Source organism: Nuphar pumila, chromosome 5, assembly GCF_984573655.1.
Source record: "Nuphar pumila chromosome 5, dmNupPumi1.hap1.1, whole genome shotgun sequence".
Lineage (NCBI taxonomy): Eukaryota > Viridiplantae > Streptophyta > Magnoliopsida > Nymphaeales > Nymphaeaceae > Nuphar > Nuphar pumila.
The window spans coordinates 3,156,316-3,228,404 of NC_143253.1; the positions used below are offsets into that span (position 1 = coordinate 3,156,316).

The 72,089-nt window shown below is 37.7% G+C and overlaps 3 protein-coding genes across 4 annotated transcripts in view; 2 read left to right on the plus strand and 1 right to left on the minus strand.

Moving 5' to 3' along the window:
- The first annotated feature begins 7,418 nt into the window (after positions 1 to 7,418).
- LOC149836493 (rhomboid-like protein 20) lies at positions 7,419 to 39,550 on the plus strand. The gene is made up of 8 exons (XM_090005379.1): positions 7,419 to 7,593; positions 7,725 to 7,825; positions 24,156 to 24,296; positions 27,944 to 28,010; positions 35,509 to 35,660; positions 35,754 to 35,855; positions 37,877 to 38,005; positions 39,025 to 39,550. Exons 1-8 carry the CDS (start codon positions 7,569 to 7,571, stop codon positions 39,199 to 39,201), a joined length of 894 nt encoding a protein of 297 aa, XP_089861505.1. The 5' UTR covers positions 7,419 to 7,568; the 3' UTR covers positions 39,202 to 39,550.
- A 712-nt stretch (positions 39,551 to 40,262) lies between these two features.
- Positions 40,263 to 44,131, minus strand: LOC149836494 (uncharacterized). Its single transcript, XM_090007011.1, has 6 exons — positions 43,731 to 44,131; positions 42,648 to 42,700; positions 42,118 to 42,182; positions 41,951 to 42,029; positions 41,190 to 41,489; positions 40,263 to 40,594 (listed from the first exon to the last, which is right to left on the minus strand). Exons 1-6 carry the CDS (start codon positions 44,129 to 44,131, stop codon positions 40,440 to 40,442), a joined length of 1,053 nt encoding a protein of 350 aa, XP_089863137.1. The 3' UTR covers positions 40,263 to 40,439.
- A 19,956-nt stretch (positions 44,132 to 64,087) lies between these two features.
- Positions 64,088 to 72,089, plus strand: part of LOC149836495 (uncharacterized) — a 9,323-nt gene continuing 1,321 nt past the window's right edge. The window contains exons 1-6 of one of the 2 annotated variants that reach the window (XM_090005381.1): positions 64,097 to 64,339; positions 65,909 to 66,020; positions 66,147 to 66,429; positions 66,646 to 66,955; positions 67,085 to 67,207; positions 67,316 to 67,464. In XM_090005381.1, coding sequence (XP_089861507.1) covers positions 65,918 to 66,020; positions 66,147 to 66,429; positions 66,646 to 66,955; positions 67,085 to 67,207; positions 67,316 to 67,464 — 968 coding nt within the window. In that variant the 5' untranslated portion in view covers positions 64,097 to 64,339; positions 65,909 to 65,917. Of the gene's footprint in view, positions 64,340 to 65,908; positions 66,430 to 66,645; positions 66,956 to 67,084; positions 67,208 to 67,315; positions 67,465 to 72,089 lie in introns of both variants that reach the window. The other variant, XM_090005380.1, reaches the window with a different exon arrangement.

Consider the following 72,089-nt stretch of genomic DNA (forward strand, 5'->3'; position numbering starts at 1 on the left):
GTAAATTGACCATGCTCAACAGATTTATGGGGTTGGAACTGCAAGAAAAACAATAGAAAAGCAGAAAAACCTATTTAGCATGAATCATTTAGCATATTTCATTTAGCACCTACCCATTTCTTGATAGAAATTGCACCCTTCATAAGTATATATCATTGTAACATTTGGTCTTCATAAGTAAACATCGTTGTACGATTTAGCAAACTTAAGTACAAATCGTGGTAACTTCATAAATCATAAATACACATCGCTACTGCTTCAAACGTATAAATTGTTGTTGCATCGAACGTACAAATCGCTATTGCATTAAATGTATAAATCATTGCTGCATTCAAACGTATAAATCGTTGTACAAATTTAGCCTTTATAAGTACATATCCTTGTAATGTTTGGCCTTCGTAAGAACAAATAGTGTTAACTGTTTTTTGATGCCCAGAAGGTGAATAGGTACAAATCAATTTGTTTCAGTATGAAAATAGATGTTATTTAGCATGAATAGTACAACTAGCTATAAGATTTAGCATTTAGATTTACAAATCGATTTATTTACATAACAAAACCTTATACAAAACTCACTAAAATGAAAGGAGTTTTGGTAATCCGACAGTGGAGGAGAAACACCCAGAAGGTAGATGCAGTCGATGGTGGCAACAATGCTCCCATCGTGCAGACGATGACAAAGGTTGCTCCGACGGCAGTAGACGGCGATAAAGGGTGCTTCGACGACGGCAAAGGGTGCGTCGTCAAAGGGAGCTCCTATTACAACAGATGATGCATCGTCAACTGGTGATCCGACGATAACATAGGAGTGTACTGCTTAGGGCAAAAACTGAACGTTTGGACTTTGCAGAGTTAAGATCATCCTCTCTTTTATGGATAGAAGATATTTTTGTCCTTTTCTTGAATCATCGTTTCATGACCAAAATGGCAGAAAAGTGTACTTAAGTCTTTGCAATCGCACTGGACTATGATGCTAAGTGATGCTGGATATGAGCCCCATGTGCTTATATAAGTGGTACTCATTCGGTGGTACTCATTCGGACCCGAACATGCACGGGGAACATATAACCTGCTTCTCTTAATCCCTTTGAGTCTTACCTTCACTGCCCCCATATGATTAGATTATTGACCCATCATGTGCTTAAATGGTAAACGACAAAACATGAATCAAACGTTAAAAACCAATGAGTTCCCATTTGTTAATAGAGGAATATAGCTTTAAATTAAAAAAGACAGCAAATGTGTGTGTGTGTGTGTGAGAGAGAGAGAGAGAGAGAGAGAGAGAGAGAGAGAGAGAGAGATTTGCTTTTTTCATAATCAAAGATTGTAGAAAGTGATATACAGTAGCTCCATGCATGGCAGACACAAAAGGGAAGGCAGCCGTCTAGATCTATTCTTTGGCCGGCTTGAATCAACCCGATGCGCAGTCATAAGATATACGATCCTTTTTCACTAAAAGCCGCACGTCACAGCTCACTATAGGATGACGTCCAAGATTCGTCACCCTCGACACTGCTCTTTCCACATCATTTCCCTGCACTTAACCTTTGCCGTTTGTTGTTTTCTGCAAACTGCAAAGCACATGATCTTATAAAACCAGATACTTGGGCTTCATCTTCTTCCCCATTCATTCACCAGAAGAGAGAAGAGAATGAATTGCGTAACAAGAGTCTGGAAGTGGAGCTGCAAACTCCTATCAGCAGTTTTCGCTCCACTTCTATCTTTCGAACTCATTCGCGTCTTTTCCGGCCGCATTTCCGATGAGTTGCTTCCGACTCACACCGGCCATGAAGGCTCCATCACACCCACAAGTAACTGCGAAGAGATCGGTCATCAGGCCTCATGGGCTAAATTCAATATGATGCTCTCATTTTCAGGAGGCCTAGCCCTACTCAGCACTCCTTCTCAGCTAATACGGGAGGCACACAGCAATTTCATTGCGTACAGCATCGGAATCATTGTGGTCTTCCTGCTTTCACTCCCTGTTTATATCATGCCCTCTTGCTTGCACAACAAGATCGTGAAGGTAACGCTGCTATCCATCTCTACTGCAACCTTGGTATCCGTCTTCATACTGATCATGGTGGTCGTCCTCAACAAGGGTGCAAGCAGCTTCGTTTCGGACCATGCAGACTAGTTACTTTCCAGACAGTACGTAGCTCACGTTTCATAAACAGGTTTCGAGCTAGCCTTCTTAAATTTGCGTCTGGCCCAGCCAAATGTGAGTCCATCAGTGTATATGTGTCTGTGTTTGTTTGTTCGAAATGTGTGTGTGTGTAAAATATAGGGTCGTCGTCGTGTTTGTGTGCAACTCATGTATGTAAGAAAGAGGGTCAGAAGAGATGAAAGGCCTCTTTTGTTATGCGTCGTAGTGCTTGTATGTGGAAGTTATAGACTATGCATGGTTGTGGGAGAAATAACCAATAAACATGAAAGCCTGAAGCTTCGTGTTCGGTCTAGGAACCCTAATTTCACCCTTCTCAACCCAACTTATTCTTTGTGAACCCCTTGTTCGGTCTAGGAACCCTAATTTCACCGGCGAGGTAGAGAAGCAACGGGGGGGTAATGAAAGAAGAAAACATGCAGCCTGATTTTCCGGCCTAATAGTGATAAAAAAACTCATCGAAGACGTAAAAGAATGGTTTTCAGACGATGGGTCGTCAGTGTCTAGCCAAGAAAGGAATTGGGTGTCTCGCAATCTTTTTTTGGGCATATTCTACAGCCCTTCGACGCTCACCAGATGCAAGCTGTTGTCGAAGGGAACAAATATGGATAGAACGAAAGCCGTATGTATACATGTGTTCCTATCAAATGGCCATGTATATGTACAAATTACAATCTTTTAGTACCTGATTTTATAGATTATGTATTGTATTGTATTACCGTACACAGCATACAAAACAAAAGAGATTTGCATCACGAGGTGGGAACGCAGGTAATCTTTGTCAGTGTATACATGTTGCAAATAATTAATGCCTTCTTAAAGGGTCTTCCTATAGTCAGATTTCCCAATATAAAGTTGATGCACTTTCCCAGTTGTTGCATAGTGCGAAGCTTCTTCCTAACATCTGTGGCTGCACAAACTGACCCGCTTCAGCTTGATGCTTTAATTAAGTCATCCAATGCTCGATCAAGAGGAGCAACATAAAAAACTCCAGGTGGCCGCTTATTCGACTGTTTGCAGATCTTGCTGTTTGCCACTCTATTGCTAGAAATGGGCAACCCCATAATTCAATAAACTCTAAAATTAAGATTGACAATGGCTGAATTAAGACAAGAACCGATAATGAACATAAAACTCCCCGGTAGCAAAGTGTGTGCTGATATTCTTTCCGGAAAACGTTTTAAAGGCTAACACAACAACAGATGACAGAATTAGAACCTAGCAAACATGATTTATAGTCCTGCCCGATAACCACTCCGGCAGGTAATTGCCTGAAGCAACACCCGCAATAATTTTGAAGCTCTAAGCATCCAGCCGGCTGATTCTGTGGCACTACTCAGATTCAGCAGAGTGCAAACACAGTAGGTAATGTTGGTTAGGGTTAAGGTGGAAAACTAGGGATGTACTGGATCCAAGTGTGGTCACATGGGCTCACAACTTTTACAGAGCTCATATTGAATTCCATGTGAGCCGTCATAAGACTCATTGGATTCCACATGAGCTGCTGGTGGTTTGACAGTTTCATATGTAACGGTTTCATTAGAGAATGGGCTTAAGAGGAGGGCTATTCCAGAGGTGGAAAACTGCAGCCCGGTTATACTGACAAATAAGAAGGTCCGGGTCCCGACCTGAGTTCCGATTAAGACCCACAACTTTTCAATGTAAAACTGATAAAAAAATTTACCGGGTCTGGTTCATGTGCTCTTACAGTAGACCTGATTAGATCTGGGTCCAGGCCCAATACCATACTTGAAATCTGATCCAAGTCTGGTTCCACCTGGGTCCGAACCAAACCCGACCCGTTGACACCCCTATATATGCCACATTAATGTCAGGGATTTTCGGGTTCAGGTCAGATATCCTAAAGACCAATTACCATTTAATTAGCTCGATCCCTTTCAACATGCGATTATCATATCCTTCGGTTCAAAAACTTCAAATCAAAGCCCAGACGGGTCAAGGACTCGAGATCTGGTGGAGCCTACTTGGCTGGGCCCTTCTCCCATGTTAGGATGTTCCAAGTCAACAACATATATGCATATACTGGCGGCCAATTTGGTTAACCATGGCTTGGTTAAAATGTAGCCATATGGCTGGGCTGGCCAAAAGTTTGAAGGATCAACCAGCATGACATGGTTCATTTGGGGCCGCAAGCTGTCCAATCCTACTTAGCTTGATGCCATGAGTTCGAAACTCATGATCGTGCATCCTATGCCGTGAGAGTAAAGTTGAAACTGGGTGTACTGCCTAGTGTGCGAGGCCAATCTGAGATTTTATGCCAATGCATGAACTCGGTCACCCAGGCTATTTTTCCTTCAGTAATCTAAAAAATATTTTTCGTTTGAATTTTTTTAAGGGTCCTTTACGAAAGCATAACCAATAATGTTGTACTTTTGAGTAGGCCTCCAGCCCCGCCCCGTCTCAAAATCTGGACCTCCATCCCTACACTGGTTTGGATTTTAACCTTCACCCCTGCCTCCATCCCTGATCCAAATGGGGGCGAGGTGGGGCAAGGCCCTGTTTTCCCTCGGTTCTTTGCCATCCTTTAGAAGGATTGGGGATGGGAAGAGACGGCGATCGGGATGAGGACGGGGCAGAGCGGGGGAAAGCGTAAGTCCATCCCCGTACGAGTTTTGATTTTAACCTTCATCCCTGCCTCCATCCTCGTTTCATGTCCTTCATCCCTGCCTCCATCCCCGTTTCATGTCCTCCATCCCCTATCCAAACAGGGCGAGGTGGGGCGGGCCCCGGTCCATGGCATCCCTACTTTTGAGATTCATATTCAAAAACTTGCATCATTCAAAAGCTTAAGTGTGTTGTTGAGAGCATGAAACTCCATTAGTATAAATATATACAATATCTTAAGCAAGAAGAATCCTTGCACGGTAAGATAGCACGGTTACAATATGAAAGCTTATCTCTTGAGCTCTCTAGATTTTCTTTCTGTTTATCTTCTCTGCATGCAGGTCAACTTGTGCTTATCGTTTCTTTCCTCATCTGATGACTTTCCTTGACTCTCAAGCTATTAAGCTATTGTAGTTAAGTTTGGTATTTTTCCTTTTTGTTGTTCTGGTATAGGTGGAGTGGGATCCAAATCCAAACATCTCACTGACCCATCAATAACAACTTGTGCTTTAACATCCCCCTTCAAGTTCAAGGGGTTGGGAAGGACATTGAAGTTGATGCAGAGCCATTTGAACCTAGGTGCAGGAAGAGGCTTAGTAAGAACATCAGTCAGCTGGGTCCTTGAAAGATATATATTTGACACATAATTCACGTTTAGCAATTTTATCTCTAACAAAGTGAATGTCAATTTGCTTCTCTTGTGAAAGATAGGATGAGTTGCTAATATTGAAATTTGAGAAAGATTCACCTCGAGTTCTTGAAGAAGAAATTTAAGCCTGCTCAACTGCAATACTGGCAATAGCCCGATATTACCTAGACACAATAGGTTGTGTCTTGGAGCTCCATGATATCAAACTGGACTAAAAAAAAATATTGCATATCCTCCAGTTGTTTTACTATCGTCCTGACACTCTGCCCCATCCGCATTGAAATAGGCTGAAAGAACTGGATCTGGAAATGGTTTTAACAGAAGCTCATGATGAATAGTACCCTTGAGATACTTATTGAATTCTTACCCGTATTGAAAAGTAAGAGGAGGAGAGAATGCCATAGGAGTTGAAACAAGTTTAGCTCCTTGCATAGAAACTCTTGTCAAAAGATCTAAAATATACTTTTTTGCAATAAAAATAGCTCGTGTTTAAAAAATTGTACTTCTATACCTAATAAAAAAATAAAAGAAAACCAAGTTTTTTTAACAACAAACTCTGAGCTAAGCTTCTTAATAAGATGTTCAACTAGACTTGGAGAACTACCACTTAAGTAAGCACATAAATTGCATTTCAAACATTTTTATAAAATAAACATAAATGTATTCATTTTTGCTCCAAAAATACCAAGAGTTTAGAAATGAACTCAACCTGACAAATCAAGCTCATGGAGCCTGCTTAAGACCATAAAAAGCTCTCTCGAAATTTGAAAACATAATTTGGATCATTTTTGTTCTCAAACCCAGGAGTTGATCCATATAAACATCTTCTGATAGAACCCTACGAAGAAAAGTGTTTTGAACGCTCAGCTGTTTCACAGACCAACCATTGTTGACAGCTAGAGTATGGAGCAACCTGATTGTGGTTGGTTTTATAGCAGGATTGAAGGTATTGCAATAATCCAGGACTTACTGCTAGCTATATAAACAACAAGGATTTGGCAATGCGGGTCGGATCCTCAACCAATTTGCATCCTTAGCTTGGGAACAAGGGCACAAACTGACCGTATACTGCTAGAATTATTTCTGATCCGAATCTTAATCATGCGCAATAAACACCAATCCTGGTCTATGTGCGAATAAGATTTGTTGAAGTAGGGTCGAATCTTGTCCCAAAATAAATATGGTAGCACCGGATCCAGTAACAGAAGACCAAAATGGAACTTTAAATAGATAGGATTTAACTCTAACTCAAACCCAGACAAAAATCAGGCTAAAATCATGATTTGAATATAAAAACAAACACCTGCCCAAGTGGCAGCGGGCGTGGGGAGAAGGTGCTGACCCCTTAGTCCCGGTTTCTACTTTCACCAGGTGTGAAGATGCCTTTAACTGGTGAGCTCCGTAAGGCCTTCGGTATTCGGGATTGAAGTCGCAGGGGGTGGCCCATTAAGGATTCCCCGTTCTCAGCGAGGGTTTCTCATCGTAAAAAAAAAAAAAAAACTGAAAAAAGCAAATCAAAATTCAAGCCAAATACACATTTGGATCTTAACTTAAGGACCTGTATCCAGAAATGAGGTTTCGGATAGGAATCTAAAAGCTAATCAAATCCGATCGATTTCACAATTAACCTACCTAGAAGTAGGGGTGCCAACGGGTCGGGTCTAGTTTGAACATACCCAAACCTGATTTGAGATGATCCACCTAAAAATCATGAGTTTGCCAACTATGGGTCTGGACACCGGTCTAATCAGACTCATCATAAGAGAAACCAAAATTGAATCCTATAAATATTATATTTTTATGATTTTTACATTAAAAATTTGAGGATCTTAATTAAACTCGGGTCGAACCCTAATCTGGTATAAAATTTCACAAACCGTACCTGGTTTCACATATTAATCATTCTAATCGGAGCTTCTTATTTATCTCCAAACTTTGGCTATAGGGTGTAGTATATAAACACGACCCGTTACCTAGAAGGCCAGAACTAACTAGTCCATCACGTCTGTGCATCAATTTCTCTCTCCTTTCCTTTCTTCTTCTCTCTGTCGGTTTGTGCAACTGTGAGAACAAGGACGAGGGGTTCGGTCATCTTCTTTCTGCCTACTGCTTCTCCTCTTACTGTCAAAGATGAACAACGGTCCATCTGGGTTTCGTAAGTACACGCCGATTTCTTAACAGAGAAGAAACTTTGATTTGATACCTCTCGCCCTCTTTTCTCTTTGTGGGGACTCATCTTTTTGCATGTATTTACTGCAATTTGTTTCGATTTGATCGATTCTGCAGACAATGCTCCGGTTACCAGAGCTGTCGTCGTCGCTTGCGCCGTCTTTACCGTCATCGCTGGGATGCGTGGCCGTTCGGCGACGCTGGGCATGTCCTACCAGGTGGGTCGTTTTCGTTCTTGTGGTTTATCGTGTGTTTCCTGCTGCAGTTATTTTTTTTTCTTTTTCTTTTGTTTTTGCTTCTATGTATAATTGTTGATCTTGGGGTTTGACGGGTTTCGGCACAATTTGCTTAATGCGAACTTTATTCCGGGAATGTAGGATTGGTTGCGGAGGGCTTTTCACGTCCTGTTATCATTTATACGAAAATTTTCGGATTACCCGTATTAAGATTTAGGGAGATTTTTCTTTTTGGTTGACCCACATTAAGATTTAGGGTGATTGCTCTGAATTCTGTTTTGTTTTGTGTATCTCCAATGGCGTATCTGTGAAATTCATCAATTTTGGTTATCTGTTAGTAATTTAACAAATCATTGTTCCGGGAGGTTTTTCATGTTTTTTACAGCCTTTATGGTAATGTTAGAAAGTTGAGTGGGTATAGTTTTTCATTAATACACCGAGTATGGATCAACGTTGAATTGTATAAATTCTTTGGCATCGCATATATTGACTAAGATTTATGTTGTGATTTGGATGGTTTAAGAGAAGTTGCTCGGTACGTTATTTTTGTAGCCATAGTTAAAATGGGGGATAAGGAAAGAATAAAAATAAGATCCAATTTGGTTTCACACATTGTGTTGCTTTTTGCCTCAATCAGTGGGGAAATCAAATGTGTGGTGATGTTAATAAACAAATTTGAGTCTGGACCGGCTTCAGTTGTATTAGTTTATTTCAAGGTTTTAAAACCCGTGACTCGGAACTCGACTCGTTCTTTATTGACTCGTGACTCGGTGGGTCAACTCGGTGACTCGGACCGGGTTTTGTTAACTTTTGATTTTAAAAGAAAAACAATATATAATTTGTCTCAAACCATGTTTTTCAGTAAACATATAGTCTAAAGAGTTGACAATAAAAAATTGCAAGTTCAGAGTAGAAATAACAAGGTCACATGGAAAGATCAAGTTACATGAAGAAACTTCTTCATAACAAGCATGTCTTTGGTATTCAATGAAGGCCCCATGTAACTGAGTCTAGAAACATACTTAAACTCAAGTTTCTAAATAGAATGGTTTAGGAATTTCATTTAAACTTCTCCATAAGACACCCTAGCTTTTGTTAGCTTTCCTTTCTAGTGATCTCACCTCATTGAGAACAACAACACATCATCTTGCATAAAAAGCCAGATTGAATTAGTTGCAACAAGGTAAAACAACAATAAGAGAATGAATCACCAGAAGAAATTCCAATTATGACCAAGGAAAATGTTGTCACATGGATACATGTACAAGCATACTGTACAAGATCAGCACAACTGGTATGATATGGGTGTTTCTGTCAAAAAATAAGGATGACAGGGTACAGATTGTTATGCACAGCTGTGATACAGACTTTGTACAAAAATGTATTTTTATATACAATGAAGGATATGATATGTGTTCATAAAACAACACTCAAAGGCACCCAACACCAGAACATGAAGTACAAGCACCGATACATGTATGCTTCACTTTTTTGTTAGATCTTTGAATCATTTTTTTTGCCAATATGTTTAATCAACACATAAAGATTGATATATTATTGTATCTTTGAACTGGTTTGTCTTGTAATTTATTATTTATTATTAAACTGTTATTTTGAAATACCCAAAAAATCAAATTTCAAATATCCCAGAACTCAGCCAAGTCAGACCGAGTCAAGGCCGAGTCAAGGCAAGCCGAGTTTACCCTGCTGGGTTGATTCACTGGAGGGCCGAGCCGAGCTGAGTCAACCGAGTCACCGAGTTGACTCGGCAAGTTTTAAAACCATGGTTTATTTAGAGAGGTAGCCGATCATCTGATTGTTTTTTGCCTCAACCGGTGGAGAAATCAAGTAAGTGGTGATGTTGATAAACAAATCAGAGTCATTAGGCGAAATTATCATGTGTCGTATTTGTAAACATGGAAGCAATGGGTTGAATGCTGTATAATTAGATATCATCTTTCCTTTGACTATGAGATTTTGTCCTAAAAAGGGTCATGCATAATGCTCAAAACCATAGTTGGCAAACTTGTGACTCCGAGGTGGTTTGCTTAACCCTTGAGTCAGCAGGTTGACTCAGTGTCTTGGGCAGGTTAGGATTCTATATTTTTTAGTGTTACTACACAAATAAGATATGAAAACAATCAAACTCAAAACTGCATAATCACTAAATTTAGCACATGATGTCAATAAACTCTACTTGTTAACATTTATGATCTAACAATATTTAATTCTTTATAACAAGTACCTTTATATAGGGATGTCAACGGGTCGGGTTTTGGTTCGGACCCAGGTGGAAACAGACTTGGACCTGATTTTCGGGTATGGTATCAGGTCCGGACCCGAGTCTAATCGAGTCCACTATAAGAGAAACCATACCCAGACCCAATAAGAACTGCATGGACCATACCCAGACCATACCCGGTAAAATAATATTTTTTATCATTTTTACATTGAAAAATTGCAGGTCTTAATTGGAGCTCGGGTCGTGCCCGAGTCTGGTATAAAATTTCACAAACTATACCTGGATCCATGTATTAATCGGACCTTTGGGTCTTCTTATTTATCACCATACCCGGACCCTATAGGGTTTGGTCCGGGTAAACCAGACCCATTGACACCCCTACCTTTATATGAGCTTTGTGCATTAAAATCATGAAATGCATGACAAAAAAAGATATAAAGGCCATATGGATTGGTGATCCTGAATCAATGGCCCTTTGGGGGCGAATCTGGGTCGACTCGGGCGATTACTGAGTCAACTCACTAGGTTTTCCTACTATGCTCAAAACTGCATAAATGTAAAAAGGTTCTAGAGGATATTTCATTAGATGATGACTGTTGGACTTTGATGTTCAGTCCAGCTTTAGATCATTGTACTAACGGAGTAGAAAGAAGCATGTATAGGATTGGTTTGGACCTAAGGTAAGATGAGAGAGAAATAATTTATTTCCAAAGCACTAGAGATCTAGAGTTTTAGAGTCAATTTCCCCAATTAGAAGCAACAGTGCTCCCAAAGAGCACTCGAGATGAGAAACTCTCCAAATGAGTCTATATTCAAGCCATTGAATGAAAATACAATGAGATCACCTCTATTTATAGCCTTGGGTGAGGCTTCTCCCATAAATTATCCTTCTTAAGTGGATCCAAGATCCAGTTACAAGAGAATTTAGCCCTAAACCCAAAGTACAAAGATCCATACAAATATGAACAGAAGCTCCAAAGTACAAGGGATACATTGACCAACCCAATTACATTTAGAAGACCCAACCCATTTACATTGAAGACCCTACATAAACACCATTATCCAAGCCTAAACAAACGCCAAATAGTGATCCCTGATGAGAATTTCTCTCTAAAATAGGTGCGGCTTTGGGTAATGGATCTGACCCAATATCTCCCTTCATTGTCAAATGGGTGTACTTGTACTATTTTGATACTCTGGAGGAAAGATCTTGCAACATTACTCTCTATTATGTACAAGACATGATGCAGTTGTATAAAAGCTGTAACTGCCCCCCTGTTTAATATAAACGAATCAGCCTTCAGATGTGAAGGAGGTTCCGTAATGGGCAGTAACATTTTGATGTATCAGACCTTCCATTCCATCATCTCCATTAGAAAATCGTAGTTCTATTGATCTTGAATAATGTTTTGTGCAAGTTCAGAATTTTTATTTCATCAGGGATAAAGAAATTGAAACTTGGGTGAGTTGATAAAAAGTATTGAGAGGAATCCACCATCTACAGGTGCAAGTAGTAATTCCTTGTTTTGAAAGAAAGGCATGGCTATTTTTCCATGATCATGCCACTGCCTGGTGCTTTTGGAGCCATATGGAACTGCATATGCGCAATGGTTATGTTTTAGGGCTAAGATCTTCACAAGGGTTGCTATATTGGGAAGCCTGAAAGCAACTTACAGTTGATAACCTGCAAGGTACAGGATGAAAATTTGTAGGTTGATGTGCTTTCTGTTGAGGACCACTTCATGTTTTTTATAGCTTCCTTATTTTTGGATATTTTTGGATTGTACTGCCAGAGGATGTTTCTTTGAAACATTTTCAAATTGAAATATTATTGAACTTTTGACTAAAAGCATAGTATGGCGATGTGGCTTCTTGCAACATGTTCAAATGTTTTGCTAGAAAAGATGTGAATCCCCTGTTAAGCAGAGGTGGTGAATCATCACATCAAGTTTGTAGTCAGATGATGTTATGGTCTATTCGCATTGGTAGAGTATCATAGGTAGGATAGGTCTTGGATCAGGCCCTGCAGATAGGCTATGTCACATGGATACGGCTGTGGATATTGAAGATACAGCCATTTTTATGAAGTTTTCAATATAATTAGTATATAAAGGGATATGAAACGGGAGCTAACATGGACTATCCGTGTGACATGGCATATAAGGAATATGACTGTTTCATTACGAAAAAGCTTTAATATCATTCTTTCTTATAACCAGGCTTGGGAAGCCCTGGCAGACTCCTCAGTTCTTTGCCAATAAAGCCATCACATTCAGCCTCCTGGTTTCATGTTTTGTTTACTGTTTGGGTTTGTTCTTCCCCTTTCTCTTTGAAACCTGGTGCAACTACTTGTCACCTTCATCAAGACTAATTATGTTTATGATTTGCATGCTTCAACTAAAAATTAGGTCCGTTAAGCTGGGGACAATACATCCAATAATGATCCTGCTGGTTGAGATTTATTATGAATCTCTTCAGCATTATACATGTCAATTTCACAGATTAGTTCCTTGTATTGTTAATAGGAATCCATGTAGTTGGGAAACAGCACTGTTTATGTTCCCCACAATGATGTTGTGCTGAGATTTATTATGAACTTGTTACTTTATTTGTTGCAACTGGCAAGTACATAGACTAGTTTCCTAGTAATGTTATTTGGAGTACAGTTAATAGATGGCATTGCAGTTAGCTTTTGCTTATGAGAATGTATCCTTTATTTTTGTTATGTTTTAGGATGGTAGATGATAATCTAGTATCATTTATATGTCTATGAAAGTTGAATCCAGAAACTTGTTTTTAAAAGCTTTATGCCATCCACCAAGACCTGTATATTGTGCGAGAAAGGAAGAGGAAGAGACGACAAGAGGGTGCAGCAAAAAATCCACGATTTTCATTAGTGGGTTCTAATCTCATTAATCAACATATAAGCAATACATTAGGGCATGAGAAATTACAACTTTACCCTTAATACAAAAGGCTAATGATATGACTATACAAATACAACATCGGACAATTTTACCCTTATACAAATACACAATATTTCTAACAGCCTCTCTCAAGCTCTACATGTCTTTTTTATCATGGACAACTTGCCTTTAGGAAACCAAAATCATGCCTTCGACATTCCTTTCGTGAATATATCAGCCACCTGATTTTTAGAACTGACAAACCTTGCTTCTGTCTCTTGATCTTCTATTTTCTCCCTTATAAAGTCTTGATCAATCTGAATATGTTTTTTCTTCCCATGATAAATGTGGTTGATGGATATTTTGATATTACTGTGGTGATCACAATATATTAGAGACTTTCCTATGCTCTGTTTTAAGGTGACAAGTTTATGCCTGGTTCGCGTCACTTCTGCCAAGGCTGTCATGGATCGATATTCAGCTTTGGTACTTGATCTTGCAACAATTCTTTGTTTCTTACTGCTCCAAGATATCAGGTTCTTACCAAGAAACACACAATATCCCAAAACAAACCTTCACATATCGGGATCACTGGTTCAGTCGACATTTGTAAACCAACGACAACCAATGGGTTATCACACTCTTTGATGTACCTCAACCCATCATTCATGGTACCCTTAACATATCTCAGAATACGCTTCACTGCCTCTAAGTGTCCTCTAGGATCATGCATATATTGGGACACTTGATTGACTGCATAAGAGATATCTGACCATGTAAAGGTTAAATATTGAAGTGCTCCCAATATACTTTTTTACTGTCTCGGATCTTTACATGGTCTTCCTTCATCCATTTTCAGTTTTGAGCCAATCGGTACAAGCGTGGACACAGGCTTGTAATCTCTGATACCACTTATTTGGAGCAGATCCATGGCATATTTTTGTTGTGATAAAAACATATATTCTTTGTTGTGGTCCACTTCCACCCCATTTAAATACCTTAACACACACAAGTCTTTCATTTGCAACCGCCTCTGTATGTAATTCTTCAAGAGATTTATATGATCAATAGATGTCCTGATGATGACAATATCATCCACATATATCAATAGTATGGTAATGATGTCTCCCAATGCAAGTGAATAACGAGTAGTCTACCTGACTTTGTTGAAAACTATATGCTTGAATTTCATTTGAAAATCTCTGAAACCAAGCCCTAGCGGCCTCTTTTAAACCATATAAGGACCTTTTCAATTTGCATAGGTGAGGATCACCTTCTATATAACCTGACGGCTGCTCCATGTAAACTTCCTCTTTCTGGTCTCCATGCAAAAACCACATTTTTTACATCTATTTAATACAATTCCCAATTATGTATCATGGCCAAGGACAGGATTAACCTTATAGTCCCCAATTTTATCACAGGACTAAGGGTCTCGTCATAATCTAATCCGTGCTCTTGGGTGTATCTTTTGACAATCAGACACGTCTTGTATCTCTCCACAGTACCATCGGCCCTGTATTTTATCTTATATACTTATTTGCATCCAACTACATTCTTATCTAGTGGCCTATCAAGGATTTCTCATGTTTGACAATAATGACAATAATGCAGTGCACTCATCTATTCGTTCATTGCTTCAATCCACCGATAATTCTTACTACTTTAGCATAGGAAATAGGCTCTTGTTCACATTGAATCTCATTGAAGAAGGCTTGATATTCCAAACTAAAGGTGTCATATGAAACCCACCTGTCAATCGAATGCTTTATTCTGGTTGACCTCCAAAGAAGAGATTCATGAGGTTGCAAAGAAGCAGTACTTACTTGATTCTGGGTCTGTTCAATACTTTCTTGGGTTTGTCCAGTTCCCTTTGTCCAATTGTCACTTGGCTGTTCATATGCATCGTTTCTTACAGGCTGACATTCATATGCATCGTCTCTTACAGGTTGGATTCTTCTTCTTTGATAAGTCTGGCCATAATACCTGTCTCTGCATTGTTCATTCCTGCTGACCAATTGCTGCTGCTGTGTAGCAGTATGCTCCTGAATATCACTGCTATTATTAGAATCTCCAGCATGTGGCTGAATGTAACCCTCTGCATCCAGATTTTCTATTGCTGGTGTTTCTACATAAACAGGTGCGTTGGCACTCAATGTTTCTTCACGGCTTTGCATGGATTGATCATGATCAATATTGCATTCTCCACTGGCACCCTGCAATGACAAATTTGACCAGGATTCAAAATCATCTGCACAAATATGAGAGTTGTCATCATGCACTCGTTTGCACTTTCAAATTTCAACAATATCAATTTTTTTTCATCGAATACTACATGTCTCGATCAAACTATGCATCTCTTCTTCGGATTCCAACACCTATAGCCTTTATACCCATCGGCATATCCAACAAATCTGCAGATTTGTGCCTTTGGGGGAAAGTTATTTCTCTGTGAATCATCTATGTGAACATAATACACAACCCCAAATTTTTAATTCATCGTACGATGGCTCTACACCATACAGTGTGCGATAGTGTGTTTTCTCCCCTAAGATTTTCGTTGGTAGCCCATTAATGATATGCACAGTGGTATGAAAAGCTTCTGTCCACAGTTTCAATTGTGTACCACTTATATGTAACATACTGAGCAGACTTTCTACAATGTGCTTGTGTTTTCGCTCAACAATTTCACTTTTCTGTAGAATATGCAGGCATGACCTCCTATGATTTTTACCGTGTTCATGCAGAAAATCCCTGAATGCATGGGAACTATACTCACCCCTACCATCACTTTGAAAGTTGACGATGTTCTGCCCAAATTGACTCTAAATAAAAGAATAGAGCTGACGAAACAGGCCAAAAACTTCTGACTTACATTTCATGAAAAATATCCAGGTATATCTGTTAAAATATACATATAAGTATATGTGTATATACTTTACTGTAAACCGAAATACCCATCAGGGGTATTTCGGTCCTTTTACTCCATAGGCGTCAGCCCACTTTATTTCTTTTTTACTTTTGTCTTTTGTATTTTATTTCTTCAGCCCACTTTATTATTATTTTTTTACTTTTGCCTTTTTGCACTTTAATTTTTTTGTCCTTTTCACCTTTGCTTTTGTATTTGTGTGATTGGGACAGCTCCATGTAGCTGTTGGAGCTGCCCCAACGGTCACAAATGTGACCGTTGAGTGCAGCCCCAACAGCCATATGGGGCTGCCCCCATGTGCCTCTCTTGTATTATAAATATGCCCTCTTAGGCATTGTAAAGTGGATCTCTCTTTTGAGTATCCCTATGCAATAACATTTGCTAGACCCTTGTGTGGGTGGTTTCTTTAGTTTCTTTGATTCAATCAAGTATTCTACTTGATTGAAAGTGAGTTCTTGCATGTGTATCGGATTCAATCTACTTCATTATGTGGTATCAAAGCTTTGGTGATTCAAAGGCATTTTTCTAAAAGAAAGATCGTGTTGATTTCAAGAGGAGGATCTTGGGCTTAGCGGATACAACAAAACAAGAATTATTGCATCGGAAAGCATGCCATTTCTCATATAAGTCTTGTGTCTCTTTCTTTCTCTCTTCTTCCCTTTCTCTTCACATTGTAAAGAAATGGAGAATGAAAGAGAAGTTATAATCTCTATTCTCGTACGCCTAAATGATACAAATTATGTGATGTGGACATTCATAGTAAAACACAAGATATGGAAAAAGGGATTATAGGGCCTGATGGATGGTACCGAAAAAGAGCCCAAGCTCATTCTTACAAAAATTGAGAATGGGAAGGAGGTTGCTCTTCAAGGTGAGGAAATAGGTAAAACCATTTTTTATTATGAGAAAAAATGGAAATAGTGGAGAATAGGTCATTCCAAAATAATTGGATGACTCATTAATAGTGTAGATATTCACAAATGTTCTAGCTTAACAAAATTTGATTTTGCTAGCGATGCTTGGAAATATCTTAAGGATATGTATAGTCTTAAAGATATTGCCCACATATGCAATGTCCAAAATAAAGTAAGAACCATCAAGGAGAGATGAATATTAAAGAATATTACAATGCTTTCTCTCTCCTATAGGATGAATTGACTCTTCTTGAACCAAAATGACATTGTCCTCAGGATGTAGAACTCCGTGAGAATCAAATTAAAATGGAGCATTTTTACCAATTTGTGAATGGGCTTAGGCTCGAATTTAAGAGAACTAAATCGGCTCTCCTTCGTAGAGGAGGTGTGTCATCCATAGTCAAAACTCTTGAAGAATTGACTATGGAAGAAAATAGATTGAAGAAGCCATCTACTTTAAAGGATGAAGAAACCGTACTTGCTATGTCCAAGCCCGATAATCATACTAGGACTTACAAGCCTTCTCACTTTGTGAATAATGAGAATGAGAGAAATCCCAACAACCATGAAAGAAGCGATAAAAGAGGAGATCATGAGTACAAAAAAGATGGCAAAATCATATACTATCATTGCTATGAACCTGGACACATCAAGCCTTTTTGTCCCAAAAGAAAGAAAGAAGATCACTGTGATGATAAGAGGGTTGCTTTGATGACAATAAATGATGTAGACGACTCCAAATGCATTAGCTCACTATCTTTAGCTCAATTAACGGAGGCGCGACAACCAATGTTCAAAAGTCAAGTTTCTTCCTTCTCGGGGGTGGTCGTATCCACAGGTGGTGACCCTAATAAGACTTCTTGGATCTTAGATTCTGGTGCCTCGTTTCATATGACAAATGAGTCGATATTATCCCAATGTCATTCTAACCCGAATAATTCTTATGTTTCAACTGTCGACGAAACATCTTTAAAAATCAAAAGTTTTGGAACTTTTCAAAAACAACCAAACTTCCAAATACCAAGTATTAGAGTTGTGCCAGAACTAAATTTAAACCTTTTATCAGTTTCATAAATTACAGATTATGGTTGCAAAGTTTTATTTTCTTCTAATGATTGTTTAATACAAGATCTCCAGTCCAGGAAGCCGATTGGGCAAGGTCATAAAAGAGGAGATCTCTACGTAATGGGCAATCTTGAGTTATCAAAACAATCTTTTTGTAATTTTGTGGAAAAGAAAGATATAAAAAATTGGCACAAAAGACTAGGACATCCTAGTGTGACCAAATTACATTTGTTTTCATTTCTTACTAGTTATGAAGAAAAGATATTGGTTTGTGAAGATTACATTCTTGGCAAAATGAAAGCTTTGCCCTTTGAACAAAGACATTTTATACAAAAAAATCCTTTTGAGTTTAGTACATTCGGATGTGTGGGGACCGACTCCTGTTATATTCAAAGGTGGGGTATCATACTATGTTGTGTTTGTAGATGACTATAGTAGACATTTTTGGATCTTTTTTCTTAAGCAAAAATCATAAGTATTTGAATGCTTTAAAATTTTTTATTTTTACGTAAAGACTCAATTCAAAACCAACTTTCGAATTTTTAGGTCTGATTCTGGGGGGAATTTGTATCAAAAGAATTCAAAATTTTTTTTGACCTAAATGAGATTATTCATAAAAAATCTTGCCTATACACTCCTCAACAAAATTGTCTTTCTGAAAGAAAGCATAAACATATTATTGAAACCACTATAACACTTCTTATATCAAGAAATGTTCTAAAAATGTTTTGGGTCGAAGCTGCTCTTACGACAATTTATTTAATAAATAGAATGCCTTCAAAAACTATTGAAAACCCATTGAAAAATTGTTTAAAATCTCCCTCGATTATAAAAGGTTGAGAGTCTTTGGATGTAAATGTTTTGTTCTTACCTATGGAAATGACAAACTTTCTCCAAAAACAATTTTTTGTGTCTTTTTAGGCTATGCTGAAAATCAAAAGGTATATAGATGCTATGACGTGAAAAGAAACAAGTTATATGTTTCACGAAATGTTACATTTCTGGAAAATGAAGACAGTTTTAGCAAAGAAAAAATCCAAGAGAACTATGATTATTCATTTTTTTTATCTTATCAATGATCATGATAGGTGTGAAAACCTTCGTAATGAGCATGAAAGTGAAAATGTAGACAATGGTCTTAATGATATTGACCCCCTTCATACTACCATACAAACCATGGTTGCCGGTTGAGGAAGCGGGAGCGGAAAGTGATACGGGAAGCAGGAGCGGGAAGCGAGGCACTTTCAAAATTTTAGGAAGCAGGAAGCGTGGGACCACTTAGGAGCGATTCGAAAATCGTCTCGGAAGCGACCTAGGAAGCAAACCGAAAGCGAACTAGGAAGCGAGGGGGAAGCGAAAAAAATAAAAATAAAAATATAAAATATAAAATATAAAAAATTGAAAAAATGGGGGAAGCGAGGGGGGAGCATGATGGGAAGCGTGCTTAAGGGAAGCACACTTCCCATTAAAGGGAAGCACACTTCCCATAAAAGGGAAGCACGCTTCGGAAGCGCGACGTTTCGGGCTTTCGAAGCGCGCTTCCCCTTTTACTTAGGCGCTTTCAGTAACTCTGATACAAACATACACTCGGCGGACCGAAGATCACCTACAAGGTGCTCTAGAAATATACTCACAAAATCAAGATACTGACTCTACTAGTATTAGAAAATCAATAAGAATTTCCAAGACCCCTAGTAGATTTGTATCATATGATTCCTTTGAACCAAGATACCGAGCATGTTTAATGACTATACATTCATATACTGAACCATCATCCTATTATGAAGCAAAAAATCATCAGGAATGGATTAAAGCGATGAATGGTGAATTAGAAGCTTTAGAAAAGGCAAAAACTTGGAAAATCTAAACATTACCCAAAGGATGAAAAACTATAGGATGTAGATGGGTTTACAAAATTAAAACTAAATGGGATGAGACATTGGAAAGATATAAAGCTTGATTAGTAGCTAAGGGGTATAGTCAAGAATATGGATTTGACTATGATGAGACCTTTGCCCCAGTTGCGCGAATGACGACTGTTAGAACTCTTATATTTATAGCATCAATTAAAAAATGACTTATTTTTTAAATGGATGTAAAAAATGTCTTTTGGAATGATAATTTAGATGAAGAGATCTACATGGATCTTCCACCAAGCACATTAAAAAACTCTTAAGTTACGAAAAGCCTTGTATGGATTAAAACAAGCTCCCAAAGCTTGGTATGATAGATTTAGTAATCTAATGATTCAACTTCATTTTAAATCTTGTTTTAAGTCTTCCAATGCAGGGATTGTTATACTGCTATTCTACGTGAATGATATGATAATCACAGGAGGTGATAAGCAGGGAGTAAATCATATCAAAGATATGCTTAAAGCCAACTTTGATATGGCATATCTTGGCTTTTTAAGATATTTTCTTGGTATTGAAGTGACTTACTCACATCGTGCTTATTTTTTGTCACGGACTAAGTATGCAATAGAGATTATTGAGAGATCATGACTCTCAAATGAGAAACGGGTTGATATTCCAGAGGTTATAAATGCAAAAATGAAGAAGGATGATGGAAAACTTTTGCAAGATCCAACCCCATACAGACAAATGATTGGAGTTTTGTCTTACCTTTCTATTACTCGTCCTGATATCTCATGTATTCATTCTGTCAGTCAATTTCAGCATGCTCTCACTATTACATATGAGTGTTGTAATAAGAATTATTAGATATATTAAGAATTCTATAAGTCATGGGTTGTTTTTGTCATTCTTTTCCTCGTTAGAAGTCATTGCGTACTCAGACTCTGACTGGGGAGGGGATGTGAATGATAGACGCTCAACAACTGGTTTGTGTGTTTTTGTAGGTGACTCTCTAATCTCATGGTGATGCAAGAAGCAACAGAAGGTGTCTCTTTCTTCAACCTAAGCTGAGTATCACGCCATAACAACGACCACGTCAGAGTTAGTATGACTTCGATAATTACTGGAGGACTTGGGAATTCACATCAAAGAACCCTCCAAATTATGTTGTGATAACAAGAGTGTTGTGTATATTGCAAGCAAGCGTACGTTCCATGAGAGAACAAAACACATCGAAATAGATTGCCACTATGTTCGTGAAGAATTTCTGCGAAAGACTATCACATTACCTTATGTTCCATCAGAATATCAACTAACGGATTTCTTCACCAAAGCGCTTTCATCACCCAGATTTTACTTCCTACTTAGCAAACTCTCGGTTGTTCCACCATGAGTTTGAGGGGGGTGTTAAAATATACATATACATATAAGTATATGTGTATATACTTTACTGAAAACCAAAATACCCATCAGGGGTATTTTGGTCTTTTTACTCCATAGGCGTTAGCCTACTTTATTTCTTTTTTACTTTTATCTTTTGCACTTTATTTCTTCAACCCACTTTATTATTTCTTTTTTTACTTTTGTCTTTTCGCACTTTATCTTTTTTGTCCTTTTCACATTTGCTTTTGTATTTGTGTGATTGGGACAACTCCATATAGCTGTTGGAGCTGCCCCAACGGTCACAAATGTGACCGTTGAGTGCAGCCCCAACAGCCATATGGGGCTGCCCCCATGTGCCTCTCTTGTATTATAAATATGCCCTCTTAGGCATTGTAAAGTGTATCTCTCTTTTGAGTATCCTTGTGCAATTACATTTGCTAGGCCCTTGTGTGGGTGGTTTCTTTAGTTTCTTTGATTCAATCAAGTATTCTACTTGATTGAAAGTGAGTTCTTGCATCTGTATCGGATTCAATCCACTTCATTTTCTACTATAATCATTTATAAATGTGACATAGTATCTACTAGACGAAAAAGAATTGGTCCCCAAACATCAGAATGCACAATTTCAAAAAGGGAAAAAAGCTCTTTTATTTAATTGTTGAAAGGGAAGTTGGTGACTCTTAACACACTTGACAACTTGGACACAATGACTTGTTCACCAACTTATTACAAAACACTTTAGATATGACTCCTTAATTTAATAATGACTTTGAAAATAAAACACTGCAATGGGTGAGGCGACGATGCTAAATATCAACATCTTCTAAACTGGGTTTGATCCCGGAAATCAACACTTCAGACCTTGAACTCGAACTTGAAATGGACGAACACGAACTAGGACTATTATGAGTGTTCTTAATGACATAGAGACTCTTGTGTCTTACTCTGTCAACGTAGGTTTTGCTCTTGTGAAGATCCTTCACATGCACAGAAGGAGAAAAGACAACATAAGAACCAATTTGATCACACAACTGAGATACAGAAATGAGGTTTTTGTTGATTCCAAGAACAAGAAAGGTATTCGGTAAAGACAAATTTCACATTACTTGAGCATGCCATATGTGAGTGATGGGGTGAGAAGTCCCATCTCCAGTGATAATTCAACCATGATTTCTAAAGGCTTTGTGATTGAAAATCATACCCGGATTGCCAGTCACATGATTGCTGGCCCTCGAATCTATGTACCATTCACCTTGGGAAGTGTGCTGGTCCAGTTTTAACCCTTGTAGAGTGGCTGCTAATACTTCATTGCTTTGCTGTCTATGCTGCCCTTGCTGCACACAACCCTCATGATTCTGAATGTATTTGGCATTGTAATTAATTTTCTTGGTACCGGCAGCAACACCATATGCCGGTAATCACAGCAACAATCAGTTGTGTGTCCTCTTTTCTTGCATAATTGGCATTGCACTACATTCCGCTGTTGATTATTATTGTGACCAGTTGCGTGGCATTCTGCACATTTTGTGAACGAGGAAGGATGCCTCTTCCACCAGCCCAATTATTCTGACCTCTTCCACAACCTCCTCTTCCTATCTGCCAATTTCTCCCAAGACCAGCATTAAAATTCGTGCTCAGCCCTTCTTGTGTGACATCTCGTTGGTCGTTTTTCACTATTTGCACATGGTTAGCTTCAAAATGCAGGAGAGTGGCGTGCAGTTCTTCATAAGATATTATTTTGTTGCTGAAACTGAAAAGAGTACTGAAGAGGGAGAACTGGCATGATATATTCCAGGCCTAGACCTGCAAGAATTTGACGAACATGTTCGTCATCGAGTATGGGTCTTCCAATCAGTGCTGACTCATCAGCAATCCTCTTCATCGTGTTCATGTATTTCATGATTGAAGAATCCCTCCTTTTTGTATTTAGAAACTCTTCCTTCAATTGCATGACCCTGGATTCCGAGGCTTGAGAGTATGATTGTCGAAACTTGCCCCATAGTTCTTTGGCTGATAATCCATCGTCGAGACCAATAAGGATTTTCTGTGAAGGTGTAGACAACAAATATTCAACTAAGATCTTATCCTGCCTCACCCAGCTATGATATGCCGCCTTGGTGACTGCCTTGACACCCTCTCCTCCTTTCATCTGTACAAGAAACTCGACGGTCATGGGATCAGAATTGTCTTGGTGCCCCCATCAAATCCAAGCTCTCAATGAAGGGAGTGATCTGACACTTCTAGATGAGGAAATTAGAAATTTTCAATTTCTCGGAGACAAGGTGAGAAAGAAAAGAAGAATTTATGGGTTAAGGAAATGACAGATTAGCAGCCATGAGAGAAAAACACTAATGTAATTGGATCAGAAAGGTGAAACAGAAAGACAAATCAGCAACTGGAACAAATGCCTTTTTTTTTTCACGACCTGTATGAAACAGATGAAAGTGATCTCAAATGATATCAGTGTAAATGGATATCAGTCAATCACCAAATAATATGTAGGCAATAAAACATATAGTTTCTTCAGATCCTAGACAAATAAGGATTGCAAAACTAGAAGTTATAGATTTAAAAGAAGAAACTGAAGCAAGGTTGCCAGACTAGGAAGCGGAAGCAGGAAACGATACCGGAAGTGGAAGCGAGAAGTGATGCATTTAAAAATATATAGGAAGAGGGAAGCGAGATATAAAAATAATAATATAAGAATTGAATGGGAATAGAAATGGAACACAAATAAAAATTAAAATAAAAGTGACTATTCTTAAATTTCATGATTTTTTAGTGTAAAAATTAAATTTTTAACAAAATCTAAAAATGATGACTGCCAATTTAGAGAAAGCACATGGAAGTCAGTGAGAAGCATGAGAGGAAACACAAAAAACATGAAAAGTAAAAATCATGATGATTTCTCTGTTTTTTTTAGTGGCACGTCTTTGATGTTTCCTTATGTTATGCATGCTGATGAAAAGGTAAAAAGCAAAATTATAAGGTTTTACCTGATGATTTCATTTGTGCAGGATGTTTTCAGGAAATTTCACCTTGGGAGTTTGATATCTTCTTCATTTGCTTTCTCATCTACTCCAGAATTGATGTTTGGCCTTTATCTGCTCTATTACTTCAGGGTATTTGAGAGGCAAATTGGCTCCAATAAATATTCTGTAAGCAGCAACTTGTGTACTTCTTTTGCATAGCAACTATTTTTTCTCATTAGAATGTTTAGGACCAGTCCATGGAGGTTCCTTTGCTTGAACAGATCATCATTAAGTCCAAAAGTTCTGTTTATAGCTCCCATTATTTTTTTTTTCACTTCCAAAAAAATTCAGTGAACATGAAAAGGGCTGGTTGATAAATGCCTATCCGGCACCATAACCTCTTGTCTTGCTTCAACCTTTTTTTAACTTTATTGTGTTTGTTCACATTCCTTTTTCTCAAAATTTTCATTCATTTGTCCCTTTTGTTTGGCCATTTGCAAAACTGCTGTTCAGTTGTTTCACATTTTCATGCATTTTTCATCTTCTCCATCATTTTTCAGCATGGATGTAATGCATTAATGTTACATACTGATCATTTGTTTCCTTAAGATGATTATTTTGATGATGACTATCCTTTGCAAGTATAGAAAAGGTTGTCCATGATATTAACTGGGAAAAAGAAGATTATGACCACCAGATTCTAGCTACTGAATGTGGATTCACATGATCTCAAAAGTTAATTATGCTTAGATGAAATAAAAACTGTGATATGTGACCTGTTAGCAATTCCTCATGTTGGCAGCAACAGTTTGGGCACTGGGAGAAGAAGATTATGGCAACCAGATTGATGATTTTTCACATGATAAGCATGCTTAAATGAAAGAAAGAATGTGATGTCTGACCTCTTAATGATTCCTCATCTTGATGACAATAGGTCGGCGTTCTTTTTGAAAATAGATTTGTATTTATGCAGGGATTAGAGCACATGCTCAAAAGAGAAGTAATATCCTGAAGCTTTTCGTGTTAGAATAATTTAACATACCAAGAAAAAATAAAAATTTCAGTTTTTATGTTTCCCTCGCGACTAGAGCTGCTGTTAGTTTGATATATTTCCTCACCATACTCAAAGTGCGGGACCTAAATTTGCAATAGTAGCACACTGCAAATGACCCTGGGGCTATGTCACATGGATACGGGGATACAGCTATTTTTATCAAGTTTCCAACATGACTAATGTATTAGGGGATATGAAATGAGAGACAACATGGAGTATCTGTGCCATGTAGCCCTGGGGAAAAGCCTAAGATTTGAAGGTACCATTATTGTTATTGAGAAGTTCGCTCAATGTCTTTATGTTTGTGTACTCTATAGACAGTCAAGAAGTACTCCATATCTGTGTGACATAGCCCTGGGGAAAAGCCTAAGATTTGAAGGTACTAGTATATATTATTGACAAGTTTGTTCAAAGTCTTTGTGTATGGTACTCTGTAGGCACTCAAAAAGTAAAGTATTGCATGTCCGTTTATAAATTCTTGCAGATTCTATGAATCATATGCTTATCTCTGGTTTGTATCTTTCTGCAGTTTTCTGCATTGGTCTTGTTGACGTGATACAACCAAAATAAAGAAACACTTACTTAGGTCCACTATGTGAATTCACCTAGTTGACGGGGTCTTTATTGCTGCCCCCATCACTACATGCAAAAGATGGACAAAACCTTGATCACTGTATTCTTCTGTTAGGGGATGCCGAGCTCTCTTAGTTATTATGGTTTGGAACCTTGGTGCTAATTCACATCCATTCCGCCACAATTGCTAACTGGATGGCAGTCATATCTCATAATGCACGTGGGTGTCCAAGTAACCAAGTAAAAACAGCTACTGTTAAAATATTTATGTACATAAAGAATATAATTATGTCTGTGATATGGGTATGCCCATCTACCCCAGGTACCAGTGTCGACACAGGGGTACAGGACCTGACTTAGATCCGATACCTAAACTCCTTTTTTTTCTTTTTAAAGTCTTAGCCTGATCGAAGGGTCCCCTACACCCCTCTCTCCCTCCCGATGGATGAAGAAGAGAGAGAGAGAGAGAGAGAGAGAGAGAGAGAGAGAGAGAGAGAGAGAGAGAGAGTTCCCCCTTCCATCCCCATGCCCCCTCTTTTAAGTTTTAACAGAGAAAAACAGAACAGTTTGAATTACCAAAGTACCCTATCTCTTTATTTCACTAAAAGATTGCTTAAATTACACAAGACCTATCTTTTCATTATATATATATATATATACACACAGAGAGACAGAGAGGAGAGTAGGTGCCTACCAAAGTTAGGAACCTACTGCGAGTGTACGGGGGGTTTTCGGAGTATTTTTCACAAATATGACCCTTCAGATGCGTTCAATATGGTTGATTTGCTAGAAAATAACACTTGAAATTTTCAGCTTGAATATTTATGAAAATTGTAGACTGTCTTTAAATCTTATAAAAACCTGCATACGTGTTGGAATCAGACGAACCAAGACTCCATGCTATAAAATCAAGCATGTACAGCACATCTGTATCAGATATAGGTATCGACAGTTTTCTGCATACCCAAGAAAGAAAATAAGAGAATAAGTTGTTGAGTAGAGGGGTTTTCCAAAACACGATTTCCCAATGTGGGAATACCGTGAGATCCTTGAATATATATATATATATATATATGAATCAGTTATAATATACAGCCAAATTACAAAACACCCCAAATCAGTTACATACAAGCATTATACAAGAAGGGGCAAACTAGGAGTAGAAAAGCATACATAAAGCAACAAACTTCCCCAGATCTGGATCCAACTCTGTTCTGGTTCTAGATCCAGAACCAGGGTCACGTCTCAATAATCTGTATGGTCGGATTTGAGAAAAACATGAAAAAATCCTTCGGAAGCCCAGTAGGCTGGCACTAGGCATGGATCGTTGTAGGCAGCTAACCCAAACCCTCTCTCTCTCTCTCTCTCTCTCTCTTTCTATATATATAGTCATACCTTCGTACCCTGTACCTATGTGACATAGACTTATATTCAATTTGTTGACCTTGTACTTCCCTGATCCTTCTATTCTGTTTCCAGCTACTGTGAAAAAAGCCTCTTGTCTATTGAGAGGAAAGAAGAAAGAAGCTAAATCTCTTTTCTAACTTCCTCTGTTTGGCATGCTTTTGGTATCTTGCCTTGTTGATTTCTCAAACATTTTCTTTTGAATTTTTTTTGTTAATTGTGTTAGCGACTTTGTTTTTCATAATTTTGAGTTGATTTATTTTTTTACTTTCTTTAAATATCTTAATTTTTCACACTTTTGCTTTTTGAGAATATGTATGATCAATTACTTTAACTTATAGTCATTTTTTCTTTAATTACTGTTTGTTTTCTTTTTTCATTTATTTATTTTTTAATGTAGTCTCTGGTGGTGTTTGAAACTAGTAGTTCCCTAGGCTGTCACATGGATAAGTCTAAAAGGATACTGGATACATTACTTTCATGCAATTTTCCATAATGAGCAGTATATACAAGGGCACAACACAGAAGTACACTGGAGAATCTGTGACAGTCCCTAGGAGACTTGGCAAATATGACCATTCATCACCTATGCTTGCATATTGCTTCTTGTAACATAGTTGGAATTACATGCTAGGGATGTTAGATGCAATCATCTACTGGAATATCAGGCACAAATCTAGCACTTCATTTTTTAAAACACATAGGAAAACATGAATGGATTATTCTTGCATGACATTTTTATTATTCCTCATTTTGTTGCTCCAGGTAACTTCTTATCTACTAACCTGGTTTAGTTATGCAGGTTTTCATCTTATTCTCTTTGATAGTCACGACCTTCTTTGAGATTATTGCCCTTGGACTGCTTAAAGGTATATCTTTTCTCTACCGTTGGGTATGTTTCTATTTAATATAAATTATATGTAACAGAGTTTATCCTTTTTCCGTACTGTACACATCTTTCTATATTGTTTCGAGAGGAATGCACATAAGAACCACTGATACCTCTGACAAGCTTGTGTCATAGAGTAACCTATGGAAAGCCTGGAGTAATCTTGCATTATTGTATTTTTTTTATAACAAAATAACATTGTTGTTGCCATTTATGGATTTTGTTTTCTAGTGCCCATATACTTGTTGATTATCAGTTGTGTTCAGCTTCACTGATGTTTTCAGATAGGTCATCAGATCATTTGTTAATTAGAGAAATAAATAATCTAATATGCCATTCCCATATTGTAACTAAAAGAGATCAGAGAAAATGACACAAGGAGAAGAATCACACGCACCAATGAACAATATTTAACGTGGTTCGGTGAGATCCACCTGATAGAATTTCATCTGCACCTGCATTAAGAGAGAAAACAAAGAAAGAAAGGGAGAGAGAGAGAGACGAGAAGAGAAAACCAAAAGGGGCCTCTGCAGCTGTCACGATTTCTGTATCTAAGAAATCGTGACCTAATGCATTGTATAAAGGCACTTAAGTGTACATGGGTCGGGTCAGGTCTAATATAATATTCGAACCCAACCCAGAAAAAAGAAATACATTTAAATTTTACACTAATACATAAAATGGAATGAACTCGGGTCTGGTATAGGATCCAGACCCGAAACACTATACACCTTTTTCACCCCCCCTCAAGTTGATCATGGTTAATGATCCTTTGTTAATCCTTTCGTAAATAGGTCCACAACTTGTTGTTCAGTATTGACGAACTCAGGCTCAATCTCTTTTTCTTCAACTTTCTGTCTCACAAAGTGTTGGTCAATCTCAATGTGTTTAGCACGACTGTGATGTACTGGATTAAATGACATGTTAATAGCACTTTGGTTGTCACATAGCAAGGTAGTGTGGGAGATCTTTTCTCCTACTTCAATCAGTAGATGTCTGATCCATGTGACTTTGGCAGTAACAACAACCATAGATCTATATTCAGCCTCAGTACTTGATCTAGCGATAACTTTTTGTTTTCTACTGCTCAAAGAGACTAAATTTCTTCCAATGAAGACACAATATCCTGATGTAGATCTTCGTTCATCAGGATCCCCAACCCAGTCTGCATCATAATATACAGGGAGTCCATGCTCATCTTTGCCATATGACTGTGGTGAGTATGTCAATCCATCCCCAATAGTCCCTTTCAGATATCTAAGGATCCTCTTGACAGCTTCCATATGTTCGGTACGTGGCGCATGCATAAATTGAGATACTTGATTGACTGAATAAATAATATCTGGTCTAGTGAAGGTCAGATACTGTAACATTCTTATTATGCTTCGATACTTGGTGGGATCATCACACAAATCTCCATCATGGGCACTAAGTTTTTGATGCAGCACATTCGGAGTTCCCAGAGGTTTGCAGTCTTTCATACCTGCCTTGCGGAGAACATCTACGGTGTACTTGTGCTGTATGAGTGTCAAGCCATGAGTTTGATTATCAACTTCTACACCAAGAAAATAGCGTAGAGTTCCAAGATCTTTCATTTTGAACCTCTGACATAGTAAGTCTTTCACTTCTTGGATGTGAACCACAGAGTTTCCTGTGATAACAATATCATCAACATAAATTAATAACAGAGTGGTCACAGTCTGGCTTCTAAAAAAGAACAATGAGTGGTCCAGCATGGAACGCGAAAATCCATGTTTCTAAATCTCTAGTGAGAAGCTATCAAACCAAGAGCGAGATGCTTGTTTCAGACCATAGATAGCTCTCTTTAACCTGCACACATGGGTTTTACAATTTTGTTCTTGATATCCAGGGGGTTGCTCCATATACACTTCCTCCTTCAAGTCCCCATGCAAGAAGGCATTCTTTACATCAAGCTGACTCAACTTCCACCCATGTTCAACAGCCAGAGAGATAATAATCTGAATTGTTCCCATTCTTACAACTGGACTAAAAGTCTCATCATAGTCTTGCCCTGCTTCTTGAGTGAATCCTTTTGCTACGAGCCTTGCCTTGTATCGCTCAATAGTTCCATCTGACTTGTACTTTATCTTGTAGACCCATTTACATCCAACAACATTTTTGTCAGGCGGTCTGGGAACGACTTCCCAAGTTCCACATTCATGCAAAGCTTGCATTTCATCATTCATGGCTTCTACCCACTTGGTAGAAGTGGCTGCCTGGTAGTACATAGTGGGCTCATCTTCTTTATTGAGAGCAGTTAAAAATAGGTGAAGATCCAAGGAGAAGTTGTTATAGCTGACCCACCTGTCAATGGGATGTCGTATGCGGCTTGATTTTCTGATCTCAGGAGTGTGAGAAGGGGTCGGATTGTTGACTGAAGCATGATCTGAATGGCTTGATGTCATCGGTCTCTGTCTGGAATAGACAATGCCTTTGTATCTGCCAGATATTTTTTCTGAATTCTGTGACCTCGACGTCTCAGTGTTTTCAGACATCTCTTCTTCTTGCTGCACGCAATCTGGTGAACATGCTTCGCTGGAGCTAGCAAAAAGTTCTGAACTCAACCAAGGATAGTAAACTTCAGTTGGTATATTGGTTGCATCAGCTTTGTCATCGAAATTTTGCTCATCAAAGACAACATTTCTTGAGATTCTGATATGTTTGTTGGTGGGATCATAGCACCTATATCCTTTGTAGTCATCTGCGTATCCCACAAACCTACACTTCTGGGCCTTGTCTTGAAACTTGTTTCTCAGGGACCGATCAACATGCACATAGCAAACACATCCAAAAACATGCAGATCATGATAACTAGGATGAGCTCCAAAGAGACAGTGATAAGGAGACTTGTTTTCTAGAATGCCATTGGCAATCTATTTATCACATGCACGGCAGAATGAAAGGCTTCTCTCCATAGGTTGGTGGGAAGATTGCTGTCATGAAGCATACTCATGGCACTTTCAACGATATGTCTATGTTTTCGGTCAACAATCCCATTTTGTTGAGGAGTGTGAGGGCAGGACACTCTTCTTCCTATTCTGTTATCTTGAAGAAAAGAAATAAAATCATGGGATGAAAATTCCCCACCTCCATCACATTGGAAAAACTGAATGGACTCAGAAAATTGGTTTTTGACCAAGGAAAAGAAATTTTGAAACAAAGAGAAGACTTCTGACTTATTTTTTATGAAATATATCCAAATGTATCAAGAATAGCTATCAACAAAGATTAGATAATATCTGCTTCCAGACCCAGAGACAATTGGGGCGGGTCCCCACACATCAGAACAAATGATCTCAAAAGGTTTTGAAACCCTCTTATTAATTGAATGGAAAGGCAATACATGACTCTTGCACAAAAGGCAACTGGAACATTTATGACTACTCTCGTCCCCTTTAAGACTTTCTTTTGGAATGAGATTATTAGAAACAAGTTTCTCAATAAAATGACTCCCACAATGTCCTAACCTACTATGCCATTAGGATGGCTTATTGCATTCAGAGATACTAAAAACACTAGCAGAAGAGGAGGAACATGACTCTGATGAAGGCTTCGAAATCAGGTGAGAAGGGCGAACATCACGACATGGAGCTTCTTCAAAGACATACATGTTGCCTCGTCTCTTTCCTTCAGCGAATGTTTCCCTCGTGCGTAGGTTCTTGACCTGCACAGAGAATGGAGTGAATTCAACTGAAGCATTATTATCATCAATAAATTTAGAGACGGAGACAATATTTTTCTTAATGTCAGGGGCATGAAGAACGTCAGAAAGAGTAAGAGTGAAATATGACATGGGGATGACAGTCTTTCCAACATGGGAAACAGGATGGTGGGATCCATCTCCAGTGACTATCTTACTTTTTCCAAAATAAGGAATAGGATTAGAAATTTTACCTGCATCGCCTGTCACATGAGTCGTTGCCCCGGAATCGACAAACCAAGTGCCTTCATCATCCTGCTTCAATTTTAACTCTGACAAGGCAGATATCAACAAATCTTTAATCTCTCCACTGTCTCTGGTATTTGTGAACTTTCTCTTGATTTCTATCTGTGGACTCTTTCCTTTATTCTCTGGATTATGCCAACAATTCGCCTTGATATGTCCCTTTTTGTTACAAAGGAAGCAAGTAGGGATGAATCTTGTTCCCTGCGCATGAGTAAACGTGTTTGGAGTGGGAAGCAAATCATGCCCTCCGTGTCCACTTCGCCCTTGTCCTCCTCGTCCTCTACCATAGGTCACTCCTGTAGCAAAAACTTCTTGAGAATTTGAATGATTATGAGTTTCTTCAGAGAATCCCTTCAGAGTCATTTCATATTGGATCAATTTGGCTCGTAGCTCATCAAAGGTAGGAAGAACAGGGAGACACAATAGTGAAGTGACTATCATGTTGTAGTCAGATCCCAATCCTCTCAGGGTTTGTTGCACCATGTCACTATCACTAACGGCACACCCTAGAACTGCAAGTTGATCTGTGATGGTCTTCATCTTGTTTAAATATTCCATGATGGTCATAGAATCTTTCCTTAACAACTGAAATTCTCTTTTTAAAAAAACTACTCTTGCTTGAGAAACCTGCGAATACGTCTGAACCAGTCGTTCCCAGAGTTGTAGAGCTGTACAATTGTCAAGAATGGCAAGAAGGATCTCTTGAGACAAGGTGGATGTGATGTATGCAACAACTGACTGGTCTTTTCTTTCCGAATTGAGGAATTCAACATTTTTGACATACACGATTGAACTCGCCCCTTTGTCATCTTTTTCTTCTCTCGGGCTAAATTGTGGTGGAACTGAAGTGGTTCCATCCAGGTGACCTAAGAGGCCTTGACTCCTTATGAAAGGAATAATCTGCCTCTTCCAGATCAAGAAATTTGAGGTATTCAACTTCTCAGAAACAAGTTGGTGTAGAAAACTTGAAGAAAGATTTGATTGAGGGTGGTAGGGATCCATAGAGAATAAGAATCAACAGACAAAAAGTTCAACCTTCTCCCAACACTCTTTTTTTTTTTTGCTGTCAGAGAATCCTAGACTGTTAAAATCAGAAAATGAAGAAACTTGGGCCTTTCTGTGCACCAAAAGGGGCTTGCGCGAAAAGATAATCACACGTTAAGAAACCCCTCCTTTGATTGTTTCAGCAAAGGGAAATCAAGAATGATAATGTGCAGCAGAGCACAGGGAAGCACTTTAACATCCGAATATGCAGAGAGATTTTGGAAAAGACAGAATGAAAAGGGAATCAAACGATTAATAGAAACAAATTTAATATCTCACGTGAATCAGTTCACGAATTCACGTGAAGAGATGTTAACCCACGATCTGGGAGAAGACCGATGCTTCACGTGAACCAGTTCACGTGAAATGCAGTCAATCCACGATCTGGATTCACGTGAATAGAGTGTCCATGAATCACAGATTCACAAAAATGTAACTCACGTGAGGTGTGAGTACACAGGAAGATTCAGAAAGGGGGAAAGAAAAGAGATGAAGGAGAAAGAGGAACAAAAAGAAAATGAGAAGCGAAAAACCTCAAATTTTTTCTATCGTTGTCACGAGCCAGAGTTTCTTTTTGCCTCTAGAAGGATCTACGCTCTGATACCATGCTAGAATTTCATCTGCACCTGCATTAAGAGAGAAAACAGAGAAAGAGAGGGAGAGAGAGAGAGACGAGAAGAGAAAACCGAAAGGGGCCTCTGCAGCTGTCACGATTCTGTATCTCAGAAATTGTGACCTAATGCATTGTATAAAGGCACTTAAGTGTACATGGGTCGGGTCGGGTCTAATATAATATCCGAACCCAACCCAGAAAAAAATACATTTAAATTTTACACATACATAAAATGGAATGAACTCGGGTCTGGTATAGGATCCAGACCCGAAACACTATACACCTTTTTCACCACCTACGTCTATGAAAAAACGTCACACTCTATGTCCAAGGTGTGTAGAGGTGGCCTTTATTTATATTAGTGTACAAGGCATGGGGGACATCCCCTACTATAAAAGGGATAAGCCTCAACAAGTGGTTGTTTACACAGGATTGAACTTGTACAAATCATGGACTCTTTGAGATCTATTCCTTGAGGAAAAGTCTTATATCAGTCCCTCTTAGGGTGTATCACCTTCACAAGACAGTCCATATTCTGGTGACTCTTCTTCTCTTGATCAACACCTGGATCATGTTGAACTTGATCTTGGTCTTGGTCTTGGATTGGATCTTGATTCATATCTTTAACATCCCCCCCTCAAACTCAACAGGCTAGAGAAAACATTGAATTTGGACCGAAGAATAGGGAGATGATATCCAGGAAGTGGCTTGGTAAGAATATCATCAACCTGATCATGAGAGGGAATATGGCGTACTACAAGTTGCTTTTGATGTATTTGATCACGAGCAAAATGCACATCAATTTTCACATGTTTACTACGTTGACGTAAAAGAGGATGCACAGCCATATAGGTGGAATTAACATTATCACACCATAGAACCAGAATATGTTGTAGTACGATGCCAAGCTCCCAAAGAAGAAATTGGATTCAAATGAGCTCAACAACAACATTACATTAGCAACAACCTTATATTTTGCCTGTGTACTGGATCGAGCATAGGTTTATTGCTTTTTGGAACTCCATGACAGTAAGTTAGGGCCAAGATAAACTGCATAACCTCCAGTAGACTTGCGATCGCTAGGACAGCCCACCCAATCAGCATCAGAATAAGCAGAGAGAGAGAGAGGCAAATAAGAAGCCCAAACTTCTGAGTTTGCTTAACATAAATGCACAATATTTATTAACGTGATTCGGTGAGATCCACCTGCGTCCACGAAGAAACCTCTCACACTCTTTGTCTAAGGTGTGTAGAGGTGGCCTTTATTTATATATTAGTGTACAAGGTATGGGGGACATCCCCTACTATGAAAGGATAAGCCTCAACCAGAAGTTGTTTACACAGGATTGGACTTATACAAATCAGGGACTCTTTGAGATCTATTCATTGAAGAGGAGTCTTGTAACAGTCCTTCTTAGGGTGCATCACCTTCACGAGAGTCCATATTCTGCTGACTCTTCTTCTCTTGATCAACACCTGGATCACGTTGAACTTGATCTTGGTCTTGAACGGTTCTTGGATTGGATCTTGATTCATATCTTTAACAGTAACATTATCAGGGCAGGTCCTTATTACATCTTTAAACATGCCATTCCTGTATTGTGCTTGGTAGATGGTTGTTTTTTATTTTTTTATGTGATTAGACTGTTGTTTTTAAGTAAAAATAAAGCATAATTATATTAAAAAAAAAGAAGCATGAAATAATGTGAATGTCATGTAGGTGTTAGTTAGAAAACTTGGGTCAGTTTTGGCTTTTAGAAACACGAAGTACTAAAACTTAGGTTGTTTTGCCAAACCATCAGGTTTGGAAATTCTGACCTTTTATTGATGCTTAATCTTTCTATTGTTCTGCAGATCCAAATTTTGGTGCAGTAGCATCTGGACCCTATGGTCTGGTATTCTCTTCCTTTGTACCCTTTTACTCAGACATTCCTGTTTCGACACGGTTCCGCATATTTGGGCTTCCCTTTTCAGACAAATCATTTATTTATCTAGCAGGCATTCAGGTAAGGTGGAATCAATGTGGTTTGGCAATTTAAATTTTCACATAGGTGACCTTTTACTTTATGGTAAGCTGATGCACTCTTGGGTTTTTGCAGCTCATACTATCTTCATGGAAAAGATCCCTTTTGCCTGGAATTTGTGGCATTCTTGCTGGTTTACTATATCGCCTAAATTTTTTCTATATCTGCAGGATAAAGGTCATTAATTCTGATCCTCATCAAGTTGTTGCAATATTTACATGTGCTTCATGAGACTTCTTATGTCTTCTAATCAAATTTGCAGAGTGAGGATTTCATCAAACTTGCCATTGTTACTAACATTGATTTGCTCCTCTAGTGTCTCTTAGTGTTGTTATTTGCTTTGGATCTCTTCAAATAAAAATCTTTTGATATAGTTTTGTGTGAGTGGAGCATTCACCCACACGCAACCAGAAATACAGAGGCAGTATATATTTGTAATGAAAATGCAAAAAGAGTACAAGTTGGTGCCTCTTATGGGCATACAAGAACACAAGAACATACACAATTAGGACCACTTATGGATCAATACAAGAGCACAACCACACAAGCCACTTAGGAGCTAAAACACAAGTAAAAAATATAGGAATATTATTAAGAGAATGTTTGTGAACACGCTAAACATACAAGAGGGGTTACACCCCCTATTTATACACAAAAGGAAGCAAAGAAGAGCCATTGAGAAGTGCTCCCAACAACTAGAAATATAGCTGTTGGGAGCACTTCCCAACAGCTCTATTCCAAGGGTTATTAGGACTATAATGCCCTTGAAGAAAAGAATAAAATACATTAAAAAGGAAAACCCTAAAGTGCTCTAGGAACACCACTAATTATATAATGTGTAATGACCAAAATACCCCTAATGGGTTTCACTTTTATATATATATATATATATATATATATATATATATATATATATACTTTAACAATATTTTCTGTTGTTCTACACAGTTTTTCTTAAGCTAATTCCATTAACATGCTTTGATTTTTTGAGATGTCATAATAATTAGATGGTCTCATCTTGGTCCTGTTACTTTGCTGGATTGAGTTCTAATCTCCTACTGTTAAACAATGTTGACAACTGTTTCAAACTGTTGTGTTGCTTGTAATACAGAATTTATAAGATGTGGTATGTGGCATCAAATTCATTGTACTAAAGTTGTTGAAATTGGAAAGTCTTAACTTTGCATGTTGTTGCGGTCTTATTGAAACAAAATTTATCTGCGATCTGTGAGCGACTTACCAAATGATGATTTAACTTTTGCTAATCAGAATCCGTTGCAACTGAATTTTGTTGGTACCAGCTTGAATGAACATAGGTATCATTTCATTATATGATTACCTCACCACTGCCCTCATTTTTAGAAAGGGTTTTGGATAACCTCCCTCTCTTGCATAGCCTTGTGTATATATTCTTCGGGTATTTTAACCACTTTCTCTCTACTAAATGTTTTACAAGGCCAGAAGCAGAAGCCTTTTTTGGCATTACCTTAAATCATATTAATTAAGGATAAACAAATAAAAGATAAGAACACTGAAAATTCTTAATGAGCTTATTAGGAACTTGCAATATCCTATTTCAGTTATGTGGTGGTCATGACAAAATAGAAAAAAAAATCAAAGTGTCAAAGTTTTCAAGGGAAAGAAAATAAAAGGTATTCAGGTAATCCAGGTACATTTCATGCCTGTGATGGGACTATAGGTCAGTGATCTCCCATCTCCAGGTCACTGGGTGTATGCAACCATGATCAAGCTTAAACCAGGAAAACCAAGAATCCCTCCATTGGGCATGTGAAACAACAAAATTCTTCTCAGTGATTGGCTCAACTGACTTGAGCGATTCAACTTGTCTCAACTTAGGTTCTAGTCACGAGTGCAATCCTCTGATAAAGCTGAAGGAATGTAGTTGAAGTTCAGTGGGACTGAGCAAGCCATAACCATAAGCCATCTATTTTAAATTGGCTTTGTAGACAGTTTGTGCCTGAGTTGCCTCTGTTTTCAGCTTAGGCCATGCTTTCAAATTTATGATCAAGAAATATTTAAGTAATGTAGAATGTTTAAAATTGTACATTGTAATGTAGTCTTTTGAATGATAAGAGTTTGTAGTTCTCATTTTCTGTTATAGAAGAAGTTGTGATACATGCTGGAATCTTCTTCATGTTATATCCTGATATTTGATGTTTTACAATTTTATTTTGCAGTTCCCTAATGCTGTGACATCATTGTTTTCACGCTTATCATGGTCCTCCAACACAGGAGGGTCATCATCTACAGTTTCCCGTGGGAGTATTTCAGGAAATGCTACTCCTAATGTGGGTCATCGTGTGGAGGCAAGTCCCTTGCAAAATTGATTTGCTTGATTTATTCATTAATGCTTGCTGTATGAGAGAAAGGAGAGAGAATGTGTGTGTGTGTGTGTCTATATATATATATATATAATGGCTAAATTTATAACAAGCTATAGACCATTGCTAATTTACTATTCAAATCATAATGAATTATGTATTGTGTTCATTAGCTATCAGTCTATCATTTATAAGCTCTAAGGTGACGAAATCGACTGATCTGGCAACAACATTCTCGCAAGGATGTTTTTCAAGTCCGTCAATTTTTAATGAGGTCACCCCTCCCAACTCCACCCTGGTATCTGTCTCCCCTCCCAAAGTCACGATACCAAGTGACAGAAATAATGGGGATTCCATGAATCCTCCGTTACTGCTCCCAACAACGACTCCCAAACAGAGCATAAATCTTTTAGATGGAGTGTGTCTGGCTTATTTTGATGAATGTTGGATAGCTGCTGATCAGTGTAAAGTATTTGTCATTCCTTTCAGCATGGTTAAACTTTGTTTTCCCTGGAAAAAAACTTAGTAAATAGTAATGTTCTGTTATACCAAGATTTCTTGACAAGGTCATGGCTATCCTTTGTATTTATGACTGTAAAGGGTTTAGATAGGGGATGATCCTGATCTGATTGGGATTATCACGAGTGTGTTAATATCCAAACCATCTAAATTGCATGTACCTTGATTGATGTCTTTGTCCAGAGCTGGTCTTATGTGCTATTTGTAATACAGAACATAATTATATCCTCATATATACTTGTTTTGGATCAAAAGTTTGGATGGGATCAGATCGTACAGCCTGATCCACATTGAACGTGATCATGGTCGCTCTGATTACCACCTGATTGAGTGGGTGATTGTGTGAGCCAACAAACCCATTGTAAAATCTGAATTTATTGGTTGGTGCCATCAAGAAACTTTTGAATGAACTTATATATAAAGGAGAACATCGCCTACAGACAGACATGCATTGCTTAACTCTGTTATTTTATAATTAATTACAGGGTAACTATCCACGACCTCCTTCATTTGCTTCCATGATAGAGCCAGCAGAGGATTCCATTGCAACCTTGGTATCAATGGGTTTCGACAGGAATTCAGCAAGACAAGCACTTGTGCAGGCCAGGAATGACTTGAATGTCGCAACAAACATGCTGCTCGAGGCACAATCACATTCTTAAAATTGATTCCTATGACCCAACTTGAGACAGAGGAGAGTAGTTGAAGATTTTGGTTAGCTGAAGGTTCCATAAGCTATTTATTGTGGAGGACCCAAGTGCTTCGGCCTTGAAAATGATCTAGAATGTGTTCTCTCATAAATTCATACTGAAGCCAGTGGCTGGGTATTGTCATGTTTTTAGTATGAGAGAGAGAGAGACCAACCTGTAACATTTTGTGTATTGAAAGATACTGACGTCATTTAACTAGAGAAGAAATCGAGTTACAGGCATTTGATGAGAAATTGAATGATTCAGACACTAGATTTCCACTGGTTTGACGAGAAATTGAAGAAATCAGGTTTCAAGTAAATCTCTCTCTCGCTCGCTCTCTCTGCCCTGTGCATGGACAAAATTTCATGTGTATACCTTCACAGGCGCTTAGTTTACTACGAACCAAAGAGTGTTACCTAGCTTCCATGGGAATTGTGTGACTACACTCAGATTTGGGGCTACCACTTTAAGGCGTTACTTTGAACATGTTCTGATTTAGGCTGCTATAAGTCTCTCTTTTGTGTTACTCTAGGAAACCCTTTCAGATTCGTTGAGAATTTGTTCACTGACAAGGATGCCAGATCTGAACCCTAAGCTGTTACAACTCAAATCTGAATAGAATCAAAAGCCCTGGCTCTCCAATAAGGTTTGACCAAGTTAGTCAGGTCGGAAGTTGTTTTATAGATACAAACCATGATAATGTAAAAGATGCTATCTAACTCTTTTAAGAGCAGTTGCATTACCATAAAAAAGTCTCTTTTTAAGGGCACAAGAGTAAACAAAACCAAAGGCACGGATATCAAAATCTACTTTAAAGTCAAATCATGGTTTAAAATCCTAAAACTTTTACTTCCATAATCCTGCAAATGTACATGAAAAGGCTAAGCTTAGACCAAACTTTCTTCCAGATATATAAAATAGGCTAAACTCAGACCGGACCTTCTTTCTTGTTTCATAAGAAAGCAAAATGACAAGAAAATACATCTCTTGATACTTTACTGTCTCACAGACTACAGCTTCAGCTCCATGACTCTGATAGAGCGAGCTAATATGAAAGATTTATAGTTGGACCCTGAGTTTTCATAGTCAATGAAAGCATGTACAAGTTATGTTCTGCAACAATGACATTGATGGAGGATATGAAGCCCTTTTGTTGGTTGGTTTTCACATACTTTTTCCAGTATAAATTACAGCTGAAAATTGGCTAATTATACACTGCTAACTTCAAACCGACTCTTATGAAGCTGGAAAGCTGGGGTGATCCAGCTCTCACAGCTGCACTGGATGCCTGACCAATTAAAATAACCCAAACGCGATTCACAGTCGATGCATGACAGCCTTCCCTCCATTCCACCATCTTCAGCTGATCAACAAGAAAGCAGAGTTTGAAGTCAGGAAATCAAGTATGTATATTCTTTCCAAGTCTTCGTGCCGGGTGGGGTTTCTTCGGGTTATAATTAAATGGAAAAAAAACTCTTTTCAAGACACTGATGGACTTTGACAAATTAGTAATGACGAAAGTTGGAAAAAAGAAAAAGTAATCAAACATCTTGGAAGGGTTTTTGCCAACATCAGAAGTTCACAGTCGGGACATCCAAGTCTGAGTCGAACTGAATCATGACTTCAACCAAAACAAGATCATATGTTCAGTCAAATTTTATGCCTAGTTTGGAGTTACATCAATTATTCTTCGGCAGCAGTCAAAAGTATTGTTCACAGATCAGTTACCAAAAACTAAAATTTGTAATCAGAAGGGACTTGAATGATAAAGTTGCGGAGGGTTGGAAATTAAGCCAAGCAACTTGCCTCAAGTCTCCAGACCTGTCAACAAGTTGATCAAATCAGACTGAATGTCTTCGCTATATAAATCCTAATCAAGATTGGGCCCACCTGGTCATTCTACACTAAAACATGACCTCTACAGAATTGTATCAGGTGGAAAGTTATTAAAATCATACCGGCTGTCATCCATCTAAGAGGCTCAATAAATATAGAAGAGCACTCAATCTCATCAGACGGGATAAATGGGTGACCACTTCTATGCTTTGCCCAATCAAAGCATGTCTCCCCTTCACCTGGTGTATGGCTGATGACGTTCTCTTGCATGGCTACAATTCTTGGGCACGTCTTGCAAAGGGAGGCTGTCTTTGTCTTATTACGCACGGTATCATCAGCATGAGAACTCACTTCATCTATTAAGCCAGGATCCACACCAAATCTGGAACCATTAATCTTCTTACCCCTACCATATTCTTCATCTGGAACCATATCCACCATGAGAACTGAAAAAGTAAACCATAACTTCTATACAGATCATGCTACACCATTTTACCTAAAAGAAACATGACAGTGCAAAAACCAATTAGTCCTATTATTTGCAAGCAGAAAAATATTTTGAAACATTTCCACGGAGTAATTACTTGTGCATGCATAATTGGAAGACTGCATATTGGACATCAATTATTCATCTATGGCATTCTTTGGTTAAATGATATTCAGAAAGCAGCTACAATAAACTCTTTTAGTGGCAAGACAAAATGGCCATCCCAAGATGGATGGACAAGTTGATAAATCCACCTTTAAAAATGTGCAAACTTGTTTGATCATGAGACAGAAAATTCATTATAGCGCATCTTGTGCAGACATCATGCAGAAACTGAAAAACCAAATAATTTCTATAGACCAAATACCCTACAAATAGTGAAACAAAATATCTCACCCAATGCCTTCAAGCGGAAGAGTTTGTATATAGGGTTGCCAGGATCCACCTTGAATCCCATATTCTCAAATAACTTTAACTGCAACAATTAAACAAATTGCAATGCTTATGTTACTAGTCAAACAGGACTGTTTACATTTATTTATTACTAATTACCATGCATTCACCTGTTCCAGAAAGCCATCATTCAGGCAAACAAATTCACAACTCTGATGCAAAGATTCTAAAGCATCTGCAAATCCATTAATCATCAAAACATGAGTACTTGAAAATGAATTGAAAAATATTATAAGATCTTTAAGTGTCACAACATGAACTGAGAAAAATAAACCAAATTCCTGAACTTAAAGCCTCACAGGTCAAGCCAATCACATATTAAATTCACTAAAATAAAATAAAAAAGGCAACAGAGTTAGATATAGTCAGCCACATTACTGAAAAAAAAACCCATGGAGGGTCTGATTACAATAAAAAATCCCATGGAGTGTCAAATTACAGACTTCTGAACTCCACGACACATGTTAATTTTCATATGGCTAGAGAAACTGATTATAAAGAGTTTCAAGTTTCTTAAAGATACTGAGCTTAAACAATAATCGGTTACAAAGACAGCACAACAAAGAGCACATGAAGCAAGGAAAAAGATGCCCAACATTAGCCACATATATCTCATTTAGGAACATGAATTTATCCCGACCTTCTTGAGATTGATGTTTACTTCTCATCAGATATGCTGTCATGACAGCTGCACTGCAATGTCACCGGAAAAGCTAGGAGTAAAACCTTTACTTGATTATAACATAATATGAAAGGCAAAGCTGTTGGGATAGCACGTTGTTGACAAAAGATAATAACCCTGTAAATACTAGCCAAATGATTTGATCATCTACAAGAAATGAAATGTGTTCATGCATGACAAATAATTACAAAAGCATGATGTCTAAAATTCAAGTGATAGGAATTACTTCAGGATTTAGTCAGGAGGTATCTCTAGGATAATCCAAACAGACAAGTACTATTAGCACTTACATTTCAATGGTCAATAGAACTTCATCCATTTAAAAAAGGACGATGGAGACTATAACAGACTACTGAATCTAGAAATAGAATACTGTATTGCTAATAACCAAATACATCCTTATTGAGAAGTACCCCATCTGATAAGGATTATGACAATAATTATGGGGGTTTATTTCAACGCAAAATCTATAATGGCTATTGGGTATTAAACATAGTGCTAAAAGTTAAAAATGGCAAAATATCCGCAACCAAAAACTCGTGAAAATAGTTTTTTTTTAATTAATCTCGTTTTTTTTGGCAAAATCTCGGCAATAAAAAATAAACTAAAAATATAAACAAAAGTAAAATTTTATAAAGAAATATAAATAAAAAACACAGTTTTACGATAAATAGCCGATAAAAACATAAATAGCGAGAAATTGCCGTATTTTCACTTTCAGGTAATTTCTCGCCATATTTTCACGAGATTTGTCACAATTATTAACCAAACTAATTCTACACTAAAAGCTACAAGCTAAACTAAAAAAAAAACTTGATTTTTTGTAAAATTCTACTTGGGTTGTTCCAACTTGCAGAATTCAGTGATGCAGATTGCAAACTAGAGAAGAACAAAACAACAAATAAAAATAAATATGCTTATGCTGATGGTGATATATGAATGTAGTAGTTCGATTGTAGTTTTACAATCGGAGACTCGACTTCAGGACGTAAGGAAACAAAATACATTGGCAAGAACCAGATGGTGGGTCATGATTCCTACCTCCGGGAGACGCCGGCGAAGCAATGCACCAGGATCGTGGGCTCGGCGCGGCTCCTCTCGATGAAGTCTAAGCACACCTCCAGATACCCCAGCAAGTTCTCGCTCTCCGTGTCCCTCAAGGCCACCGCCATCCTCACCAGCCTCAGTCCCTCCCCGGCCATCTCCACGACTCCCAGAATCCTCCCCTGCTCCCCCGACTTCAACCCGCCGTCCGCTGCGAAGACCTTCCGGACCTCCCTCGCCGGAATCTCGAGATCCGGCCGCCACTCGGAGAAGGAGACGGAGACCCAGCTGAGGAGCGAGAGGAGGTGAGTGACCTCCGGCGCCCCGCGGCCGAGGAGGACCTCCGCGGCGTCGTTGATGTCGCCAATGAAAAGTCGGTCCCTCACCGGAAAAGGCATCGAGATCGCCGGAAAAGGTGAAAATCTCTGCCATATTTCCCGATTTCCAGCGAGATTCACTCGCTACAAGTGGCCGTTACCGCCGGCCGGAGAAGAGACCGCCCCTCGCCTCCGCTTCCTTCCGATAGTGCCCCCCCCCCCCTTGGGGACCATCAGAACTCATGGATCGCACATGCGCGGGCCGGCGAACCTTCGTGCGCATGCCCATTCTTCTGACGTGGTGATTCGTTTTGTGGGCCCGCAAGTGATCTGGAAGGCGGGCCATTGTTCTATGTCCACGTGGAGACCACCAGTGTGTTCCTTCGTGGCGAAGAAGGCAAATGATCTGTCATTGGGTCGCCACTTTGGACGAGTGGAGCGTTGACATGGCAGGGTAGTGGACAAGGGCGTGGACTACAAAGGACCACACTGTGGCCCATACGTGGACACAGAACAATGGCCCGCCTTCCAGCTCACTTTCGGGCCCACAAAACGAATCACCACGTCAGAAGGGAAATGATTTGTCATTGGGAGGCGTTCCGCATCGCTGGACGAGTGGAGAGTTGACGTGGCATGTGACAAACGCATGGACCTGAAAAAGGTGGGTCAGAAATGCCCTTCGACTGTTTTGAAAAGATGAATGTATCCCTAACCTTAAGACTTTATTCTTTAATCTTTATCATAAGCTAATCAATTTTTAATTCCTCAGGAAACAACAAAGGGCTCATATGTGACGCCCCTCTAAATCCAAATACAAATATATATATATATATAATATATATATATAACAAACAACAACACTGGGTCTTCCAACAACACAGAGAAATATTCAAAAACACACTTATTGTTTTGGCAATAGTAAGAAAACAGAACTAAGTTTTGAAGATTGTTACAAACACACCTAAATAATTGTATAGATAATTAAAAAGGCCCCAAGTTTACTTCATCACAACTGGCGTGTCCTTGACGAGATAATTGGGCCTGCTCAGACATATGGACACAGACAATGACACGTATAGCTAATATTTTAATATTAAAATATCAATAAATAGTTTTTTATTGATTTAAAAATTAAAACCTTGTCGTAGTGTCTTATTTTCCAAAAAAAATCGAACCCAACCAAATAGTTTTATGACTACAATTCTATGAAATTAAAAACCTGAATATGGTACCTCTCTAGAATTCTATGAAATCCTTTGATTCCAGCAAAATTGTTTTATGACTCTAGAGTTGAGAATAAAAAACTACCATGCTGAACTTCTATCAGTGTTTGCTGTAAGGGCAAGTTTAGAAGAAAGAAAAATGTAAGAAAAGTGATGCAAAATGGAAATTTTGTATAGATTTTTTGACCCTTTCAAACGTGAGAGACTTTTTCAATGTGAGTTTTTCTAAAAAATATATTTTTTATAAAAAAATTATTCTTGTATGGGTGGTGGTGAAGGAATGTTTCATACCAAGAAAAAATATATTTTTACACTCCCCACCACCCACCATCTCACCATCACCACCACCTTCTTTGTCTTTGTTCTCATTTTTTCATATTTTTTCACTCCGTTTTTCTCATGCTACACAAACAAGTAAAAAACTTTCTGTTAAAAAACAAGATATAAAATGCACATACACCATGTAACATGGTTCAACACATTAGTGCCTACATCCACGACTGAGAACTCCTCTCTGATCTATTGATAATGGTTTGTAACAGAGTACAAGGCATGAATAAATAACATACATACAACAACAGATAATCATCACATGAGGATAACCTTCACACGACTTTCCCTAACCTTCACACGACTTTTCCTCAATACACAGTGTAAAGATACGAACAAATCTCTCACAGATAAGATACCATAATATTAGGAGGAGATCACGCACCTAATACCGGTAACAATCTCCCCCTCAAGTTGGAGTGCAGATATCAATCTGACCCAACTTGCTAATGAGCTAATGATGTTTTTCTTTTCCTAGAGATTTTGTAAAAATATCAGCTAGTTGATCATTGCTAGCAACACAAGGAGTATGAATGATGCGATTTTGAATTTTTTCATGAATAAAATGGCAATCCACTTCGATGTGTTTTGTGTATTCATGAAAAACTGGATTGGCTTTAATATGGATAGCTGCCACATTATCTCCTTTAAGGTCCATAGGAAGGGCCACTTCTTCATATCTTGAAGGAGAGCTTTAACCCAGATTAATTCGCATGCACATAATGTCATTGCTCTGTACTCTGCTTCCGCACTCGATCGAGCCACCACATCTTGTTTCTTGCTTTTCCAGGTAGTCAAATTTCCTCCAACAAAAATACATAGTCCTATAGTAGACCTCCTATCGTTAGGATTTCTAGACCAATCGACATCTGGATAACCTGTAACATCCAACCGGTTATTTCTTTTCATTAGTACTTCTTTACCCTGACTACCCTTCAAATAGAGAAGTATTTTGTGAGCAGATTCAACGTGAGTGGATCTGGGATTGTGCATGAACTGGCTTATTACACTGACAACATAAGAAATATCAGGGCGTGTGACAGTCAAGTAGATTAGCTTTCCTACTAGTCTCTGGAAGCTTTCAATGTTGTTTACTACTTCACCTTCATCTTTCTTTAGTTTGCAGTTTACTTCAAGAGGAGTATTTGTTGGCTTTGACCCCAGAGTAGCAGTTTCTTTTAGGAGATATAGGATATATTTTATTTGATTGAGAAAAATCCCATTGTTAGAATGAGCTACTTCTATTCCTAGAAAATATCTGAGCTTCCCCAAATCTTTGATCTCAAAACGTTTGTGCAAGATTTTTTTTACCTTTTTCATCAACTGGTGATTATCGCCGATCATAATGATATCATCTACATACACCAGGAGAATAACTATGCCTGGTGCTCTCTGACAGACGATCATAGTATAATCGGTTGTGCTCCTTTGAAAACCAATGTTAATGAGCGCATCACTAAGTTTTGAGAACCATGCCCAAGGCGACTGCTTAAGGCCAAAAATAGATTTTTTCAATCTGCACACAAGACCTGTCGAATTTTCTCTTTCGTGAGGTGGATCCATGAACACTTCTTCCTCTAGATCTCCATAAAGGAATGCATTCTTTACATCCAACTGGAGGGTTTTCCTGTTTTTGTTTACGAAAACAAATAAAAGAATACATATTGAGCTCATTTTAGCCACTGGAGCAAATGTCTCAGTAAAATCGATTCCTTCCTTCTAAGTATATCTCTTGGCAACAAGTCTGGCTTTAAATCTCTCGACCGTCCCATCACTATTGAATTTAATTTTGTATATCCATTGACACCCAACGGTCTTCTTCCCCCGAGGAAGGGAAACCATTTTCCATGTTTGATTTTTATCAAGGGCCTTCAATTCTTCATTCATGGCAGTCCTCCATTTTGGGTCATTGTTGGCTTCTTGAAAGTTTGTAGGTTCATGGTGGGCATAGGTTTTTGCAATGTAGGACATGTATGAGGAGGACAAATTTTTAAGGTTAAGGTTTTGCTTGATTGGATACTAGTTGGTAGAAGATGCACAATAGGTATAGTAGTCACTGAGTCGGCTTGGGGGTCTGGAAACTTGAGTGGACCTTCTTATCTCCACGTCTAGAGAGGTGGGTTCTGGATCTGAGATAACAGTAGAATTTTTTTGATTTGATGATGTATGGCTAGGATTCTCATGGTCAGATTATGGGGGAACAATGTTTGAATTTGGTAGTTGAAGAGGAACACCTATGGGAAGAATGGTATCATGATTATGAGTTTGGTCACATTGCTTCTCCCCCTCACGTTGGCTATCTCATTGCCAACTTGAGAAGTATGCCTCATTTTCAAAAAACTTTACATCTCGAGAAACATATAATTTTCCTGAGCTAGGCTCAAAACACTTGTATCCTCTTTTTGATGTAGAGTACCCGAGGAATACACACTTGACAACCCGTTGGTCGAGTTTGGAGTGATTTTTCTCCTGGAGATGGACATAACATTTATATCAAAAAACTTTAAGATGGTGTAAAGCCACCGATTTTTCCTTCAAGAGCTCCATGGAAATTCTACCATTTAAACTTGTGCTGGGAATACGATTTATAATATAACATACAACAGAAATTGCATCCACTCAATACTTTTGTGGCATGTACATGTGAAACATCAAGGATCGGGCAACGTTTAGGAGATGCCTATTCTTTCGCTCAGCTACCCCATTCTATTGGGGTATCCTGATACATGTGTTTTGGGGAAGAATGCCTTTTTGAGCCATAAACTTTCCTAATACGTTATTTATGTACTCTCCTCCATTGTCTGTCCTGAGGTACTTAATATCAGCGCCATATTGAGTAAGCACCATGTTATAAAAATCTTTGAAAACAAACGTAACTTCACTTTTATTTTTCAGGAAAAATATCCAAGTAACACGATATTTATTTTCGATAAAGGTAACATAATACCTATATCCAAAAAGGGAATCCACCGGGGCTGGTCCCCATACATCAGAGTGAACTAATTCAAATAAAATGTCTAATCTATGGCCAGAGTTATGAAATGGTAGCCGAGTGGCTTTGGAGAACTCACAGGCATCACAAGAAAAATTGGAGAGACTTATACTAGGAATTAACATCTTTAGAATGTGGTTGGATGCATGTCAAAGTCTGGAATGCCACACGTCGAATGATGTATTTTGATGACCATTACTAAGAAGAGATTGACCATGCCCATGGAGCATGTAAAGCCCGTCGTGTTCTATCTCTCTACCAATCTCCTTCGTCTTCACATCCTGAAAGATCACCTCAGTGGGAGAAAAATTTGCCAAGCAATTATGAGTTTTGGTTAACTTGCTAACATACAGTAGGTTAGTAGAAATTTCTGGAACATGCCAGACCTCTGACTCTATGTCCTGATTCAGAAAATGTATTTTTTCAGTCCCTTCGACTTGCATGGGTGACCCATCAACAGTAAAAATCAAGTTATAGCAGGATTTAACAAGTTGATTTAACTCAAATGAATTGTCAGTCATATGATGAGTTGTCCTTGAGTCAACAACCCATTCACGATCAGAATTATGAGAGATAAGGGCACAGATTTTACCTTCAAGTTTATCGTTTTCTGTTATTGGTTGATTGGTGATGAGATTTGTCTTTTTCATATGCTGAAAGAACTGCGCTAGGTCTTCCTTGGTGACATAGTTTGCCGCAATCGGTTTGAGGCGATTTTGGTTATCTTTGGAAGGTCGACCAACAAGATCCCAACATTGTTCACGGGTATGGACCAACTTCTTACAATGAGTGCATGTCATTCTGGGTCAGTTTCTAAACTTTTCTTGAGACTTAACATTCCACTGCTCATTGATTTCAACAATGGGTCTAGACACTATGAAATACCATTTTATCTGTTTGCTCGTCACCTATTTTTGCAACCGGGTTCATCACTTTTAGTCTGGCGTTTTCATGCTGAATGATGGCACAAACGACATTGAAGGAGGGCAATGGGTTTGTCATGAGGATTTGACTTTTTAGAGCATCGTAATCATGGCTTAAACCAGTCAATGCCTTGAAAATTTTATCTTCCTCAATGTGTTGCCGACTGATAAGAAGATCGGCAGTCGAAGGTTGATACTGCAACAATTCATCATACATTCCGTGAAGAGTGCCTATGTATACATTAAACGACATGTCGCCTCGTGTGAATTTGGCAATGTCTTGCTAGAGTTCATAAACTCGAGTCAAGTTTTGTTGTTCTCCGTACACTTTGCGAACAACCTCCCAAATCTCTTGCGCCATTTTTAAAAATAGAAAACTCTTGGCAATGGTCGGCTCCATAGAGTTGAGGAGCCAGGACATCACAAGATGATTTCCTGTCTCTCACTCCTCATACGTGGGACTGGTTGTTTCAGGCAACTTTATCTTACCCGTAACATACCCGACTTTTGACTTCCCACTCAAAAACACGCTAACAACCTTCGACCAACTCAAGTAATCCGTCCCATTAAACGAAATTGTGGTGATTTTCATAATTGAATTTGAGTCTTGCATACTTGACTTTAAGGAGTTCTGACTTGATGAAGCTGTTGTATTGGTGTCAGCCATGATGCACACCACAGCGAACACCCACAGATCAGACGATGAGGATCAATAATGTAGGTATCTTGAAATGAGCTCTAATACCATGTTAAAAATGAGATATAAAATGCACATACACCATGTAACATAGTTCAGCACATTAGTGCCTACATCCACGGTTGAGAACTCCTCTCTATCACTCGTTTATTAATGATGGTTTGTAATAGAGTACAATGCCTTAATAAATAGGCATACATAATCATCACATAAGGATAACCTTCACACCACTTTCCCTCAATACACAGTGTAAAGATACGAACAAATCTCTCACATATAAGATACCGTAATATTAGGAGGAGATCACACTCCTAATACGGGTAACATTTTCTTTTGGAGAACTTCTCATATCAAAATCTCTCATAGACAAAACTTTCTTTTCCTATAAAAGTTTTTTTCTCTTCCAAACATGCCTTAAGTATTGGGGTGAGGAATTAGAGACAATGGAGAACTGAAAAATTAATGCAATCAACACTTATAGACTAAAAATTTGGAGGCCCCTCCAAAATAGAAGGCCCTAAGCGATGACCTCAAATCTCAAAGAGGCCAGCCGGCCCTAAACCCAGGCCATCCATCCTCGTGTCCAAGTGCCTTAGTGACATAGATGTTAAATAAGTGGTGTACTTACTGTTTTGCCCTTAAAAAAGTGCACTATCAGCCTTATTGCTTTTCCTTTAAGGGTTGCCAAACAATAATGAGAGGCTGTCCTCAATTGTGGAGGGTCTGAACGTGTGCCTCAGCCTTTTCTTGGCCACCATATGGTGCTGCACACATTCACAAACGTGAGCAGACATAAAAACAACAGCAGTAGGTACAAGCTACGCTGTGTTTGGATGATGCCGAAAACATGGTAGAAAATTAAGGTTTTTCCTCTCTTGCAATAAGCAAATATATAAAACAAAAGCTGGTTTTGCATATTGTTTGATAAATTCAAAAAAAAAAAAAATTACAAACCTTGGTGTTGTTTAAAGTCCGAGTGTGTGAAACACTCGCCTGGGTTCCCCTTGTAGCGGACATGGAGAGACCCCTTCGTTCCAGGTTCAACTCCCACTGGGTGTGCCGGTGTCTTTCACTGGTGAGCTTAGTAAGGGCTTGGGTGTGATGACCCTGCCTGCTTCACTAATGAACTTCATCATTAAAAAAAAAAAAAAAGTATACACCAAACATCTCTCCCTTTGTCCTGTTATTTTAGGCCGTTTGGAAACTAGGAGCTTGGACAGGAGTTAATGCATTTGGCAAAAACTTGGTCAAACAACTTTGTGATGGTCGTTTGGAAACTGGTAGCTGGGATGGGTGTTTATGCAATTGGGATGAAAAGTGAGGTTCTCTCACCTTTGTATTTACACTAAAGAATAAAATCCATAACTAAATCCAAGATTTGGCAGTTCCTACTTTCTCAAATGACACTTCCTATCCCAGATTTATCATTGGAGATAAAGTGACCCTCGTTCTCAGAATGATGGCTAAAAATGAGGACAGATTAGATGATTTGACAAAACTCATTTTTTTGCAATTTCAAATCATTGAAATCACCACCGTTTATCATTTCAATCACCATCATTCACTGTAAAATGATGACATCAGCACTTGGATCCCACTGCCGGCAAGATGAATGTTGGTGATTTCAAAACACAAAAAAATTGTGTTTTGTCAAATCACTTGATCCATCTTTGCTAAAGATCCAGTAGACAATGCTGTCCAACGTGAGCAACCCAATCCGGCTGTCTAACCGTGGATGGGGGTGACAATGGGTCGGTTTGCTTGGGACCCATTAGAACCAGATTTGGATCAGATTTTGGGGTATGTTATCAGGTCTGGACTTGGGGTTTAATCGGGTCATCTAAGAAACACCATATCCAGACCCAATAAAAACTACATGAACCATACCCGGTAAAACCATATTTTTTTATCATTTTTACATTGAAAATTTGTGGGTCGGGTATAAAATTTCAAAAACTATACCCGGATCCATGTATTAATCGGACCTTTGGGTCCGAACCTAAGTCTTAATATGGTCTTCTTATTTATCACCATACCCAAACCCTATAGGGTTTGGTTCGGGTCAGGTCTGGGTAAACCATGCCTAACCGTGGATAGCCAAAGAAAGGCTAGAAACTTGTTTGGAACTTTGGATAGCATGGTAGCTTTTTCATTTTTTTTTTGAGAAAAAGTAAAGTATCATTAATTCAAAAAGCTGAAGTATAGTTACGAGGAATAACAATCCAGCAGACAACAGTAAGCCAATAAAAATAAAACAGAGCAATAAATAGATTAAATAACAGAATTATTCACCCTTGGTTGGGGTTTATGTCAAGATTGTATCTTGCTCAAATGATATTACACCAGTTGGCTTCTTAGGGATCCTGAAAATACACATCAGTAGATAAAAACGGCTGCAATGGCACCATCCACATTTGATAGAGCTGCCAAAACATTTTCCAGCATTTGGTGCTGAAAAATGGATATGTATATGCTACAATTGATTATACCTACAATCTAGTTGGGATATCATGATGATTTAAGTTGTTTTCACTCAATCTAACCTCATAGATATCTTCAATCAGGCCTATTTAATGGAAATCGACTCTTTGATGGTGTTTTTTTTATTAAAAAATACATTTTGAGTTAGAAAATTTTGGTGTGTTTGCAAATGTCAATTTTTGCACCAACGGGGCCTCCGCTTGTCTGGCAGGAACAGTTAGTGCATGCCACCTTGTGTTGGGACGTTGCAAGTTCGAACCCCAAATGGTATCGTTCTATAACTGGTAGGGGTCTGCCTAACCCCAGCTTTCTCTGTCAAAAAAAAAATTGTTAATTTTCACAACGATAGAAAAAACTGATACAAATCAAATTTCAGTTATCCAAAAGCAGATTCCTACTAAACAAAGCATGCAGATCACATTTTACAAAAATAAATAAATGGGAAAACATATTTTTCTAAATTGATTGTAAGGAAAATCAATTATAGCAAACATATATTATTGAAAAATGGTTTAAATGAACAAAAGTTAATTTATAAGAATTGTCATCCAAACAACAAACTGAAGATTTGAAGTGCCAATCAAATTTTTTTTTTTGAATAACTAATTTGCTCTATGAACGATAACAGCCAACCCTCCCCTCTTGACGAGAGCCATGATGCCTTGCACAGCCGAGTGGGGCCAAAGTTCTATTGTTGTGGGGCCCATTGGATGCTGTGGTCTAAGGCTGGATGAGACCCCCATATGTGTGTGCATGTTGCTTTGTGTCAAGTACCCTTCTTGTTTTGGCCTCATTGCCATATGTTTTTTTATTGTGCCAAATAAATTTTGGGTCTTTGGAGGGTACCTTTTTTTTAATTTGGTGAAACTTTTTTGGCGTTTAGCGATATCTTTTCTTTCTTTTTTTTGTCGTCGTCGTGTTCAAAGAGTTACGGTATTCTTTCTTCTTATTTTGTTTTTTTAAAATGATTCATAATTCTCTTCTGACAAATAGTTTTACTGGGGTGTTGTGGTATATGTTGTATATGTATCCAAGTGAATGCTAATAAAAAAAAGAAAGAGTGTTTGTTGCTGCTCACGCTCACTGATCTGCTCAAGGTTGCTGCTTGTGTATTGATAGCGTTGGTTATTCATGTCGTCAGCATAACAGGGAATGTTCAGGTTCTCTGAGGTGATCGTTGGTTGCTGTTTTTTATTTTATGAAGAAGAACAGAGACGCAATGCCGGCAGCAGTGTCAACTCTTTGGAAAATTCTATCGACACTAAGGTTGGTTGTTTTAATCAAAACCCTTTACTTAAAATCACAAATTCGTTATTCTCTAGGATCAACTATCTCAATTGGGCAAAAGCTATTAAACTTTTTCTAAGTGGTAAATCCAAATTAGGATATATCACTGAAAAAAACGTGAAGCCGGAAGTCTCAGATCCCGCCTATGAAAAATAGGAATTTGAGAATGACATTGTTATGAGTTGGATGTTAAATTCTATGGAATCAGTCATTGCCAGAAGTTTCTTATTTATGAAACTGCAAAAAAAATTTGAAACACGGTTACAGAAATTTATGGCAAGCAATTTAATCTCGCAAGGGTATATGAACTTCAACTAGAAATCTTCAAATACACTCGCGATGACAAGCCCTTTAGTGTGTACATTGAAACACTTAGAGAGATGTGTGATAAATTGCTCCAATATCGACCTCCTACCGACGACATCCTTGAGAACAAGAAAAGATTTGAGGAAGATAAGGTTTTCAAAGTCCTTACAGGTCTTGGTCCTAACTATGAAAACCTTTAAAGTCAGATCTTGATGATAACTTCCCTGCCATCATACAATATTGTTTTCGCCATGATCCAACATGAAGAAACCCGCAGAAAGGTTATGAATCCGAGCCATAGTAGTAAGGAGGAACAACAAAAAAAAAATGGCATTTCAAGTCGGCTTTAAGAAAAATCAAGCATTAAGTGAGATGCCAAACTGCCCCTCTCAAGATCGATCCAAAACTACGTAGAAACTTAAGTATTCCTATTGCAAAAAATTGGGACACTCCAAAGATCGGTGTTGGGATCTTGTGGGTCGTCACAGTCATGACAAGGAGACAAATGTAAAACAAGACATGAAAAATTTCGTCACCAAAGATGATCTCACCCGATTCTTCCAACATATGGCTAAGACAAACTTAGCATCTACTTCTCTTATCAAAGAGGATCCTGACGACCAGCAAGGTAAAACTTGTGCTCTTCTTTTATGTTTGTTTAAAAATGAGTGGATTATTGATTCAAGAGCCTCTGATCACATGAAAAACCATGATGACGGCTTGATCTGTTCTAAAAACCAGTATACACGGTCTATGGGTCTATCATGATGGTCACTGGTACAAAAAAAGTGAAATTCAACCAAGACCTTGAATCCAAAGTTCTTGTGGTTCTCAAACTTGCTGCTAATCTCATGTCTGTAAGTAAGATCACAAAAACTTATGATTGTCTGACTGTTTTCTCTTCAAAGGATGTAGTGTTTCAGAACAGAAAGATGAAGAGGATGATTGATAGAGGCGTTGAACGTGATGGTTTATGCATCTTCAGTCCTCTGCAACAAACCTTCTTATGATGTGATCAATCAAGTAATTTGTATCGTCTCTGGCACTCTCATCTTGGACATGCTTCTGCTAAAATCATTAAATTAGTATTACTAGAATTGAATAATGATAACTTATCATGTGATGCATGTGAGTTTGCTAAAGCCTCACGACTTCCTTTTCAGAACTCTTCTACTAGGAGTAATGAGTTTTTTGAATTGATTCACTCTGGTGTGTGGGGTCCGGCTCCTGGAGACTCTTTGTTTTGGTTTCAAATACTATGTTACATTCATTGAGGACAAGTCTCGAGTTACTTGAGTATATTTTCTGAAGCATAAAAGTGAAGTGGCCAAAGTTTTTAAATTTTTTTACAACTTTGTGTTTACTCAATATGAGTGCAAGATAAATCTTTTGAGGTTTGATAATGGAGGAGAATATATTAATGAAGTTTTGGATGAATTCCTGAAGCAACAAGGGATAATGTCTCAAAATATCTGTGCAAAAACCCTTCAGCAAAACAAGGTCGTCGAAAGAAAAAATCAGCATTTACTCAATGTTGCTCGGTCTTTCATGTTTCACATGAATATTCCTCAATCGTATTGGACTGGCGTCATAGCCACATCATGCTATATCATAAATCGGGTCTCAAGTTCTAGTTTGGGAAATGAAATTCCCATGAAAATATGAGAAATATGAAAATTTCCATCAAACACCTGAAAGTTTTTTGCTGTAAATTTTTTGTTCATATCCAAGAAATTTTTTGAAACAAACTTGAGAAACGTGTTGTCAAATGTGTTTTCGTTGGATATTCTTTATCAAAGAATGGGTTCAAATGTTTTGATCCTATCTCAAAAAAATGTATGTGTCAAGAGACATGAGATTTTTTTTAAAATGAACCCTACTTCCAGTATCTCAATGAGAGGGAGAACCAGCTAGATATGTCAAGTTTCATACCAAGACTCATTTTGCTGATTCCTGAATACCTTGACAACTCCTGTCCTAACCTGTGTAGTCTCAATAACCAAAATGATCCCTCCATTCAAGAGTCAGACATCCTCTTTGAATCTGGTCCAAACTCTTCTACAGACCCTATCACTACTTCCAACCCAAGTCAGTCCATAACCAACCCTGTTCAAGAAAACAATAACATCAAAAAGTGATCTTGATCCACTAGACCACCTGTTTAGACTGAAAGACTATTATTCCTAGTGTACCACTGAAGCTCTAAAAATATATTCTATAGCATACCAATTGGATCTTTCAAAATTATCCCTGTCATACCATACCTATCTGGCCAAAACTTATGCTCACCATGAACCAACAAGCTTTAAAGAAGCCCGTGAAAGACCCCCAATGGAAATCTGCCATGGATGATGAATTAAAAGTGTTGCTCAAAAGCAATACCTTGACCTTAGTTGAGCTTCCTCTAAGAAAGAAAACAGTGGGATGTCGTTGGGTATACAAAATCAAATATAATAGTGACGGATCTGTGGAGAGATATAAAGCAAGATTAGTCACAAAAGAGCATACTCATAAAGAGGGTATCAACTTCATTAAAACATTTGCACCTGTTGCAAAAATGAGTTATATCTGTATTCTCCTTTCTGTGGCTGCTAATAAACAGTGGGGCATCTTCCAATTAGATGTAAAGAATGCCTTCCTTCATGGTTAATTAGAATAAGAAGTGTACATGGATCTTTCGCCCGGATACAACTGTGATCTTGGCAAAGTGTGCAAACTCCAAAAATCTATTTATGGCCTAAAACGATCTCCTCAGGCCTAATTTGCCAAACTCAATGACATTCTTATCAACATCAGATTCAGGCGCAGTACTGCTGACTATACCATGTTTGTGCATCGTTTATCCCAGGGCAATGTCATTTTGCTTGTATATGTTGATGCTATAATTCTGACAGGTGACAATAGAGCTATGATGTAGAAAACCAAAGAAATCTTGCATGCCAAATTTGAGATCAAAGATCCTGGCAAATTAAGGTATTTTCTTGGCATCAAAGTCGCATATTCGAATAAAAGAATTTTCTTGTGTAAGCGAAAGTACACTCTGAATCTTCTTAAAGATACTGGAGTAATTAGAGTAAAGGTTGTTGAAACTCCCCTGAAAACTAACTGCTAACTAAAGAAAAATGAAGGAGATGTTGCCAACTTCGAGAGCTTCCAAAGATTGGTGGGAAAATTAATATATCTGGCCATTACTCATTCGGATATTACCTATGTTGTGAGTGTTATCAGTCAATTCATGCATCAATCACGGTTCGTTCATGTTGAAGCGGCTCATATATAGAATCCTCTGATATCTTAAAAGAAGCCCAGGTAAGGGGATTCTCATGAAGAAAAATGAAAATCTGGACATAGTAGTATTCATAGACACTGACTGGGCAGGAGACCCTAATGATAGAAGTCAACTAAAGGTTTTTCTTCTTTTGTTGGTGGAAATCTTGTATCTTGAAAGGGCAAGAAACAGTCTATAGTTGCTAGATCTAGTGCTGAAGCGAAATATTGCACCATGACTGCATGTACGTGCAAGCTCATTTGGATTAAGGCTCTCTTGTTAGATATGGGTATAAAAATGGCTCAACCTATGGAACTCAAATGTGATAATATAGCTGCTATATACATTGGAGCTAACCCAATTTTTCATGAGAAAACTAAACATATTGAAGTTGACTGCCACTTCGTAAGAGAAAAGATTCAAGCCAAAGAATTATACACGTCATATGTTGGAAGCAAAGATCAGTTAGTCTACATTTTCACTAAATCTCTAAGTCGTGAATCCCATCACAGGCTAAGTTGCAAGTTGGGTTTGATGGATATATGTGCACCAACTTGAGGGGGAGAATGTCACAGTAGGGATAATTATTGATTATTCCCTTTTTATCAAGTGAAGATTTGTTTTATTTTCTTTTTTGGTAATTTCTTTGTTTCCATGTTGTTATCTGTTTCTCTGTTGAGATTTTGGAAGAGACTCGTCTATCTCCAGCCAACTGTTGCCTAATTAAATTGGCTAGAATCACCTATACATACCAGCCTCTTGTAGCCATCGATATATGAGAAATAACAAAGTAGTGACTCTGTGTTTCCCATGGATGTAGGCATTCATTGCCAAACCACGTAAATGTGTGTGGTCTGTTTGTGAGTTTTTTATAAGTTTCGTAACACTTTTCATTTTTCTTTTCTTCACGGATAGCAGCGTGGGAGAGAAAATTGCTTTAAGAGCTTGCGATGTTGAATTTATTACCGTGACCCACCTCTCAGTTGTACAAGGAGGAATCTTATTAGCAAACCTCAAAGCAAACCAAATTTGCTTTAGACAATATTTTTCCTTCTTAATTAGTTTTGTTTTTAGAATTGTGTTTATGTGTTGGTTGGTTAAGGCTATGGTTTATATAGATAGTTGGGCCGGTTCCAAAAAGATTCAAAGAAAATCAGGTAAATGGAAGAAAGATGAAAATTGACGCACTATTTGCTTCTTCTATTCGGGAGGACGAATGGATGAGTAATGAAGATTTTGTGGCAGATTGGTTTATTTCTCTGATGTCCTCTTGTTTTTTTTTTGCTGTCTCTCTCTCTCTCTCTCTCTCTCTCTCTCTCTCTCTCTATATATATATATATATATATATATATATATATATATATATATATATATATATATCTTTTAATTGTTTTTAAGGGTTTGGAATATGCAGAGGGATGACGAGCGACCACTCCAATCGCATCTTCATTTGTATATTTTGAGCTATAATAATAGGTATGTTTTTGATAGCCCGTCTTTCAAGAAGACCTTATATACTTTTGAATGACATCCTTGATCTTTCTTTCTCCGGGGCAAATATTGAAGCTTGTAAGACTTTAAAAATGCTTATTTTGTTTGTAACAACAAAGTCCACATGAGTTGAACAATATACATGGTTCGAGTTCAGTACATATTATATAGTATCTTTATGTTTTCCTAAACATAATGTTGTTTTCTTTTGCCTTTTCATTTTGCTAATTTGATAATATAATGTGTGCCACCTTCCATTCCTTAGGACTTTCAATGTATAAATGAGAATAGTTTAGCGTAAAATGTTAAAGTAACATGTTATTTATTTATTTAATTTTTTTAGAATATACATGGTTTGTTTTGGGAACACAATCATTTATGATTGTTCGGCTTTGTTTGTTGATTATGTGCACTTGGGAGTAGATGATTGTTTCACGTGAGACACGTTTACATGGACACAAGCATTGTGAAAACGTGGGTGTGCTTCAAGAGACTCGTTAATGCCGAGAACCTACTTGGGTGGGAGGGTTTGATGGTGAAGAACTTTGAAGGTTTTGAAGTCATCTTTGATGAATGAGAGTATCTTGATTGCATTAGAGCCTTCGGATCTGTTAATCAGGGAAGTTGCGTACACAGTTAATTAATATCAAGTAATGAATGATGTGTTTTCATAATAACAACACAGCGATTTGTTTACTTTAGAGAGATAGATTTCAGTAATTTAAGAAAATGTAGTTGACCTTTGATGGTTTCTGACATCACAAGCAGAAAATATAAATACTGCTATCAAGAAAAAGAATATTTTTCACTCATGCATTGGCGTGGAGACAAGGCCCACAATTGCAAGTGTGTGGGTGTGCAGATGCAGTCTCCATTGTACCATTGGGTTTTGAACTTACAACGTCCCAACACAAGGTGAAGTGCACCAACAGCAGGAGTCCCCCCAGCTTGATTGTCCACTAGTCTTGGTCATTGACTAACGAAATTTGGATCTCTTAACTTTCTTAATCAGGCACCAACTTATACAAGCCAATCAGAAAAAGTAGTAATGATGCCAAATGGCAATGTCCGAGCCAGAATGTCAAGATCATGCTTTAACTGAACACATGTCCACATCGCGCGCTAAGTTTTACACCTGTCCACATGTTCACATGGTTGTTTGATGATGACATTGAAATCAGCGTCTCCTGGATTGTCCACATGAAATCTTGGACACATAAAAGATCGAAGACGCCCAAGCTTTTCATCTTAAAAATGACGTCCAGATATATTTGCCCTCTCTGGGTCATACACACCGACACTTCTCTTCATGCATACCATACCTACACAATTCTTTCATGCTTTTCAAGTTTGATGAAAATGAAATGCGTGTTTCTTATAATATAAAAGCAAACTTCTTTGACATCAAAAGTGCCTTTTTTTGGTTAACAAAACAGTACTTTCTTTCTTTCTTTTTCAATTTGATGGTTCCATTATATAATCTACATCTAATGAACAACAGTTAAAAAAAAGGGTTTAAAACTCATTTTATATTAAAAAGATGGATCTTATCTACACTTCTGGTATTCGTTTTCATTTATGTTTCTTGCTCACTTCCTTTTATGCTTCATGCATTCAAACATTTCTCAAGCACTTGCTGCATGCATCACTTCTTGCACTTATGGATGTCAACGGGTCAGTTGTAACCCAAAATCAAACTCAAATCTGAATCTGATTAGTCAGATTTGGTAGCCAAATCGAAACTGATTAATAATTTGTTTCGGGTTCGGTATTGAGTTTTGCAGTCAAATCCGAATCCGAATTCAATTAAAACCTGAATCTAATTAAGTGTAAAATAATGGATTTTAAGCTTATCGCATCTGGATTCCGTTTTATCTGATTCCATCCGACTCTGAATCCGATTAAGCCAAATTCAATTAGGTCTGACTTGGTAATATCTAGATCTGACCCGTTTATATAATTGCTTGCACCCATTTGTTAATCTAATAGCATAAACAATAAGTCCTTGTACTTATTGATTATGCTATTAGAAGCTCAAAGCTGCCACTTGTGGGCATGAGCAAAAACGCTCGTGTTCAGCGTGACCTGATCTGCTTCCTCACGCTTCGGCTTGTGTTCATACTTTATACTTGGAAAACAAGCCATGTTCAACATATTTAGTTGATACAACTTTCCCTTGTGATTTCTATCTCAATAATTCAGTACATTCATTAATTAGTATCTAATATTTACCCAATTTCAAGGAATGGAAAAAAGAAAAAGAAAACACACTCTGGAAAATTTTCAGCTATACATAATTAAGACATGAAGCTAGAATAAACACACATGGTTTTTGCATATATTGTCACAAAAATACTCCAATTTATTCTGGTGTAGTACTGTCCCCTTTATATACAGTTCCGATTAAAAAAATACACAAAAATAGTGTCTCGTGTCCTACTAGATGTGTCCTTGTTGCATAGTTTTTGGTGTGAAAATGGGTAGGATATGATCGAATCAAGCTGGATTCGGATCGTGTGCCTGTTTTTAGTTAAATAGTCTCCGATTTGACTTAGTTCAATTATATATAATATGGATACGGATCCTGGCAATAACATGAGTTTGGTGAATTGGATTGGGTAAAAGGGATCTGGCATGAATTTCTTGTCTAAGGTTGCAACATGCAAAAAGGTAAAATGTGATCCATTTGTTTTGGAATCCGACAGATCCAAATTGTGTGCATATCTTAGTGGGCGTTTTGATTGCGGAGAGAGTGGCATCCACGGGTCGCTGCTGTCTGTGCATCACATGTCTAATACAAACAGTGGTCATGTGGGACAGGTGTCCCATGCATCATGTCCAGTTAGGGATGCACACGATCCGAGCTTGGCATGTTCAAGCTCGGTTCGCCTAGGTAAACTAGTGTACAGGTTCAGCCCGAGCCTAAACCACTGGTGTTCAGGCTCGGCTAGTGCCGAGTATCGAGTTGAGCCGGGCTCGGTCTAAGCGCAGCAGGCAGAAAGAGAGAGACGAATTTGGTGAGGCATCGGGCCTCGGTGAGCTTCCCAGCCGTGCACCACCCTTTGACAAGCATCTCACAATACATTGATATCAATGTGTATTTCATTCATAATCACATTGCCAAAAATCATCTACAGGTCAAATACATCTCCTCTGTTGATCAGTCGACATACCTCATAACTAAACCGCTTTCCAGCTACAAGTTTGCATTGCTCCCTGACAAGCTCAACACCCTCCTCAAGTCGTTGAGCTTAAGGGGGGCTGTTAAGGTAAATATGGATCCATGTTAGCTCCAAATGGATCTAATGGCTTATAGTGACATATTGAATCCAACTACTTAGATGACTCAAGACTCTTAACAAGACAATACTCATAACTAATAGATTATGTGAGATAACTAACATAGACAAGGTTTGGGTGGACAAACTCTTACCTGAAGAAGACAATATGAGATCAAGAAAGATAGACTTTCACAAGAAGATCCTTCCAAGGATGGGACGTCTCATGCCTAGAAGGTTTCAAGATGAGCTAACTCATTAAGGAGACTCAGTCTCTTGAATCCTTGTAATTGATACTCTATTTAAAGGAAACCCTTCATCTTTGTTGGGCATATTGATAGATAGAAAAAGTATTTGTGGACGTAGACCACATTGGTCAAACCCTGGGGCTCCAGCGTGTGAGTGTGTGAAATCAATTTAAGCTCAAAGAAACGGGAGAGATGAGAGAGAGAGTCTAGAGAGATGCGAGAAATGGGAAAGAGAAAGAGAGATCAAAGAGAGAGAGGGGGGGAAGCTTAGAGATGTGTGTGAGAGAGAGAGAGGGAAGGGGTTCGAGGTGGGCGGGGCACTTGAGGCATAGCTAGGGGATCGAGGCGAGGCAGGCTCTCGAGATGTGGTGGGGTGATGTTATATATATATATATATATTATATTATATAAAATATAATATGAGTTAGGCTCGGTAAGCTGATCAAGCTCAACTGGTTTGCTCCGTCGAGCCTCAGAGCTTAGTTCAAGTTCAGCTCATTTATGGGATGAGCTGAGCCCGAGCCAGCTCAGTTCATTGTGCACCCCTATGTCCCGTTGTGGTCCAATCCTCTCCTGAAATGGTGGTGTTGAGAATACCTAGGACAAAAATCAGAAAATAAAGGGAGCAGAACACTTAAGACAAAAAACTCGACTCATCCCTGTCTGTGGTCGACCAGCAGTGTCCAGACAAACTGTTCCATACAATTTTGTCTGCAATGAAACGACCCAATGCATTGTCCCAGATATCACCAAGATTTTTAGTTACATCGTTATATTATTGTGATTTTTAGAGCTTTAGTTTTTAATGTTTACTAATTTTTAACTAGGTGTGTCAATGGGTCGGGTTTACCAGGACCCCACCCGTACCAAACCTATAGGGTTTGAGTAGGGTGATAAATAAGAAGACTCGATTAAGACCTGGGTCTAGACTAGAAGGTCTGATTAATACATGGATCTGGGTATAGCTTGTAAAATTTTATACCAGACCCAAGCCTACCCGATTAAGACCTGCAATTTTCAATGTAAAAACGATAAAAAGATATTATTTTATCGGGTCTGTTTCATGTAGTTTTTATCGGGTTCGGGTATGGTTTCTCTTATGATAGGACCGATTAGACTCAGGTCTAGACTCAATACCATACTTAAAAATCGGGACCAGGTCTGATTTCATCTAGGTCTGAACCAAACCCGACCCCTTAACATCCCCATCCGTAACCAGAGCCATATCTTTCAAACATTCAAATTCAAATCGGTTCTATCACCCGATCCGTTTTCATGGCACACCAAACCGGATATTCCCTGTATTTAAAAAAAATCCCCTCGAAAATCAGGATTTCTATGGAGCGCCAAACGCGATCATCAGCGGGCACCCCCACCCCCAGCAAGTCCGCACGTGGGAAACTCGTTTGGCGGAAGCTCTCTGCACCACAAGTTTTTAGCCCCCACTATGCACTGAGGAGCTGCGACGCTGCCACGTGGAACCGTAGATGGATGGATATTGATAGGTGGATCTGCCACGATTGCGTGGGAGTTCGAGGCAGCCACAAACTGGACTGACGCTGCACGTTCCACGCTCTTGTGCCCATGTGTGCAGAGCTTCATCCTCATCGTCGCCTCACCCTCGCTACTCCTGAAGAATTAGGTTTAGGGTTTCTTTTTCTGAAGAATTAGGGTTTAGGGTTTTAGGATCGGTGCGGATGCCGCGGAAATTCCCGGAGGGAATTTTTCCGGCCGGCTGAAGATCCTTCTCTGCGTTCGATTTGAGGTATATTCGCCCCTCTGTCTCTCTCATTTGGATTTTTGTTGAAGTAAGCTTCTCGATTTGGTTTATTTTTTCCTTTTTTGGTGAAAGAAGAAGAAGGGGTTTCTATTTTTCCAGATTAGGGTTTTCTCGTCCTGTTCCGCCTCCTCTTACGTCGTCTTGTCTTCTTCGTTTAGCTTTTCCCTTTTGCCGTTATGATCGGTCATTTTTCTGCCTTGGTTTGAATTCGACGAAAATATTATTTGATTTCTTTCTGTTAGTCGAAGTTGATGACTTCATTAGAGAAAAAATACGGTCAGGAGTAAATTAATGGATTGTGCTTTGCTTTTTGGTTAGGAAGAGTATATTGATAAATTTGATATATTTTATTATCTTATTAGGATTTTAGGAAATCAACGTTCGTGGCTGTAAATCCCTTTCTATTTCTGGAGATTATAGGTGTTCTTTTTGGGGGGGAATTCTCATCTTTGAGATCTCAAGGTTAAATTGATATCTATGAATCTGGTGGATGGTGGTGTTGGATCTAAATGAGGGTTAAAACGTGTAAAGATTAGTTACGATTGTGTTTAGATGCGAAGTAGGTTTTTTTTCTGCTTTGCCTGTTCAGTGAATTTACTATATGTTCTGTTGCTTGACTGCCTGACATGTTGGAGGAACTTGAACTGTCATGGGGTTGGATGGTTGTATGTGACCCTAAAATGTCAAAGGAGAGAATAGAATAAGGGGATTGCAGATAAATCTAGGGAAAGAGGAAGAAACAACCATGGGAAGTGGTTCAAGAGTGCACGTGCGGCTAGTTTTTCTTAACATGTGACATAAGATGCACTGCTTTGAATTCGGGAATCTTTGCGACTGATCCAAATCACTGGATTGAGGGTTCAAAGATCGGGAAATAAAAGTTATGTCCTTTAAAAGCTAGTTGCAGCAGGAAGTAAATTCAGCAAGAATGTCTTGGGCTACCCTAACTATGTCTTTGATATTGTTAATGGTGGCGTTGGACTGATCTTTTCCTAAAAAATTCCCTTTTTTTCCCTCCACCATCTCTGTTTCTACTTCATTTATGGTTATGAAAATAATCCTTTCTGTATTTTCTTCCTTTTCCTTTTATGATGTTTGACATGATTATTTTAATTGGTTACATGTGCAACCATTGATGAACCAATTCCAGAAATAATGTTAGATGGTGTAGGTGCTGGAAGTTGAAGTTTGTGATTCTACTTTTCTGAAGTATTCTAAAAAGGCTCTGTTTGTTTATCATTTGACATTTTCCTTTGGGGGCAATACATTCAATTAAAGCACGACAATTGACACATTTTGATATCCTTAACCTATATGAGTTTACACAAAACAAGCCAAGTATCACATTTGATATCCTTAACATGAGTGAATTTGCACAAAACAAGCTACAGGATTAATGACAATGTTCATTCTTTTTGTTATTTATTTGTAATTGGCATCCTAGTAAGTCTTTTGCTGGATGTTTTAACTGTTCTCTGCCTTTAGTTTATAGTTTTTTTCCTTTGTTTGTCTAAGCTACCGGCAATCTGAAATTGATGCTTGGAATCCATGCAGATTGTTAAAATGGACTGGTTCTTTGTTCAAGAAAATGATGATCAGGCTGTTCCGGGGTTTAAAGGAACACAGGATGAAGCAAGTATAGATGATTATTCATCACGAGAACCGTGTATGCAATGGATTTCTGCTGAAACTAAATTTGATTCATCAAACAGTTTTTGTTTTTCACCTAGAGAAAAGCTAACTGAGGGATTGGAACTTGGTGGTCAAACTGAATGGTCGTTATCTTCTTCAGCATACACAGGCAATGATAGGAATCAGAGTAGTGATGAGACAGCGCAAATATCATATGCAAATAAAGAAGATTTTACTGGTGGTGGCCATTTTGAACAACAGGCATCCGACATGGGCTCTTATCGCCACAAGATTAATGTAGATCTTCTAAGCCCCCCATCATCAGAGCACTTATTCATGAACTGTGATGAGGAAAAGTCAAGTGCTTTACATGAGCATGGACTTTTGGGTGGGAGGAATGACTACCAATTTCAGTACCTGTATCAGAGTGATGACATCTTCCAGTACGATTGAAATTCCTTTGGTACTTGAGTTTTTTAATTTGTGGGGTAGGGTTCATGTGGTTCTTGGAATTCATCAGCAACCCTACCTTGATCAGATTTTGATATACATTTAACTAAACTCTGTTTTATTACATCTGCTTTCTTTTTTAATCAAATTGTGAAATTAATGCTTAAGGTCTATTTGTTTATGATTCTTTTCTACTTTGGAATGTACAGGGATCTGGTACTTGGAGGCTACATTCCTGGTAATGAGAATCCAGCATCATTTCCATGCATGTCTCCGAGTGTGGAGACTAGCTCAATGCAGTTTGAGAATTTTCTGAGTGAGATGCTTGTTGATTCTTTAAGCCTCATCGAAGATTCATCTTGCACGGATGGTTTAAACTGTTTGAAAACAAGTGCCTCTGCAGAAAGAAATAATCCAATGGATGTTTGGGAGGAAGAGATCAACAATGATGATAGCAACCATCCATCTTGTTTGACACTGGATTTCTCAGAGAGTATAGAGAATCTTCCCACCAGAAAGGTGCACCTTTTCATTCCACTAAGAGAGCTTTATTTTTTTGTAGTTTTTCCATTCCTTGTCATCCCTAATTTCTTTCAATAATGAATCTGGATATAAGAGAAACAGTCATGTAATTCAAGTTACTTTCAGAGGCAAACACACAGGGCATCAATGCCCTCTGAACTAGAGGCATGTGAGGAAGAGATGAAGGTGGAGCAAGATGGATCATTGGAAGCAACCACCTTGCATAAGCTTGAAATGTCAGTGGTGCAGGTAAACTGATAAAGTTGAACAGTTTATTTTAGATTTTAGAAACTGGGGTGTTTGTGGGTTTCTTTTCAAGAATGTGGAAGGCATGACTTTTCCTTGGTTTGTTAGCAGCTGAATCCAAAGACCAGAATTTTCTTTAGAGATGCTTTGTACCGCCTGGCTAGAAGCTCGAAGCAACAGCATGCAGTAAGCGAAAGCCAATGTTCCAAAATTGATGTTGATGTGCCACCTACTGCATGTGTCAATGGCAACGGCGCAAGGTATTTGGATTAGAGACTTTATTAAACATATTTGTTATTTGTGTGCTTTTAGAAACAATATGAGATTGCCAGTATGAGCTGTCTCAGAGTTTAGGGCAGCTAAATCAAGGTCTATGTCATACGGACACTTCACTAAGCATCCCGTGTTGACACGACACAGCATGGCACTTGGACACTTCATGGGCACCGTCCTACCCGTGTGGGGCGCAATCAATATTGTGTCATTAACTTTGTGTATTTTGTTGTATGATCTTGATTACTTAATATTAACTTGGGTTCTTGTTCTTTTAAAATTTGTCATGAATTGCATTAAATTTCAATTTCAAGTTAATTTATTATTTGATGTCTTTAATTGTAATGATCTAAAATTGTTGTTCAAGAGTACACTTTTTCTCTCTAAAAAAAATGATGATATTTATGTTTTATTTCTTTAAGTTAAGATATATATATATATATATATATATATATATATATAGAGAGAGAGAGAGAGAGAGAGAGAATTGTTGTGTTGTGTCTTTCAAAGGACATTCATATTGTATCTCATACTCCCTTTCCTCCATCTGACATAGATCAGGGTTGGATTGGGGTGGAGAGAGCTAGATGGTTAAGATTTCACTAATCATGGTGGAGGGCTCCCAGGTTCGAAGCCCACTAGAGTTGTTCCTGTTAAGATGGATGTATATATATATATATATATGTATGTGTGTGTGTATTGTTTAATATAACATATATTTATATATTATATATATATGTATATATATATATATATAATATACTATAGTCAACTGAGGTTGACTGTTTCTAGTTGTTGGAAAGGGTCCAACGGCCTCTCCAACAGCTAGAAAAGGTACTCCTCTTTTCTCTCTTCTCTACCTTCTTCTCTATAAATAAGTGGGTGTGTGCATGAGTAAGTTTTGAGAGAGTGATGAGTAGTTCTAGATATTTCTGAGTGTTCTTAAGTGCATTTTGTAGTGAGGTTTTTATGTATTTTATTGTTCATTATGAATGAAATTATTTATTCACAAAACTTGTATTAGTTTGTATCTTGTTAGTATTCAAATGTATTTCGATTTGGCATTTGGATTACGATATGGAATGTCTTGGGTTCCGCATCATTTCGTGACATGGTATCAAAGCAAGGTATCTGGGTCTTGGTATCTTGTTAGTGTTTGTGCTTCAAAAGAAAGATTTGAATTGATGAACAGTTTGGACTCGAGACTCTCGTATTCTGATATGTATTTTGTTTGGATTCTCTACTTTAAATATTTATGGTATATATTAAAAAAAAGTGTTTGAAATATAGTAGTTATTTATTAATATGTTAAAAATGAATATGTTTTCAAGTTAATTAAAATTAGAACTTGTGAAAAATTATTGATTTTTGATATATGTTTTTGTGCAAGCTTGTTTACATGAAATATATGTTTTGATTATGAATACATATATTTCTTGAAAAATATCATCATGAAAATTATATTTTACAAGAGTATGTGGTTTTCTTTAAAATCTTAAATAGTATGCTTGATACTAATTTTTTTGTTGTATGTATTTTGTTTTATAGTAACCCCTTAAGCATTTGTCAAAGCATGATTACTAGGTATATTATGTGAATTTTTTGTTAAAAATGTGTCAAGAAATTTAGATTCTTGTATAATGTATATCTTGAGTCATCATAATTTTAATTCTTTGATAATACCATAGATATTTTGTATGCTCTCATATCAACATGCTCATGTCCCATATTTTTATGTGGCTTCAATGATTGACTTTAAGATATTACTCTCATTGTGCAAAATTAATTCTTTGAAAAACATCCTCTATTAATTATGCTTGAGAATGATCTTGGATAATTTTATATATGACTTGTATTCTCTTTGTCATTCATATTACTAATGACTCTTGCATTGGATGCTTTGTTCACATATACTTGAATGCATTTTGTATGTCATAATAATAACTTGTTTTCTTCTTATAGATTGTATTGTGCCCCTTAGTGGGTTATTGTGCTTGTGCCCCTTAGAAGGTTATATTTGATGCATTGTAAGTGATATTTAGTATGTAGTATTAAAATTCCTAGCTTTTGTATAGCTTATGTAGCTATAAGTTATTAGATTATCTTATTGCTTTGGGTATTTATGATTGGTGATACTTTTGGGTTTATAAATGGTTCCTCGAGAATCTCTATATGTGTTGTTTCCTTAATGTTACATGTCATTGTTGTCTCATAGTAGACTTATGATTTAAATTTAAAAGGTTTCTTTTTAAGATTATATATATTGTTCTTGTCTTCTCTTTGAGAGTTATTGGATCTTTTGTATGTGATGTGTCTTAGTGCACTTATTCCTTAATTGGTGGATTTATGAATTCATTTTTGAAGAATTAAGCATGATTCTTGTTTGCTTATTAAAAATTGTAAAATTTGTCATAGGACATTGTTGGGCATATGATTGCACTACATTCATTCTAAGATTTCATCTTCTTTATTGGTTTTTTTATTTGAAACTTTGTCTTTTCAAATCATTTTTTTTTTTATGAACTCACCTATTTGAAAAATAATTTTCGTGAGTATTTGTTGCCTTCTTATAACATTTGTTGTGTTCATCACAGAATTTTATATGATGTATCATTTCTCTTGGCCTTGTTATTTTTTATTCGGAGATGTTGGAGTGAGTTGTGCTCACTTTGTTTTATGTCAGTTTAGATTGTCAACTTATGGTTTGACTTTGACTGTTGTTTGATCTCTGGATCTGAGTGTGTTGTATCACTCATTTGTTGTATGACCATTGTTATTATGGATGATTGTAACTCTATTTATATGTGATGGCTATTTATTTTTTAAACCATGGTGTTTCGAAAGATGGTTAAAAATGATAATTTTATTGATAACATTAGTGTATTTTCATTACAAGTTCTTTTACCTTTTGTGTTTCTTCCTATTATGCCTCTTATCTAAGTGTCATTATATATAGACGAAATGTTTATTCACACCTTCGTGTGTAATTTCAGTCTATTGTTGGCATTATACTCTTGATATAGTTATTGATACACTTGATTTTTTAGTGTCCTTATATGTAGACAAGAGATGTTTATTCACACCTTCTTGTGTGATTTTAGTTCATTGTTGGCATTATACTCTTGATTTAGTCATTGATACACTTGATTTTTTAGTGTCATTATATGCAGATAAGAGATGTTTATTCACACCTTCATATGTTATTTTAGCTCTTCGTTGGCATTATGCTCTTATTTTAGTCGCTAATACACTTGTTTTTAAGTATCATTATATGTAGACAAAAGATGTTTATATATACCTTCGTGTATGTTTTTGGCCCTTTAGTGACATGATGATTATGCTCTTTTTCTAGTCGTTGATACACTTGATGTTTGAGGTTTGGAGACCTAGGAGGTGATTGCTTGTGGTGGTCAAACTAGTATTTTAATTTGCAAAATTCATTTATTATGATGTATGAGATTTTTAAAATTTCTTCGTAATTTTTTTAAACTCATTTTCTGTTTTACGAGAAATTGTTGTTAAAATATTTTCATGCATTTTGTATTATTGTATATGCTTTAGCTGCATGAGTTATTCCATGATTAATTGTTTTGCATAATTTAAACAAGGTTATGCTTTTTCAAGCATATATTCAATAAACAAATATATATATATATATATATATATATATTTACTTTTATTGCCCTTTGTTGGCTCTTTGTATTGTCCCATAGTGGACTTGTGCTTATGCACTTTTGTGCTTGTAATGTGCCCTCGTGTCTTTGTGTTGTCCATGCTTAGACTTGTATTAGACTTGCATGTGCTTTTGCACTTTGTTTTTGTCATTCCGCATATTTCATTACATGCTTTTCTAAGTATTTCATTAGTGAAATATCTTATGTCTATGCCCATAATGGCTATTGTGTATTTGACACTTTGTATTATCTTTTGAAAAATTAATGTTTCTTTAACACTCGTCTTTTATGTCTTTCGCTGTGTAAAACTGACTTGTGATTTTAACTCTTTTGTGAGATTTTTATAAAATAACTTTATCATTGTTTGCATCTCTCTTAATATTATTTTATTATGGTCGAGTTTGTCAATGACTATCATGTTTGAAGGTAATGACTGTTCAAAATCGATTCTTACTTTAAATGATTTTGAAAATGTTAAATTGACTTATTAAATATGTTGTATATATTTTATGTTTATGCGCTTGGTCATCCTCTCTTTATAATATATAAGTGTAGTTATTTATTGTTAGATTGCTCTTGTTTATGTATATATATATATATATATATATATATATACACGTATATGTATATAAATACATATGTATATATTGTTTAATATAATATATATATATATATATATTGTGGTCAACTTAGATTGATTAAGTCAACTGAGGTTGACCCTTTTTAGCTGTTGGAAAGGGTCCAACGGCTAGATTTCTAGCCGTTGACTCTCTCCAATAGCTAGAAAAGGCACTTTCCTTTTCTCTCTTTTCTACCTATAAATAAGTGGGTGTGCGCATGAGTGAGTTTTGAGAAAGTGATGGGTAGTTCTAGATATTTTTTAGTGTTCTTGAGTGCATTTTGTAGTATTGTTTTTATGTATTTTATTGTTCATTGTG

Excerpts from the sequence above, each read along its gene's own strand:
- LOC149836493 (XM_090005379.1), top strand. The coding sequence starts at position 7,569 with ATGAACAACGGTCCATCTGGGTTTC. Across the intron at positions 7,826-24,155 it reads CGCTGGGCATGTCCTACCAG|GATGTTTTCAGGAAATTTCA; the intron begins GTGGGTCGTTTT and ends TCATTTGTGCAG. Across the intron at positions 28,011-35,508 it reads TGCCCTTGGACTGCTTAAAG|ATCCAAATTTTGGTGCAGTA; the intron begins GTATATCTTTTC and ends ATTGTTCTGCAG.
- LOC149836494 (XM_090007011.1), bottom strand. The coding sequence starts at position 44,131 with ATGCCTTTTCCGGTGAGGGACCGACTTTTCATTGGCGACATCAACGAC. Across the intron at positions 42,701-43,730 it reads TTCGCCGGCGTCTCCCGGAG|TGCAGCTGTCATGACAGCAT; the intron begins GTAGGAATCATG and ends GTGACATTGCAG. Across the intron at positions 40,595-41,189 it reads TCTTAGATGGATGACAGCCG|CTGAAGATGGTGGAATGGAG; the intron begins GTATGATTTTAA and ends CTTGTTGATCAG.